Genomic DNA, 72,089 nt, shown 5'->3' on the forward strand with positions numbered 1-72,089 from the left:
TTTATGCTATAATTTATTTCTTTGTATACCATTATTTAGTTCTGTTGCGGTCAATTCCCTTATCGTCTGGTCGCCGGGATGAGCGCCTGCAAAAGAAGTCCGCACCGACCGGAGGTGGCTCCAGCGGGGACCCTCCGACGGTCAAGTCAGAGAGGAGACTAGGCAACAGTAGACAAGAATTAAGGAACTCAACGAGAGAGGGTGAGAGAGAGAGGAGGGATTCAAGGGGTTCGAAAGGACCTCCTGGCACTGTTGCCTTCCCCGATATATATAGTGGAGCGCAGTATGGCACCGTCATTAATGGTGCTGACAATCGAAGGATTGTCAACCCACTGAGGACTGTCAGAGTCACCGTGAGGCTGTCAAATCACCGTGGGGCTGTTAAATCGCTAGGGTCGACCCATGCCTTAGGTGGGATAATGCCCCTAGGCGGCAGTACCGCATGCCGTTGTCAGGATTGACAGTTTCCAGCAGTCGTACGGTATTTATAGGAGCCGACCGACTGTAGATCGGCGGCTAGTTGAGGGGCATCAGGTGAAAACTCGGGGCCCCTCCGACAGTCAGTCGGGTGCGCTGCGAGAGTCGGGCATCGGACTTCATAGTTCAACCGACCAAGAGAGAGAAGAAGGTCTGTCCAACCGACGTATCCTCGATCGGTCGGTAACGGCAGCCGTCGGTCGGCAGAGTCGGGGTCGTCGGTCAAGTAGGCCCGACGATGAGTCGACGTGAGGGGGTACGGTCGGTATATCCCAACAAGTTCCTTTAAATTTTATTGGATATATGGTTGGTGAAGCAGATCATTTGAAGGTCTTGACAAGGTGATATGCTATATCACTTGGGATCTTTTTGGTATTGTTTCAATTTTTTGATTTATTTTTTGAAACCAAAGAAAAGGATATATTCGATTAGGGACGATCCGGCAACTAAATCCTTTTGCTTTTTCCAAATGTTTGAGAAACATCTTCACAAACTTAGAACCAATGACTAAGCATTTTTTAGAAAAAAGCAATGATAGAAGCAAGAATTAGTAGAAGTTTGGTGCCAATGTTGCCTTCACCTATCTTCATATAGAAATTCACTAGTTTGTAGCAAAATATGGACATAAGAACAACATGGAACCCATAAATTTTTCCACCCTTGCTATCATTCCCAATTATTTCTAATGAGTACTGTTGCGGCCAATCCTCTCATTGCCTGGTCGCCGGGAACGAGCACCTGCAAAAGAAATTCGCACTGACTGGAGGTGACTCCGGCGGAGACCCTCCGACGATCAAGTCAGAGAGGAGACTAAACAACAGTAGAAAAGAATCAAGAAATTCAACGAGAGAGAGAGAGCTAGAGAGGGGGGAGTTCAGGGGTTTCGAAAGAACCTCCTCTGCAGCACTGTTGCCTTCTCCGTTTTATAGTAGAGCGCAGCATGGCGCCTTCATTAATGGCACAGATAATTGGAGGAGTTATCAAGTCGCCGGAGGCTGTCAGAGTCACCGTGGATTGTCAAATCACCGTGGGCCATCACATCGCTGGGATTAATCTATGTCCTGGGCAGGACAATGTCCCAGAGCGGCTATGCCGCATGCCTTTGTCAGGACGGCGGCCCTCAGTAGTCGTACGGTATTTGGGGGAGTCGACCGACCATACATCGGTATTTGGTTGTGGGATGTTAGGTGAAGACCCAGGAATCCTCCGACGGTCAATTCGGCGCGTCGCAAGAGTCGAAAGAGACTCTGTCGTTCGGCCAGTCGGGAACGGAAAGGATCTGCCCGATCGACATACCTTCAGTCAGATAGTGTCGGCAGTCGTCGGTCGTTGTGGTCGGTAGAGCCGGGTGTCGGCCAGGCAGGCCCGACGGTGAGTCGGTGTGAGAGGGATCGGTCGGTATATCTCAACAGTTGCCCCCCTCCACTCCTGAGTCAGATGGCGTGCCGGCCAACGTCCTCGCGTGGGGCGGCGACATCGGGCGAAAGGAGTGAAAATCCATCGCATTATGCTCTGACTCAGGCGACCGTATCAACGTTCAGTCCGACACCAGATGTCTTATGGGTGTCAGGCGTCTCGTCGGTGTCAGGCATCCTATCGGAAATAGAAACCGTCATTTCTGCCGTCTCTTTGGAAACACGAACCGCCACGGCTTTTTCGCCGCATGGCAGGGGGCCGTTGGGCCGAATCTGCTCAGGCGGATGGAGGCGACGTGGCCTGATCTGGGGCAGGTGCGTCGAATCGTCAGGCCGAAGGAAGGCCCAGATGATGCCACGTGTCACGATCTGGGAGATCCTCGCTGGTCGTGCTTTCATCTCGACCGTTGAGGGGCTCTATATATACAGGGTCACCGACATCCAAAACTCTACTTTTCAAACCTGTTGTCGAGACTCTGGCCGTGTGGTCCCTTGCCTCAGGTAGTTGTCCCCGTTTCCTTCCTTAGAGGGTCTTTTTCCTAGGAGCCTTTGTCGTTGTCTTTTGTTTTCTCCTTGCTTCCTTGTAGTTCTCTTCCTTCTTCTTCTCATTCTTTGACTTTGGTTCTAGCGTGATAGCTAGAACATCTCCACGAGGAAGTCAGTCGGAGAACCCGACTGACGATTCTCGATCGACCTCGGAGGTAGAGGTCTCTTCACTTTCGGGGCCGAACGTTGATCGGCTCCGGGAGCAGTATTGCATCCTGGAGCAGTTTCAGCTGTTCGCCCCTGGGACCGACGGTCGGGTTAACAACCCACCCCCGGGCCAGATGGCTTTTTACGTCGAGGACCTCCGGGCCGGCCTTCGATTTCCGGTTCCAGAGTTTGTCCGGAACATGCTGGACTACTACGGACTGTGTCCGGTACAGCTTGCGCCGAACTCGATCCGACTGGTAGTCAGCTTTACTTTGTTGTGTCGGCTTTTGCCGACCAATCCTCGTATTTTTCTCTTCTGAGCCTTCTTCATTCTCCGACCCCACCCTAAAGCTCGAGAGTGGTGGTATTTCAACCCTCAGAAGGGTCTTTCCTTCATCACTGGTCTTCCATCATCGATTCATGGATGGAAGAATCAGTTTTTTTTGTCTCTTCTCCCGTTCCTTGGGGGTTCCCTTCCCGCTGGGAGGACCCCCAAACCCAACCAAACGAGAACAGTCGGATGGAGGCTGGGGATCGAGAAGATTTTCACTGTCTGAAGGACATCTGGGTGCTGAAGCAGAAGGAGCTCGTCACCGAGCAAGCCCTGTATGACGTCGTTCTCAGCTCGATTCCTCGCCCAGGTCTATTTTTCTTCTCTCTCTCTTTTTTTTGATGCTGATCCTCTGTCGTCGTTGCAAATATGCCGCCGAGGGTGAGGTTAACGGAGGCCGACGTTCGACAACATGCGGCATAAAAAAGGTCGGCGCATGCAGCCGAACCATCACGGCTTTCCAAGAGGCCCCAAGTAGCACCGGCGGCGGTGGGAGCGGAGCCCGTCTCCGAACGGGCGTCGAACCGGGAGCCGGTCATCACACTGTCGGTGCCAACAGTGCCCACTGAAGTCCCGTCTGAGGAACGATCGGTCGAGGGAGCGGCCTCACCCGAGGGACGGGCGGTCGAGGAGACGGTCGAGGATGTGCCGGCCGATCAGCCGGCGGAAGACGTTCGGGCATAGGCACGTGAGCCCGAGCAACCTGCATCGGCAGCCGCTGTGCCCTCGGGAGGGACCCAGTCGGGCTTGAGCCTGCCCTCCCTTTCTGATGTCAGGGCCTGGGTGTCCGAACGAGGGAAGGCCCCGATGGCACCCGACGACGACAGGAGGTCAGCTGGCCGCGGCACGTCGTCCGATTCTCTGTTTCACGAAGGAGCGTTGGCCCTGACCAACCACGACTTGGTCAAGAGATTGTGCCAGGCGATCATCCTGCCGGCCGACCATAAGGTCATAAAGAACCAGCGGGTATCAGACATGCTCTCCTCCTTCTACACGACTCTGATTCGGGTAAGTCTTTCTCCTTTACTTTTCATTTTCGTCGTCGTCGTTTTTTACAAGTTCGGCTTTCTGACGGTTGGTCTTGTTGTTTGCAGCTGATTTGTAATATGTTCGAGTTGGAGATCGGATATCGGAGATTCAACGATCTCCGGACGGCCTGAAAAGATAAGGCCATGGCTGCCGAGGCTGACAAGGCGGTATTGGTCGACCAGCTGAAGCAGTCAGTCATCCGGGAGGCCCGACTTGAAGAGGAGATCTCCCGCCTCACCGGGGAGGTCTCCCGCCTTACCGATGCTCTGGCCGCTTCGGGGACCAAGCTGCAGTCGGCTCGCGAGGACGCCAAGCGAAAGTCCCGCACTATTCGCCGGCTGCGTCACGAGCGGGACGACTCCGTGAAGGAACTCAAGGCCGAACGCGAGCAGCTCCGGATAAGTTTGGGAAACCTCACCAAGGCCAAAGAAAACTTATCCTCCGCCCAGGCCGACGCAGACATAGCGAGGGCGGAGGCAGAGTCGGCGAGAGAGGCCATAGGTCAGGCTGTGGAGGACTTCCGTGACTCCGATGAATATCGGGAGGAACTTTTGGAGAGCGGCTTCCTCTCGTACCGAGTGGGGTACGAGGACACTCGGAAAGCTGTCCGAAGCTTATACCCGGAGCTAGATCTCGACAGCATCGTCCCCCCAGAGTCGGAGGGCCAAGCCGCTGGAGAGGTGGCCGACCCGTCGTCGGGAGATCGCACTACCGTGGTGGAGGCCGACACAGACCAGGCGGCCGAAGGCCAGGCAGCTCCGACCCCTGACGTTAACTTGACCCGAGTGGATACACCGACTGCCCCAGGTCTTCTCCCGGTAGAGGAAGCCGACTCCGATGATTAGTCGAAGTATGTTTTGTTTTTACTTTTGTTTGATGTACTTGCAGTCGGGCTTCGGCCCATTCTTGTAAACTTCGTTCAAACTTGAATGAAATCGAAAATATATTTTTCTAACTTTTCTCTCTTACTTGAATTGCTTGTTGTGCTTGGAATGTATGTTTCGCCAAAACACCTTGGAACGTGTAAGTCGTAGGCCCGACGCATTAGGTAAGATCCCAAATAGTTAGCCGGGACAGTCGGTGGCGCGCGCGCCATGTTAAAGGTGGAGCGAGCCCCGATTTTCGATCGGCCTCCCGACTGTCGTATGGCCCGACAGTCGAGAGTTTAAGTCGAGCGTCCGTTGTCCAGACCTTAGTCGGGCATATTCGTTGAGTCGGGCATCGCCCGTCCTTCGGGCATAGCCCTTCGACCCGATCATCTTGTAGGGTCCAGTAGTTGAACAATGTCCGACGCATTTAGTAGATGATAAGTCGGTCATCCGTTATCCGATTCTCTGTCGGGCGTATGCATCGCGACGTGCGATAAACGGTGGCAAGCCGAATACCCTTCGACCGGTCGTGACCTGGTCGGTATGTTGCGAACGCGACGTTGGTCGCATTGGCTTTTTGCCTTTCTTGGCCGGAGCCAAGTCGGCAAGTTAGCCAGTCACCTTGCTCGGGTGCTGGCTGAGGAAGGGTCGCGGCTTAAACTTAGGGGGCCCCCATCGCCATCGCCGGCCTTCCACCAAAGTAGATAATGTCGGTCGTCGTAAGAGTCCGATGTGCCGTCGGCAGTTGGGCCACAGATTTCTAGTGGAATGCTGGGCCCAAGTTGCGGCGTCGAGGTTCGGACTACTAGCGAGCACCGACGCACCGTTGGAGAGCCGAGATTGTAGACTCCAAAGTTTTGAGGCTAAATTTGTATTTCGAACAAGGGTACACAAAATTTACTGATAGTACAGCCTTAGATTGTCGGCATTCCAAGTTCGGAGAATGGCGCTTTCTTCTAGAGTCTCCAGTCGGTAAGCTCTCGGTCCGTAGGTGTCCGCTATCTTGTAGGGTCCTTCCCAGTTCGGAGCCAACTTCTCCTGGTCTAGAGGCTTTAAAACTTCTGCTTTTCTTAAGACCAGGTCCCCGAGCGTGAAAAGCTTCGGCTTAACCTTGTTGTTATAGTATCGAGCCACTCTCTGTCGGTAGGAAGCCATGCGGAGTTGAGCCTCACACCAAAGTTCGGATAGGAGGTCCAGGTCGGCTCTCCGACATTTGGAGTTGCCCGACTCTTGGTACTGCTCGACTCTAGTCGATGGTAGCCCGATCTCGAGCAGGATCATCGTCTCTGACCCATAGGCCAGGTTAAAAGGAGATTCTCCGATCGGGACACGGGGGTGTCGTTCGATATGTCCATAGGACGGAATTCAATTCTTCGACCCAGAGGACTTTGGCTTCATTCAGTCGGGTCTCTAGTCCATGCAGAATAGTCCGGTTGGTCACCTCGACCTCACCGTTGGACTGTGGGTGCCCGACCGAGGTCAGTCGGTGCATGATATGAAATCTCGTGCAGAACTTTCGGAAGTCTCGGTTGTCGAATTGTTGTCTATTGTCGGTAATAATGGTGTGCGGTAGTCCGAACCTGAAGATGATAGACTTCTGGATGAAGTCTTCCATCTTCTGCTCGGTGATCTGCACCAGAGGTTCGGCTTCTATCTACTTAGTGAAGTAGTCGATTGCGACGACTATGAACTTTCTTTGGCCAGATACCGGAGGAAAAGGATCGAGTATGTCGATCCCCCACTGGGCGAAGGGCCACGAGGCGACGATAGGAGTGATTTGGCTGGCTGGTCGGTGTTGTATGTTGGCATACCTCTGGCATGGCTCACACCTCCGAACCAACTCAGCCGCGTCCTTTCTCATGGTGGGCCAGTAATAACCCTGCCGTAGGACTTTGTAGGCCAAGAATTTTTCCCCCAAGTGATTTTTGCAGATCCCTTCATGTACTTCTCTGAGCGCGTAGTCCGCATCAGTCAGTCTCAAGTATCTGAGCAAGGAAAGGAAGAACGACCTTTTGTAGAGTCGGCGATCCATTATCACGTATTGGGAGGCCACCCATCGGAGTCGTTTAGCTTCTGCGGGATCTTCAAGGCTGGTTCCGTCAGTCAGATACCGTATAATTGGGTCCATCCAGCTTGGTTCGATCGTCAATTGCAGCACTTCTTTGACCCTGTCGATGCTGGACTGGTTGAGACTCTCCACCAGTGTCCGACCTAGGGCGTCGTAGGCTGATGTCCCAAGCCTGGAGAGTGCATCGGCCCGAGCGTTCTCCGTCCTGAGAATGTGGGAGATCTCGAAATACTTGAGGTGTGTCATGAGATCTCTCACCTTATGAAGATATTTTGTCATGGTCGGGTCTCGCGCTTCAAAGTCACCTTTAACTTGCCCCACGATCAGCTGAGAGTCGGAGAAGACTCTGAGGCTGTCGATCCCGAGCTCCTTCACTACTCTCAAGCCAGCGAGGAGTGCTTCGTACTCGGCTTGATTATTGGAAGCCTTAAAATCGAACCGGAGGGCGTACTCGGTAACCACTCCCTCTGAGTTGGTGAGCAGAAATCCGGCTCCACTCCCTCGAGCGTTGGAGGCTCCGTCGATGTGCAACACCCAGGTAGACCCGGGGTCGGGTTCGGAGATTGCAACTTCTCCGGGGCTCCCGCCTTCCGATCCTTGGTCGGTTGTCGGGCACTCTGCAACAAAGTCGGCCAAGACCTGGGCTTTCAAGGCTGGTCTTGGTCGGTTCTGAATGTCGAACTCACTCAGCTTCATTGCCCATTTCGCCAGTCATCTTGATGTGTTGGGACGGCGCAAGATCGCCCTCAGGGGCTGGTCGGTGAGGACCACGATAGCGTGCGCTTGAAAATACGGGCGGAGTTGTTGTGCGGACACAATCAAGGCGAATATCATTTTCTCCGTCTTTGAGTATCGGGCTTCGACTGCGTGGAGCACTTTGCTGGTGTAATATATGGGTTGGTGAATTCGGCTCTCGTTCTCCCGGACGAGCACTGAGCTAACCGCCTCTGGGGAGGTTGCCAAATAAAGGTACAGTATTTCTCCGACTACCGGCTTTACAAGCAACGACGGAGAGGACAGGTACCTTTTCAGATCCTCGAAGGCCTGCCGGCACTCTTCCGGCCAAGAGAAGTCATTCGCTTGTCTCAGGGTCTTGAAGAACGGGAGGCATCTCTCTGCCGACCGAGAGATGAATCGGCTGAGTGCGATGATCCTTCCGTTAAGCTGCTGGACCTCCTTCTTGGTGTCCGGGTGCCGCATATCGATGATTGCCTTTATCTTCTCAAGGTTAGCCTCAATTCTTCGTTGAGAAATGAGGAACCCGAGAAACTTTCTTGAAGTCACTCCGAAGGTGCACTTAGTCGGATTTAACCTCATCCGATGTCGTCGAAGAGTGCAAAAAGTCTCTTCGAGGTCTTGGACATGGTCTGAGGTCTGTGCACTTTTCACCAGCATGTCGTCCACGTACACCTCCATGTTGCGCCCGATTTGGTCCTTGAAGACCTTATTGACGAGTCGCTGGTAGGTGGCCCCGGCATTCTTCAGTCCGAAGGGCATTACCCTGTAGCAGTAAAGGCCCTTCACGGTCACAAAGGCTGTGTGCTCCTCGTCTTCAGGCACCATCCGGATCTAATTGTATCCGGCAAAGGCATCCATGAAGCTGAGCAGTCGATGCCCGGACATCGCATCTACCAGTTGGTCAATTTTTGAAAATGGAAAGCTGTCTTTCGGGCAGGCACGATTTAGGTCGGTATAGTCAATGCAGATCCTCTACCTTCCGTTGGCCTTTTTTACCATGACAATATTGGCAAGCCAATCGGGGTACGTGGTTTCTCTGATGAAGCCCGTCTCGAGTAACTTGTCCACTTCCTCGTCGATGGCCTTCTGTCTTTCAGGAGCGAAAGACCGCTTCTTCTGCCTCACCGGCCTCACTCCAGGATTGATGTTGAGTTGATGAGTCATCATCTCTGAAAAGATGCCGGACATATCCGCTGCCGACCAAGCAAATACATCGGCATTGGCCTTCAGCAGCTCCACTAGCTGCCGTCGCTCAAGGTCGGACAATTGGGATCCGACCCAAACCATCCATTTGGGATTCTCCGCTATCGGGATGGAAACCAGCTGTTGGGCCGGCTCGCCCCGCTCTTCCTCTCCCCGCTGGTCCATCTTGTCGGCTGTCAGGGAGTCATTTGCTTCGTTACTTCGAGCAGAGATCTGGAAGCATCGCCGAGCGAGTTGTTGATCCCCGCGCATCTTCCCGACTCCATTTTTTATCGGAAACCGAACCAGCAGGTGGTTGGTCGAGACTATAGCTTTGAGGGCGTTTAGCACAGGTCTTCTAAGTATGGCATTGTAGATCGAAGGTACTTGGACGACCGCAAAAGTTAAGTGGACGGTGCTTTATCGTGGTTCGGTTCCGACTGTCACGAGAAGAGTAACTTCTCCTTCCACCGTGACGGCCTCTCCGGCGAAACCCACCAGGGGCGTGGAGACTCTTTCGAGCCGATCAGCCGACAGTTGCATTCGAAAGAAGGTCGAGTAAAATAAAATATTAGTCGAACTTCCATTATCAACAAAAATCCTTCTTACATCATAATTTACTATTGTTGCTGAGATAACAACAGCATCATCATGGGGAGTTTGGATTCCCCGAGCGTCCTCATCTGTAAAAGTAATTACATCGTCTTAGCGTAGCTTCTTCGTCGGCTCCCCTCCAGCAGTCGTCCCCGGGTCCAGTTGTTTCGAGATCATGTTGATGACCCCGACCGTGGGCTGATTGTTCGTCGCCTCCTCAGTCGGTCGGGGTCGTCGGTCGGGGACGGGTCGAGTCGGCGGGTTCCTTCAAAATTTTTTGAGATACCCTCGACGTATGAGGGCCTCAATTTCATCCTTGAGTTGATGCACTGCTCGATGTTGTGATCGTGGCCCCGATGAAATCGACAGAACTTTCGTCGGTCGAGGTCCTTTGCCTTCAAAGGTGGAGGCCGTCGCAGATATTCTTCCCCTTCAATCTCCATCAAAATCTGCGCACGAGGAGCAGAGAGAGGAGTATAGGAGTCATATCTGGGACGTGTCAGCCTCGGACTCCGCCGTCGAGGCGATTTCGGGCTCCGTCGTTCGGGTGAGACATGTCTGTTGGTCGGGGGCCTGCTAGGCTCGGCAGGAGCCCGACCTTTCCTTCGCTTCTCCTTTGGGCCCTTGGCTTCAGTCAGGCATCGGTCGGAAGCTCCTTCGTCCGCACGCATGTATTTGTACGTGCGCTCCAGCAGTTCGGCGTATGTCCGAGGGAGGATCTTATCCAAGGAGTATGTAAATCGGGATCCCCTTAGCCCCCTCTTCATGGTTGAGATAGCCATGTCTTCATTGAGGTCCCGAACCTCGAGCGTGGTTGCGTTGAATCGCATCACGAAATATTGGAGCGTCTCATTTTCTCCCTGCTTGAGGAAAAAAAAGCTGTCCGAGGTTCATGGGAGCTTCCAGCTAGTGCTGAAATGGGCCACGAAAGCATGTTCGAGCTGACCGAAGGAGTGAATGCTTCCCGAGTGAAGGCCGAAGTACCAGGCCCTGGCGGCTTTGCGAAGTGTGGCAGGGAAGCCGATGCAAAGGAGGGCATCGGTCACCCCTTGGATCGTCATGAGAGCCTTGTAGCTCTCCAGATGGTCAACTGGGTCAGTGGAGCCGTCGTAGGGCTCCACATGAGGTATCTTGAACCGACTAGGGATTGGCTCGTCGAGGATGAGTCGGGAGAAAGGTTGGACGGTCTGAAAGTCGACGTCGTTCGAGGACTTCTGTCCGTCCACCTGCAGCTGGGCAAGCTGACGGTCGATTTCTTTGAACCTGCGTTTGTAGTTATCGGCCCATCGGTGCTAAGAGATCCTGAGGGTGGAGTCTCCCGACGAATTTGAGAGGGAGGCGGACGGTGTTCGCGGCCGCTTCTCCTTCTTTGCTCGTTCCAGCTGGGAAGGAGATGGTCGTCGAGACTGGTGGGTATCACGCCGTGTCTGCCTTTCCCCCTCTCAGTGGGAGTGCTATGACGGCTGCTCCTGAGGAGGAGACGGAGACCGACGCGGACGTCGGCGGCTGCTCCTGGAGGGCATCGGGTGTGCCGCCGGTTGCTCCGTCGGTGAGTGCGGCAACCGGGTTGGTTGTTGTTAAAGGCTCTTGACCATGTCCGTTAGCACGATCATCTACCGCACGATCGTCGTGATCTGCGCCTCCGTAGTCACCACAGGATGCGGAGAGCTAGGTTCCGCCATGGAGGGTGGAAGAGAGGCCTCTTCCCAGCGGGAAGAGTGCCTTGCCGATCCGGTGGCCCTCGATCGCTGAGCCCTGGTTCTTGTCATTTTGAAAGGGTGTTTCGAGTTCTGTGGGGGTCGTGATCCCTGTCTTCCCCTACCTGGCGCGCCAAATCTGTTGCGGCCAATCCCCTCATCGCCTGGTCATCGGGAACGAGCGCCTGCAAAAGAAGTCCGCACTGACCGGAGGTGACTCCGGTGGGGACCCTCCGACGGTCAAGTCAGAGAGGAGACTAGGCAACAGTAGAAAAGAATCAAGGAGTTCAGCGAGAGAGAGAGAGAGCTAGAGCGGGGGGAGTTCAGGGGGTTTCGAAAGAACCTCCTCTGCAGCACTGTTGCCTTCTCCGTTTTATAGTAGAGCGTGGCATGGCGCCATCATTAATGGCACAGACAATTGGAGGAGTTGTCAAGTCGTTGGAGGCTGTCAGAGTCACCGTGGATTGTCAAATCACCGTGGACCGTCACATCGTTGGGATTAATCTATGTCCTTGGCAGGACAATGTCCCAGGGCGACTATGCCGCATGCCTTTGTCAGGACGGCGGCCCTCAGCAGTCGTACGGTGTTTGGGGGAGTTGACCGACCATACGTCGATATTTGATTGTGGGATGTCGGGTGAAGACCCAGGAACCCTCTGACGGCCAATCCGGCGCGTCGCAAGAGTCGGAAGAGACTCTGTCATTCGGCCAGTCGGGAACGGAAAGGGTCTGCTCGACCGACATACCTTTGATCGGACAGTGTCGGCAGTCGTCAGTCGTTGCGGTCGGTAGAGTCGAGCGCCGGTCAGACGAGTCCGACGGTGAGTCGGCGTGAGAGGGATCGGTCGGTATATCCCAACAAGTACTAAACAAAATGAAGACTAGTATCCTGCTTGGTCAGTGGACGTAGGCAGAAGTTCAAGCACAATGTTGGTCTTCAGAGGCTAGGCCCAACTCTAGAGAAATCCAATTTGGTCACTGCACAAACCATATGACGAACCGAATAACGATCGCAACTCCTAGAATGAGCCAGAAACCCATAGATTTTCTTACCAATCATTCTAGATGTGAAAGTGGATTGAATAATATTCATGTTTTCATAACTAAATTTATCTAGATATAGATAGCAATTTGTGTTGGAATTCATCCGACTAAGTTCATCCGGATATGACCCATATCAACATATATCAAAATTTATTTTATATATTTTATATTGATCTAGATTTTGATTAAAGATAAATTTTCAATAAAATGGTGGAGGTATATTTGATGGTTATCATAATAAAGTCAAACTCTAAACAATCATTATGAATCACATCAATTTCTCAATCTTCGCTCCCCATGAAAAATACGAGGAGAATGATATTGAAAAATCAAAATGCTGCTCCACAATAGTGAGAAATATATTAATTTATTTTTATTTATTAGATAAAATAAATATAGATATGATCAGGATCAGTAATTAAGATCGAGTTTGGATCTGAATATCCAGATTTTGATCTAAATCCAATTCGTTGGCGGGTCTAATTTGATCTGAATCGTGTGCTACGGCAGTTAAAGCGCCAAAATTGTCCGTCATGTTAAGTGCATACGGATACTCGTGGAAGTATTTTGTCCAAAGATTCAAGAATTGTGTACACATGTCGAGGTCCAATGATCCGTCGGCTCTCATTTCTGTCTGGAATTTGTTGTCCGATCATGCGCGGGCTGTTTCAAAATTCCTATCATGCGCGGTTTGGAAGGTTCGGGAAACCGGCCTGGGGAGCGTATAAAATTTTGGCGGATGGAGGCGTGATTTATCCAATGAACGGATGCGATGATGCGGGACCCATCACCTACCATACTAGGTAGCGCTTTCGAAAGAATGCTTCTTTCCCTGGTCAGCCCAGGTTCTCCCATGATGTGAAATGCTCTCCAGAAGGAGAGCTTCTGCGGGCCCAGCGGCCGGAAGTCCATCCATGCGCGGGGCCCACTCGAAAGTGATTTGTATCTATGGTTCAAACTAAAGGCCTCGTTTTGGTCCGTCAAAAGTGGACGGAGGAAAGCACGGGAGTGATTTTTTTTTAAAAAAAATTGGTTAGAGTTTCAAAAAAAAAAAAAAAACAGATTGAGAAAAAGATATCATCATAAAAATATAATTTTAATATTTTATAAAAAAAATTTATGTAGGATATAAATCTTTGATTTTTTTCATTTAATGAAAATTGAAAGTTTTTTTCCATCAATATCCTTTTGAGCTATCAAAAAATCTATGGCTAAAATAAATATTTTTTTCATCACAATGTCTCTAACCCTCTGTCACGTTCTATAACTAAAAATATTTTTAACAATTATAATTTTTTATTTATAAATAATAATAATATATAGAATATGATAAATTTTTTTTATATTAATGATATAATATGTATTTTATATATTTTTTTAAAAAAAATAGATGCTCAACTGAATATAAATCATTCCGAAATAAACTACACTCTTGCGGTAAACCAAACATATCAAAATAACTTTATCATACATCATATTTTCATAAATCAACTTCTCAAACACAACATTTCAAGAAAAAAAATTTTTCTCGCAAACCAAATATGTCCTAAGAGCAATACATTCTCTATCATCAGTATTGGTATGCTATGTAAATAACGAACAGTGCAGCAATGCATAGATGCAAACCTCATTTGATATTTAATATTTTTAAAATTATATAATTTACTGATTTCATAATAATATCATATCTTTTAATGTATATGTTTTTCATGTTTATATCCCTTCCATCTCAATACACATTTTTTCCTCTTCTTTTCTCAGTATATTTGTTGCACTGTGTGTATATATGTATATATATATATATGTGTGTGCACATATATTTAGGCTATTCAATATCACAAAGCACAAAGATCGGTATAAAAAGGTTTAGAGCATCAGGAATTGCTGGACTCTTCTTTATCAGCACTTTAGACTTCTGTATGTGTGCGTGTGTGTGTTTTTTTTTTCTTTTTTTGTTTTTGATGTAGTCTGTGCAAACATTTGGGCTAAATACATTTGTGGTAATTGTATATCATCTTTAACGCTTTGCCTCTAGAAAGTATCAGTTTTCTGTTTGTCTTAGAATTAGCTGCTCAGGTGAGAGCAGTAATGCTACTTCTCATTTGATATTGGAAAAGCTTAATTGAAAAGGAGTAGTCGAGGAATCTTTTAAGCAAGTAATTAACTTCTTCCTGTCAAAATTTTCCTATGGTCATGGAGCTCGTCACTTAGGGTATTCCATCTAAGCAAAAGCCTGTCAAAATATAGTAGTTAAAAAAATAATAATAATAAAAAGCCAAATAGGATGGCACCGATTATGTTATGACCAATGGTACAAATCAAAAGGATGAAAATTAAAGTTCAGTCCTTCACAGTCTTACTTCTGCGCTGCAGAATTTTATATTATTGTAGATAGCTGTCATGTCATCTATCTTAGAGACAAACAATTTTTATTTATCTTGAAAGATGTCTGTTTACTTTTCAATACGATATACAGTTCATCCGATATATCTTCGAGATGAATGACATGATGGCCATCTATAATGATACCGTATAATTGTGGTGTAAAATTTGCACCCTAGAGGATTTCGTTTCTGAAGTTTGATTCATTAATTCAATAAATTTAAATTACAAAAAGAAGAAATAGAATAAACAATATAGTTTCTCCTTTGCTCATAATTTCTCAGCGCTTAATTTTCGCAGCAATTCAGGTAAGCCAGACTTGATCCGTCGTCAAAGATCAGTAGCAAATAGAACCAGCAAGAGCAGAGATTTAAAAGATGAAGACATCTTATTTCATTAAATATTTATTCAACTAAAAATGCAAAACATAAAATATTGCAGCGGATAAACAAATCATAGTGAACTACTAATCTACCAGGTTTAGCTTAAAAGAGAAGAAGAAAGAAAGAAATCCCGTTAAGATTCGCGAAGACTCTGGGGCGCATGAAGGTCACTGATCACCGTTCTCTCTCTTATGGATGCACAGTATCAAGCGAGACGTTATGGGTATTATCGGGCCAAAGAAAGGCCCCCATGGCGAAGTTCCTCTTCTCCTCCAGGTTGCCGAAGACGGGCAGGCCGTACTGGGCGAGCAGGCGATCGAGCTTCCACTCGGGCATCGTCTCGTAGTCAGCTCTCTTGTACCGGGGGTAGTGCACTGGCATCTGGAAGAAATCACCACCACTCGCCTTAGCTTGGCCAACGACCGACCCCTGCCGACCCTTCCCCTCGTCCTTCACCCTCGTCACAGACTCCATGCTACCTCTCTCTCTCTCTCTAAGATTTTTGAGAGACGGTGGTGGGTTTATACAGGAGAAAAAGGGGACGGTGGTGGGTTTATATAGGAGAAAAAGGGGGTGAAAAAAAAGACAATTGATTAACGATTAAGTTTGGAAAGTCTTAGTGCCCGATTCCGTCTTCGTTTCATACTCCTTTTTTGACAGAAAAAGAGTCCCTCGGTATCCATGCATGGTCAGGAGTCTGCAGTAGAGTCGCAACCCAAGTCTCCTAGAGGCTTCCTACTCCTCTTTGGAAACTTGCCAGCCCACCCCTAGACGAAAAGAACGGAGACAAAGGACGAGCTTTAGGCGATCACAAATGCTAAAGTACCATATTAAACATGGCCAGAGGTACAGATGGACCATTGGATCAAAGTTTCGATTGATGTACTCTCTTTTCTCAATCTCGCGTTAACTTCAGGTTGATTTGGGCGAGTTGATCAAAAAAAATTAGACGAGTTCAATTTGATTTGAAATTTAGCTTGAACTGAGGTCAAAACAGTGGTAAACAAACCGAGCTTGATGGACATTGAGCTCAAAATTAATTTCAAATCAAGTTTGATTGGGCCCAACCCTCATCGCTAAAAAAAAAAAATTCTTTGCACACCATAAACAGTGTAAAAAATCTAGCATAGAACACATCGTCTTATCCGATTGAGTCATCTTATCCGATTGATCCACGTAGCCATTACTTTCTAACGTATATTTAATTAAAAATAATTATGTTGGGTGGAAGTCTGGTCAGGACACCACCTCCCAAGATCCTTTCAGTACCACGCGATGCAGCAGGAAGAAAGAAGAAACAAAATAAAAGGAAAAAACAATCAAAATACGTGGATCAGCCACAAAAGGGCTCGTCTCCACGGGGCATGCAAACTTCACTATGAAAAGAAAATTTTACAAGAGGAGACCTCACCCTCAACCCTTGTACACCCAATTCTCTCTCACATAAAGTTCCCCTCACAAAAGCTCTCTCTCTCTTGGAGACCCCCTGAACCCCTGAAGAGCCTGGCGACCGCTGTCCAGGAGCCTCCTGCTCCTTCTCTCACAGCGCCTCACGCCTCTCTCTCTCTCCTCTGGTTCGTACGGCGGCGAGAAAACCGAAAACCCCCCTCTCTGTTTCATCTCAGGCCTTTTTAAAGGCTTAAACCTGGTTTAAACTTGATTAGAGAAGGATTAGGAATCCTAAACCAAGCCCAAAAACCCTCTGAACCGTCGGATCAAGACCGGGAGCCACCTGGCCGTCCGATCGCGCTCCGGTCCATGGAATAGTACCGTGGACCGCGAGAAACACGTGAGAAACGCCCACGCGGTCCATAGGCCGGGCGGTGGACCACCCGGTCCACGGTGGACCGGGGCAAGAGCCAGCAGGCCCGCTGGCCTGGGCCGGCCCGCGCGCGCGGGCCTGGGCCGCGCCTGCGCGCGCCTGGGCCGCACCTGCGCGCGGGCCTGCGTGCGCCTGGGCCGCGCGCCCGGCTGGGACGCGCGCCCGCCTGGGCCGCGGGCCCCCACCGCGCGGGCCTGGGTCGCGCGTCCCGCGCCGGCCACCGCCTGCGGCCGCGCCGCTGCCGCCCGCCGCCGGTCGCCGACGGTCCTCCACCACCTCGATTCTCGTGCCGAATTCATAAGCTCGTATCTCCTCCATCCGAGCTCCGTTTCAGATGATCTTGGTCTCGTTGGACTCCGTTTTTCGCCGCGAACCTCGCTGTGGGCTCAATGTGGGCTGAATCTCGAGGCGTCAAATTCTAACAATCTCCATCTCGACTCGATATTCGGCCTCCTCCAAACTCCGAGAGCTTCTGAATCTCCTCGCCCCCACGCCCTGGGGCAATCGCCTGCTGATCATGGATGGGCAAACATGGGAGTCGAGCCAGGCTGCTCGATCCCATCTCCGTCGTATGCTGTGCTCCTCCTGACCTGAGACCTGCTCGGGGCATCATCCTGCGGCAATAGGAATCTTACCTTGCGACGTCGCCTCTCGTCCTCTCGAGTCTCCTGTCTCATGCCCGATCCGCCTCCTGGAGCTCCACCTCGCTCTAGGCTCCACTGGCTCTCGATGCTCCACCTCGCACTGGGCTCCCTGCCAGGTAATAATGTCCTCTGCTCCCCTTCTTCCCCTCCAGCACAATCCTATTGCCGCGTAGCACCCTCAGGATTCCTCCACCAGCTATCGTCCTGTAGCCTCTCGAATCCAGTCTGCTAAGTGAGATAAGATTCCGTCTGAAATCGGGTATGTATCGGACCTCCCCCAATCTCCTCACTGCACCGTCATGTATCCTCCAGCTGACCGTCCCAATACCTCTGATCGCACAGCTCGATCCATCCGACAGATATACAGTGCTCTCACTGTTCTCCAGGGAGTCAAACTGCTCCTCTCTGCAACACACATGATAGGGGCATGCAGAATCTAATATCCACTGCTGGGAAGAAGTAGATACCTCGTCAGATATCTCGAAGACATCTCCATCTGAATCACTGTCGGCCGTCGCTACAGCAGCCACCGTCTGATTTTTCAGTTGAGGGCAATCTCTGGCTAGATGCCCCAACTCCTCACACCGGTAACACCTGGTTTTGCTCAAGTCCCTCCTGGACTTAGACCGCCCTCGATGAGATCTCCTGTCGCTCCGTCTACCACCTCCTGCACCTCCAGAAGCCACCAAAGCTGAGCTATCGACACCTCAGCTCGAAGCTGGGTTCTCCCTCCTGAGAATCTCATTCTGGAGTATCGCCGCGGTGACCTCGTCCATCTTGATAGTGCTCTTCCCCACTAGAAGAGCAGTCACCAAGGACTCGTACGAAGAAGGAAGCGACGCCAGCAAAACCAGCGCCCTGGTCTTCTCCTCAACGTTCTCGCCAACGCTGAGAAGGTCGGTGAGGATCTTCTGGAAGTGGCTCAGATGCTCCTGCACGCTCTATCCCTCAGTCATCCGCAGTTGGTAAAACTGCCTCTAGAGAAAAAGTGTGTTGGTGAGAGACTTCGCCATGTACAACTCCTCGAGCTTCGACCACAGCACCGTCGGGGAAGTCTCGCTCAGCACATGGATCACCACCTCATCCGCCAGGTACATGCGGATGGTACTCACCGCCTGCATCTGTAGCCGTTTCCAATCCCGCACCTCCATGGTGGTCGGCTTCTCATCGCACAAGAGAGCATCGATCAACCCCTGTTGGATAAGCACGTCCTTCACCCTTGCCTGCCACAAGGAGAAATTGCTCTTACCATCGAACTTGTTGATCTCCATCTTGATTGTTCCTATTTTTTCCATCTTCAGTCTTGCTCACCACCACTGCAATCTACGTCCTTGTACCGCCTTGCTCTGATACCACTTGTTGGGTGGAAGTCTGGCCAGGACACCACCTCCCAAGATCCTTTAAGTACCACGCGATGCAGCAGGAAGAAAGAAGAAACAAAACAAAAGGAAAAAACAATCAAAATACGTGGATCAGCCACAAAAGGGCTTGCCTCCATGGGACATGCAAACTTCACTATGAAAAGAAAATTTTACAAGAGGAGACCTCACCCTCAACCATTGTACACCCAATTCTCTCTCACATAAAGTTCCCCTCACAAAAGCTCTCTCTCTCTTGGAGACCCCCTGAACCCCTGAAGAGCCTGGCAACCGCTGTCCAGGAGCCTCCTGCTCCTTCTCTCACAGTGCCTCACGCCTCTCTCTCTCTCCTCTGGTTCGTACGGCGGCGAGAAAACCGAAAACCACCCTCTCTGTTTCATCTCAGGCCTTTTTAAAGGCTTAAACCTGGTTTAAACTTGATTAGAGAAGGATTAGGAATCCTAAACCAAGCCCAAAAACCCTCTGAACCGTCGGATCAAGACCGGGAGCCACCTTGGCCGTCCGATCGCGCTCCGGTCCATGGAATAGTGCCGTGGACCGCAAGAAACGCGTGGGAAACGCCCACGCAGTCCACAGGCCGGGCGGTGGACCGGGGCAAGAGCCAGCAGGCCCACTGGCCTGGGCCGGCCCGCGCGCGCGGGCCTAGGCCGCGCCTGCGCGCGCCTGGGCCGCGCGCCCGGCCTGGGCCGCACGCCCGCCTGGGCCGCGCGCCCGATTGGGCTGCGCCCGCCTGGGCCGCGGGCCCCCACCGCGCGGGCCTGGGTCGCGCGTCCCGCGTCGGCCACCGCCTGCGGCCGCGCCGCTGCCGCCCGCCGCCGGCGGTCCTCCACCGCCTCGATTCTCGTGCCGACTTCATAAGCTCGTATCTCCTCCATCCGAGCTTCGTTTTAGATGATCTTAGTCTCGTTGGACTCCGTTTTTCGCCGCGAACCTCGCTGTGGGCTGAATCTCGAGGCGTCAAACCCTAACAAATTATATATCGAATTGTTATCGTAAAATCATATCGATATCGTTAAATGATAATGGTACATAAATGATACCTTCTAAAAAATGATACGGAAGCGGTAATAAAAAATTAAAATATTATTTTTTATGATACTAAAATAGTATAAAAAGTGCAATATATCATTAATTACCATACCATACCACTTTTAAAGATATTTTTATAAATTTAATTATTTTTATAAATATATAATTACTTTTGTTAGTTTTATAAATATAAAAATATTTTTTTAGAGATATTTTTTAGTTCTTTTATGCAACTTCCCACTTCTCTAGAAATACTTTTAGTGTTTTATAGATGTAAAAATATTTTTTTAGTGATTTTATTATTTTTTTAAAAAAATATTAGATGAATTATTTATTATGATAAATTATTGTTACTGTACCATTATCGTATTATTTTTACGATATGGTAACGATAACGATATATATAATTCTATGGTACGAGAACAACAATGAAAAAAAAATCAATTTTTGTAATACGAAAATAGTAACAGGTGTTTCATATTATTATCTATACCATTCTCACCCTTACATTTAATATCAACATACGAAAATAGTAAAAGGTCGTGATCCCTGTCTTTCCCTACCTGGCGCGTCAAATCTGTTGTGGCCAATCCCCTCGTCGTCTGGTCGTCGAGAATGAGCGCCTGCAAAAGAAGTCCGCACTGATCGGAGATGACTCCAGCAGGGACCTCCGACGGTCAAGTCAGAGAGGAGACTAGGCAACAGTAGAAAAGAATCAAGGAGTTCAGCGAGAGAGAGAGAGAGAGCTAGAGAGGGGGGAGTTCAGGGGTTTCGAAAGAACCTCATCTGCAGCACTGTTGCCTTCCCCGTTTTATAGTAGAGCGCGGCATGGCGCCGTCATTAATGGCGCAGACAATTGGGGGAGTTGTTAAGTCGCCGAAGGCTGTCAGAGTCGCCGCGGATTGTCAAATCACCATGGGTCGTCACATCGCTGGAATTAATCTATGTCCTTGACAGGACAATGTCCCAGGGTGGCTATGTCGCATGCCTTTGTCAGGACGGCGGTCCTCAGCAGTCGTACGATGTTTGGGGGAGTCGATCGACCATACATCAGCATTTGGTTGTGGGATGTCGGGTGAAGACCCAGGAACTCTCCGACGGCCAATCCGGCACGTCGCAAGAGTCGGAAGAGACTCTGTCGTTTGGGCAGTCGGGAACGGAAAGGGTCTGCCCGACCGACATACCTTCGGTCGGACAGTGTCGGCAGTCGTCGGTCGTTGCGGTCGGTAGAGTCGGGCGCCAGCCAGGCAGGCCCGACGGTGAGTCGACGTAAGAGGGACCGGTCGGTATATCCCAACAGTTGCCCCCCTCCACTCCTGAGTCGGATGGCGTGCCGGCTAACGTCCTCGCGTGGGGCGGCGACATCGGGCGAAAGGAGTGGAAATCCATCGCATTATGCTCTGACTCAGGTGACCGTATCAACGTTCGGTCCGGCGCCGGATGTCTTATGGGTGTCAGGCATCTCATCGGTGTCAGGTGTCTCGTCGGTGTCAGGCGTCCCATCGGTGTCAGGCATCCTATCGGGAATAGAAACCGCCGTTTTCGTCGTCTCTTCGGGAACGCGAACCGCCACGACTTTTCTGCCGCATGGCAGGGGGCCGTTTGGCCGAATCCGTTCAGGCGGATGGAGGCGACGTGGCCTGATCTGAGGCAGGTGCATCGAATTGTCGGGTCGAAGGAAGGCCCAGATGCTGCCATGTGTCACGATCTGGAAGATCCTCGCTGGTCGTGCTTTCATCTCGACCATTGAGGGGCTCTATATATACAGGATCACCGGCATCCAAAACTCTACTTTTCAAACCTGTTGCCGAGACTCTGGCCGTGTGGTCCCTTGCCTCAGGTAGTTGTCCCCGTTTCCTTCCTTAGAGAGTCTTTTTCCTAGGAGCCTTTGTCGTTGTCTTTCGTTTTCTCCTTGCTTCTTTGTAGTTCTCTTCCTTCTTCTTCTCATTCTTTGACTTCGGTTCTAGCGTGATGGCTAGAACATCTCCACGAGGAAGTCGGTCGGAGAACCCGACTGACGATTCTTGATCGACCCCGGAGGTGGAGGTCTCTTCACTTTCGGGGCCGAACGTTGATCGGCTCTGGGAGCAGTACTGCATCCCGAAGTAGTTTCAGCTGTTCGTCCCTGGAGCTGACGATCGGGTTAACAATCCGCCCTCGGGCCAGGTGGCTTTTTACGTCGAGGACCTCCGGGCCGGCCTTCGCTTTTCGATTTCGGAGTTTGTCCTGAACGTGCTAGACTACTACGGACTGTGTCCGGCGCAGCTTGTGCCGAACTCGATCCGACTGGTAGTCAGCTTTGCTTTGTTGTGTCGGCTTTTGCCGACCAATCCTCGTATTTTCTTCTTTCGAGCCTTATTCATTCTCCGACCCCATCCTAAAGCTCGAGGGTGGTGGTATTTCAACCCTCGGAAGGGTCTTTCCTTCATCACTGGTCTTCCATCGTCGATTCATGGATGGAAGAACCAGTTCTTTTTTGTCTTTTCTCCCGTTCCTTGGGGGTTCCTTCCCGCTGGGGGGACCCCCGAACCCAACCAAACGAGAACAGTCGGATGGAGGCCGAGGACCGAGAAGACTTTTACCGTCTGAAGGACATCTCGATGCCGAAGCAGAGGGAGCTCGTCACCGAGCAAGCCCTGTATGATGTCGGTCTCAGCTCGGTTCCTCGTCTAGGTCTGTTTTTCTTCTCTCTCTCTCTCTCTTTTGATGCTGATCCTCTATCATCGTTGCAGATATGCCACCGAGGGTGAGGTTAATGGAGGCCAGCATTCGACAACATGCGGCATGGAAGAGGCCGGTGCATGGAGCCGAACCATCACGGCCTCCCAAAAGGCCCCAAGTAGCACCGACAGCGGCCGGAGCGGAGCCCATCTCCGAACGGGCGTCGGATCGAGAGTCGGGCATCACACTATCGGTGCTGACAGTGCCCACTGAAGTCCCATCCGAGGAACGATCGGTCGAGGGAGCGGCCTCACCCGAGGGACGGGCAGCCGAGGAGACGGTCGAGGATGTGCCGATCGATCAGCCGGCGGAAGACGTTTGGGCAGAGGCACGTGAGCCCGAGCAACCTGCATCGGCGGCCGCTGCGCCCTTGGGAGGGACCCTGTCGGGCTCGAGACTGCCCTCCCTTTCTGATGTCAGGGCCTGGGTGTCCGAATGAGGGAAGGCCCCGATGGCACCCGACGATGATAGGAGGTCGGCTGGCCGTGGTGCGTCGTCCGATTCTCTATTTCACGAAGGAGCATCGGCCCTGGCCAACCATGACTTGGCCAGGAGGTTGTGCCAGGCGATCATCCTGCCGGCCGATCATGAGGTCATGAAGAACTAGCAGGTATCCGACATGCTCTCCTCCTTCCATCCGACTCTGATCCGAGTAAGTCTTTCTCCTTTACTTTTCATTTTCGTCGTCATCATTTTTTACAAGTTCGGCTTTCTGACGGTTGGTCTTGTTGTTTGCAGCTGATTTACAATATGTCCGAGTTGGAGACCGGATATCGGAGATTCGACGATCTTCGGGCAGCCTGAAAAGATAAGGCCATGGCCGCCGAGGCTGACAAGGCGGTGTTGGTTGACCAGCTGAAGCAGTCAGTCGACTGGGAGGCCCGGCTTGAAGAGGAGATCTCCCACCTCATCGGGGAGGTCTCCCGCCTTACTGGCGCTCTGGCCGCTTCGGGGACCAAGCTGCAGTCGGCTCGCGAGGACGCCAAGTGGAAGTCCCGCACTATTCGCCGGCTGCATTACGAGCGGAATGACTCTGTGAAGGAACTCAAGACCGAACGCGAGCAGCTCCGGATAAGCTTGGGGAACCTCGCCAAGGTCGAAGAAAACTTATCCTCCGCCCAGGCCGACGCAGACATAGCGAGGGCGGAGGCAGAGTCGGCGAGAGAGGCCATAGGTCAGGCCGTGGAGGACTTCTGCGGCTCTGATGAATACCGGGAGGAACTTTTGGAGAGCGGCTTCCTCTCGTACCGAGTGGGGTATGAGGATGCTCGGGAAGCCATTCGAAGCTTATACCATGGAGCTAGATCTCGGCAGCATCGTCCCCCCAGAGTCGGAGGGCCAAGCCGCTGGAGAGGTGGCCGACCCGTCGTCAGGAGATCGCACTACCGTGGTGGAGGCCGACATAGACCAGGCGGCCGAAGGCCAGACGGCTCCGACCCCTGATGCTAACCCGACCCGAGTGGATACGCCGACCGCCCCAGGTCTTCTCCCGATAGAGGAAGCCGACTCCGGTGATTAGTCGGAGTATGTTTTGTTTTTACTTTTGTTTGATGTACTTGCAGTCGGGCTTCGACCCATTCTTGTAAACTCCGTTCAAACTTGAATGAAATCGAAAATGTATTTTTCTAACTTTTCTCTCTTACTTGAATTGCTTGTTGTGCTTGGAATGTATGTTTCGCCGAAACACCTTTGAACGTATAAGTCGTAGGCCCGACGCATTAGGTAAGATCCCAGAAGTTAGCCAGGACAGTCGGTGGCGCGCGCGCCATGTTAAAGGCGGAGCGAGCTCCGATTTTCGATCGGCCTCCCGACTGTCGTATGGCCCAACAGTCGAGAGTTTAAGTCGAGCATCCATTGCCCAGACCTTAGTCGGGCATATTCGTCGAGTTGGGCATCGCCCGTCCTTCGGGCATAGCCCTTCGACCCGATCATCTTGTAGGGTCCAGTAGTTGAACGATGTCCGACGCATTTAGTAGATGACAAGCCGGTCATCCGTTGCCCGATTCTCTGTCGGGCGTATGCGTCGTGACGTGCGATAAACGGTGGCAAGCCGAATACCCTTCGATCGGTCGTGACCTGATCGGTATGTTGCGAACGCGACGTTGGTCGCGTTGGCTTTTTGCCTTTCTTGACTGGAGCCAAGTCGGCAAGTTAGCCAGTCACCTTACTCGGGTGCTGGCTGAGGAAGGGGTGCGGCTTAAACTTAGGAGGGTCCCATCGCCATCGTCGGCCTTCCACCAAAGTAGATAATGTCAGTCGTCGTAAGAGTCCGACGCGCCGTCGGCGGTTGGGCCGCAGATTTCTAGTGGAATGCTGGGCCCAAGTCGCGGCGTCGAGGTTCGGAGTACTAGCGAGCACCAACGCACCATTGGAGAGCCGAGATTGTAGACTCCGAAGTTTTGAGGCTAAGTTTGTATTCCGAACAAGGGTACATAAAATTTATTGGTAGTACAGCCTTAGATTGTCGGCATTCCAAGTTCAGAGAATGGTGCTTCCTTCTAGAGTCTCCAGTCGGTAAGCTCTCGGTCCGTAGGTGTCCGCTATCTTGTAGGGTCCTTCCCAGTTTGGAGCTAACTTTCCCTGGTCTAGAGGCTTCGAAACTTCTGCTTTTCTTAAGACCAGGTCCCTGAGCCTGAAAAGCTTCGGCTTAACCTTGTTGTTATAGTATCGGGCCACTCTCTGTCGGTAGGAAGCCATGCGGAGTTGAGCCTCGCACTGAAGTTTGGGTAGGAGGTCCAGGTCGGCTCTCCGACATTCGGAGTTGTCCGGCTCTTGGTACTGCTCGACTCTAGTCGATGGTAGCCCGATCTCGAGCGGGATCATCGCCTCCGACCTATAGGTCAGGTTGAAAGGAGATTTCCCGGTTGGGACATGGGGGTGTCGTTCGGTACGCCCATAGGACGGAATTCAATTCTTCGACCCAGAGGCTTTTGGCTTCATTCAGTCGGATCTTTAGTCCATGCAGAATAGTCCGGTTGGTCACCTCGATCTCACCGTTGGACTGTGGGTGCCCGACCGAGGTCAGTCGGTGCGTGATATGAAATCTCGCGCAAAACTCTCAGAAGTCCCGGTTGTCGAATTATTGTCCATTGTTGGTAATAATGGTGTGCGGTAGTCCGAACCTGAAAATGATAGACTTCTGGATGAAGTCTTCCATCTTTCGCTCGGTGATCTGCGCTAGAGATTCGACTTCTATCCACTTAGTGAAGTAGTCGATTGCGATGACTATGAACTTTCTTTGGCCAGATGTCGGAGGAAAAGGACCAAGTATGTCGATCTCCTACTGGGCGAAGGGCCACGGGGCGACGATAGGAGTGATTTGGCTGGCTGGTCGGTGTTGTATGTTGGCGTACCTCTGGCATGGCTCACACCTTCGAACCAACTCAGCCACGTCCTTTCTCATGGTGGGCCAGTAGTAACCCTGCCGTAGGACTTTGTAGGCCAAGGATTTGCCCCCCAAGTGGTTTCTGCAGATCTCTTCATATACTTTTCTGAGCGCGTAGTCCACGTCAGTCGGTCCCAAGCACCTGAGCAAGGGAAGGGAGAATGACCTTTTGTAGAGTCGGCCATCCATTATCACGTATTGGGAGGCCACCCATTGGAGTCATTTAGCTTCCACGGGATCTTCAGGACTGGTTTCGTCGGTCAGATATCGTACGATCGGATCCATCCAGCTTGGCTCGGTCATCAATTGCAGCACTTCTTCGACCCTGTCGTTGCTGGGCTGGTTGAGACTCTCCACCAGTGTCCGATCCAGGGCATCGTAGGCTGATGTTGCAAGCCTGGAGAGTGCATCGGCCCGAGCGTTCTCCATCCTGAGAATGTGGGAGATCTCGAAATACTTGAGGTGTGTCACGAGATCTCTCACGTTCTGGAGATATTTTGCCATGGTCGGATCTCGCGCTTCAAAGTCACCTTTAACTTGCCCCACGATCAGCTGAGAGTCGGAGAAGACTCTGAGGCTGTCGATCCCGAGCTCCTTCACTACTCTCAAGCCAGCGAGGAGCGCTTCGTACTCGGCTTGATTATTGAAAGTTTTAAAGTCGAACCGGAGGGCATACTCGGTAACCACTCCCTCTGAGTTGGTGAGCAGGAACCCGGCTCCACTCCCTCAAGCGTTGGAGGCTCCGTCGATGTGCAACACCCAGGTAGACTCGGGGTCGGGTTCAGAGATTGCAACTTCTCCGGGGCTCCCGCCTTTCGATCCTTGGTCGGTTGTCGGGCACTCTGCAACAAAGTCGGCCAAGACCTGGACTTTCAAGGCTGGTCTTGGTCAGTACTGAATGTCGAACTCACTCAGCTTCATTATCCATTTTGCTAGTCGTCCTGATGTGTCGAGACGGTGCAAGATCGCCCTCAGGGGCTGGTCGGTGAGGATCACGATAGTGTGTGCTTGAAAATACGGGTGGAGTCATTGTGCGGACACGATCAAGGCGAATATTATTTTCTCCATCTTTGAGTATCGGGCTTCGGCTGCGTGGAGCACTTTGCTGGTGTAATATATGAGTTGGTGAATTCGGCTCTCATTCTCCAGGACGAGCACTGAGCTAACCGCCTCTGGAGAGGTTGCCAAATAAAGGTACAGTGTTTCTCCGACTACCAGCTTTACAAGCAATGACGGGGAGGCCAGGTACCTTTTTAGATCCTCGAAGGCCTGCCGACACTCTTTCGGCCAAGAGAAGTCCTTCGCTTGTCTCAAGATCTTGAAGAACAGGAGGCATCTCTCTGCCGACCGAGAGATGAATCGGCTGAGTGCGATGATCCTTCCGTTAAGCTGCTGGACCTTCTTCTTGATATCCGGGTGTCGCATGTCGATGATTGCCTTTATCTTCTCAGGATTAGCCTCAATTCCTCATTGAGAAATGAGGAACCCGAGAAACTTTCCTGAAATCACCCCGAAGGCACACTTAGTCGGACTTAACCTCATCCGATGTCGTCGAAGAGTGCAAAAAGTCTCTTCGAGGTCTTGGACATGGTTTGAGGTCTGTGCACTTTTCACCAGCATGTCGTCCACGTACACCTCCATGTTGCACCCGATTTGGTCCTTGAAGACCTTATTGACGAGTCGCTGGTAGGTGGCCCCGACATTCTTCAGTCCGAAGGGCATTACCCTGTAGCAGTAAAGACCCTTCGTGGTCACAAAGGCTGTGTGCTCTTCGTCTTCAGGCGCCATCCAGATCTGATTGTATCCGACAAAGGCATCCATGAAGCTGAGCAGTCGATGCTCGGACGTCGCGTCTACCAGTTGGTCGATTTTTGAAAGTGGAAAGCTGTCCTTCGGGCAGGCACGATTTAGGTCGGTATAGTCAATGCAGATCCTCCACCTCCCATTGGTCTTTTTTACCATGACAACATTGGCAAACCAATCGGGGTACGTGGTTTCTCTGATGAAGTCCACCTCGAGTAGCTTGTCCACTTCTTCGTCGATGGCCTTCTGTCTTTCAGGAGCAAAAGACTGCTTCTTCTGCCTCACCGGCCTCACTCCAGGGTTGATGTTGAGTCGGTGAGTCATCGTCTCCGGGGGGATACCGGACATATCCATTGCCGACCAAGCGAATACGTCGGTATTGGCCTTCAGCAGCTCCACTAGCTGCCGTCGCTCAGGGTCGGACAATTGGGATCCGACCCAAACCACCCGTTCGGGATTCTCCACTATCGGGATGGAAACCAGCTGTTCGACCGGCTCGACCCACTCTTCCTCTCCCCGCTGGTCCATCTTGTCGGCTGTCAAGGAGTCCTTTGCTTCGTTACTTCGAGCAGAGATCTGGAAGCATCGCCGAGCGAGTTGTTGATCCCCGCGCATCTCCCCGACTTCATTTTTGATCGAAAACCGAACCAGCAGGTGGTAGGTCGAGACTATAGCTTTGAGGGCATTTACCCAGGTCTTCCAAGTATGGCATTGTAGGCCGAAGGTACTTGGACGACCACAAAAGTTAAGTGGATGGTGCTTTGTCGTGGTTCGGTTCCGGCTGTCACGGGAAGAGTAACTTCTCCTTCTACTGTGACGGCCTCCCCGGCGAAACCCACCAGGGGCGTGGAGACTCTTTCTAGCCGATCAACCGACAGTCGCATTCGGAAGAAGATCGAGTAAAATAAAATATTAGTTGAACTTCCATTATCAACAAAGATCCTTCTTACATCATAATTTGCTATTGTTGCTGAGACAACAATAGCATCGTCATGAGGAGTTTGGATTCTCCGAGCGTCCTCATCTGTAAAAGTAATTACATCATCTTGGCGTAGCTTCTTCATCGGCTCCCCTCCAGTAGTCATCCCCGAGTCCAGTCGTTTGGAGATCATGTTGATGACCCCGACCGTGGGCTGATTGTTCGTCGCCTCCTTAGTCGGTCGGGGTCGTCGGTCGAGGACGGGTCGAGTCGGCGGGTTCCTTCAGAATTTTTCGAGATACCCTCGGTGTATGAGAGTCTCAATTTCATCCTTAAGTTGGATGCACTGCTCGGTGTTGTGGACGTGGCCCCGATGAAATCGGTAGTACTTTCGCCTGTCGAGGCCCTTTGCCTTCAAAGGCGGAGGCCGTCGCAGATATTCTTCCCCTTCGATCTCCATCAAAATCTGTGCATGAGGAGCAGAGAGAGGAGTCATACCTGGGACGTGTCGGCCTCGGACTCCACCGTCGAGGCGATTTCAGGCTCCGTCGTTCGGGTGAGACATGTCTGTTGGTCGGGGGCCCGCTAGGCTCGGTAGGAGCCCGACCTTTCCTTCATTTTTCCTTTGGACCCTTGGCTTTAGTCAGGCACCGATCGGAAGCTCCTTCGTCCGCGTGTATGTATTTGTACGCGCGCTCCAGCAGTTCGGCATATGTCCGGGGGAGGGTCTTATCCAAGGAGTATGTAAATCGGGACCCCCTTAGCCCCCTCTTCATGGCTGAGATAGCCATGTCTTCGTTGAGGTCCCGAACCTCAAGCGTGGCTGCGTTGAATCGTGTCACGAAGTGTCGGAGCGTCTCATTTTCTCCCTGCTTGAGAAAAAAAAGGCTGTCCGAGGTTCGTGGAGGCTTCGGCTAGTGCTGAAATGAGCCACGAAAGCATGTTCGAGCTGACCGAAGGAGTGAATGCTTCCCGAGCGAAGGTCGGAGTACTAGGCCCTGGCGGCCTTGCAAAGTGTGGTGGAGAAGCCGATGCAGAGGAGGGCATCGGTCGCCCCTTGGATCGTCATAAGAGCCTTGTAGCTCTCCAGATGGTCAACTGGGTCAGTGGAGCCGTCGTAAGGCTCCACATGAGGCATCTTGAACCGACTAGAGATCGACTCATTGAGGATGAGTCGGGAGAGAGGTTGGGCGGTCTTGAAGTCGACGTCGTTCGAGGACTTCTGTCCGTCCACCTGCAGCTGGACAAGCCGACGGTCGATTTCTTCGAACCTGCGTTTGTAGTTGTCGGCCCGTCGGTGCTGAGAGACCCCGGGGGTGGAGTCTCCCGATGAATCTGAGAGGGAGGCGGACGGTGTTCGCGGCCGCTTCTCCTTCCTTGCTCGTTCCAGCTGGAAAGGAGATGGTCGTCGGAACCGATGGGTATCACGCCGTGTCTGCCTTTTCCCCTCTCGGCGGGAGTGCTGTGACGGCTGCTCCTAAGGAGGGGACGGAGACCGACGCGGGCGTCGGCAGCTGCTCCTGGAGGGCATCGGGTGTGCCGCCCGTTGCTCTGCCGGCGAATGCGGCAATCGGGTTGGTTGTTGTTGAAGGCTCTTGATCGCGTCCGTTAGCACGGTCATCTGCCGCATGATCGCCGTGATCTGCGCCTCCGTGGTCACCATAGGATGCGGAGAGCTAGGTTCCACCATGGAGGGTGGAGGAGAGGCCTCTTCCCGGTGGGAAGAGTGCCTCGCCGATCCGGTGGCCCTCGATCGCTGAGCCCTGGTTCTTATCATTTCGAAAGGATATTTTGAGTTATGTGGGGGTCGTGATCCCTGTCTTCCCCTACCTGACGTGCCAAATCTGTTGCGGCCAATCCCCTCGTCGCCTGGTCGTCGGGAACGAGCGCCTGCAAAAGAAGTCCGTACTGACCGGAGGTGACTCCGACGGAGATCCTCCGACGGTCAAGTCAGAGAGGAGACTAGGCAACAGTAGAAAAGAATCAAGGAGTTCAGTGAAAGAGAGAGAGAGCTAGAGAGGGGGGAGTTCAGGGGTTTCGAAAGAACCTCCTCTGCAGCACTATTGCCTTCTCTGTTTTATAGTAGAGCGCGGCATGATGCCGTCATTAATGGCGCAGATAATTGGGAGAGTTGTCAAGTCACCGGAGGCTGTCAGAGTCACTGCGGATTGTCAAATCATCATGGGCCATCACATCACTGGGATTAATCTATGTCCTTAGCAGGACAATGTCCCAGGACGGCTATGTCGCATGCCTTTGTCAGGACGGCGGCCCTTAGCAGTCGTACGGCATTTGGGAGAGTCGACCGACCATACGTCGATATTTGGTTGTGAGATGTCGGGTGAAGACCCAGGAACCCTCCGACGGCCAATCCGGCGCGTCGCAAGAGTCGGAAGAGACTTTGTCGTTCGACCAGTCGGGAACGGAAAGGGTCTGCCCGACCGACATACCTTCGATCGGATAGTGTCGGCAGTCGTCGGTCGTTGCGGTCGGTAGAGTCGGGCACCGGTCAGACGGGCCCGATGGTGAGTCGGCGTGAGAAGGACCGGTCGGTATATCCCAACAAGTACTAAAGAAAATGAAGACTAGTATCCTGCTTGGTCAGTGGACGTAGGCAGAAGTTCAAGCACAATGTTGGTCTTCAGAGGCTAGGCCCAACTCCAGAGAAATCCAATTTGGTCACTGCACAAACCACATGACGAACCGAATAACGATCGCAACTCCAAGAATGAGCTAGAAACCCATAGATTTTCTTACCAATCAATCTAGATGTGAAAGTGGATTGAATAATATTCATATTTTTATAACTAAATTTATCTAGATATAGATAGCAATTTGTGTTGGAATTCATCCGACTAAGTTCATCCGGATATGACCCATATCAACATATATCAAAATTTATTTTATATATTTTATATTGATCTAGATTTTGATTAAAGATAAATTTTCGATAAAATGATGGAGGTATATTTGATGGTTATCATAATAAAGTCAAACTCTAAACAATCATTATGAATCACATCAATTTCTCAATCTTCGCTCCCCATGAAAAATACGAGGAGAATGATATTGAAAAATCAAAATGCTGCTCGATAATAGTGAGAAACATATTAATTTATTTTTATTTATTAAATAAAATAAATATAAATATGATTGGAATCAGTAATTAAGATCAAGTTTGGATCTGAATATCTAGATTTTGATCTAAATCCGATTCATTGGCGGGTCTAATTTGATCTGAATCATGTGCTACGGCAGTTAAAGCGCAAAATTGTTCCGTCATGTTAAGTGCATACCGATACTCGTGGAAGTATTTTGTCCAAAGATTCAAGAATTGTGTACCGATATTCGTGGAAGTATTTTGTCCAAAGATTCAAGAATTGTGTACACATGTCGTGGTCCAATGATCCGTCGGCTCTCATTTCTGTCTGGAATTTGTTGTCCGATCATGCGCGGGCTGTTTCAAAATTCCTCTTTTACCCTCTGATCATGCGCGGTTTGGAAGGTTCGGGAAACCGGCCTGGGGAGCGTATAAAATTTTGGCGGATGGAGGCGTGATCTATCCAATGAACGGATGCGATGATGCGGGACCCATCACCTACCATACTAGGTTGCGCTTTCGAAAGAATGCTTCTTTCCCTGGTCAGCCCAGATTCTCCCCTGATGTGAAATGCGCTCCAGAAGGAGAGCTTCTGCGGGCCCAGCGGCCGGAAGTCCATCCATGCGCGGGGCCCACTTGAAAGTGATTTGTATCTATGGTTCAAACTAAAGGCCTCGTTTTGGTCCGTCAAAGTGAACGGAGGAAAGCACGGGAGTGATTTTTTTTAAAAAAAAATTTGTTAGAGTTTCAAAAAAAAAAAAAAACAGATTGAGAAAAAAATATCTTCATAAAAATATAATTTCAATATTTTATAAACAAAATTTATGTAAGATATAGACTTTTTATTTTCTCATTTAATGAAAACTGAAAGCTTTTTTTCATCAATATTTTTTTGAGCTATCAAAAAATCTATGGCTAAAATAAATATTTTTTTCATCACAATATCTCAAGCCCTCTATCATGATCTATAATTAAAAATATTTTTAACAATTATAATTTTTTTATTTATAAATAATAATAATATATAGAATATAATAAATTTTTTTTGTATTAATGATATAATATGTATTTTATATATTTTTTTTAAAAAAATAAATGCTCAACTGAATATAAATCATTCTGAAATAAACTACACCCTTGTGGTAAACCAAATATATCAAAATAACTTTATCATATATCATATTTTCATAAATCAACTTCTCAAACACAACATTTCAAGAAAAAAAAATTTTCTCGCAAACCAAATATGTCCTAAGAGCAATACATTCTCTATCATCAGTATTGGTATGCTATGTAAATAACGAACAGTGCAGCAATGCATAAATGCAAACCTCATTTGATATTTAATATTTTTAAAATTATATAATTTACTGATTTCATAATAATATCATATCTTTTAATGTATATGTTTTTCATGTTTATATCCCTTCCATCTCAATACACATTTTTTCCTCTTCTTTTCTCAGTATATTTGTTGCACTGTGTGTATATATGTATATATATATATATGTGTGTGCACATATATTTAGGCTATTCAATATCACAAAGCACAAAGATCGGTATAAAAAGGTTTAGAGCATCAGGAATTGCTGGACTCTTCTTTATCAGCACTTTAGACTTCTGTATGTGTGCGTGTGTGTGTTTTTTTTTTCTTTTTTTGTTTTTGATGTAGTCTGTGCAAACATTTGGGCTAAATACATTTGTGGTAATTGTATATCATCTTTAACGCTTTGCCTCTAGAAAGTATCAGTTTTCTGTTTGTCTTAGAATTAGCTGCTCAGGTGAGAGCAGTAATGCTACTTCTCATTTGATATTGGAAAAGCTTAATTGAAAAGGAGTAGTCGAGGAATCTTTTAAGCAAGTAATTAACTTCTTCCTGTCAAAATTTTCCTATGGTCATGGAGCTCGTCACTTAGGGTATTCCATCTAAGCAAAAGCCTGAAGTAAGGTGCTATTATTCCGCATGAGCTCAGGTAGCTTTGTAGAATAAATTCCGTTACCAATTCAGTTAGCTCTCCATTGTTTTCATGGATTATTCCTCTCAAGACAAACCCAAAATATAGTAGTTAAAAAAATAATAATAATAAAAAGCCAAATAGGATGGTGACCAATGGTACAAATCAAAAGGATGAAAATTAGAGTTCAGTCCTTCACAGTGTTACTTCTGCACTGCAGAATTTTATATTATTGTAGATAGCTGTCATGTCATCTATCTTGGAGACGAACAGTTTTTATTTATCTTGAAAGATATCTGTTTACTTTTCAATACGGTATACAGTTCATCCGATATATCTCGGAGATGGATGACATGATGGCCACCTATAATGATACTGCATAATTGTGGTGTAAAATTTGCACCATAGAGGATCTCGTTTCTGAAGTTTGATTCATTAATTCAATGAATTTAAATTGCAAAAAGAAGAAATAGAATCAACAATATAATTTCTCCTTTGCTCATAATTTCTCAGCGCTTAATTTTCGCGGCAATTCAGGTAAGCCGGACTTGATCCGTCATCAAAGATCAGTAGCAAATAGAACCAGCAAGAGCAAAGATTTAAAGGATGAAGACATCTTATTTCATTAAATATTTATTCAACTAAAAACGCAAAACATAAAATATTGCAGCGGATAAACAAATCATAGTGAACTACTAATCTACCACGTTTAGCTTAAAAGAGAAGAAGAAAGAAAGAAATCCCGTTAAGATTCGCGAAGACTCTGGGGCGCATGAAGGTCACTGATCACCGCTCTCTCTCTTATGGATGCACAGTATCAAGCGAGACGTTATGGGTATTATCGGGCCAAAGAAAGGCCCCCATGGCGAAGTTCCTCTTCTCCTCCAGGTTGCCGAAGACGGGCAGGCCGTACTGGGCGAGCAGGCGGTCGAGCTTCCACTCGGGCATCGTCTCGTAGTCAGATCTCTTGTACCGGGGGTAGTGCACTGGCATCTGGAAGAAATCACCACCACCACCACTCGCCTTAGCTTGGCCAACGACCGACCCCTGCCGACCCTTCCCCTCGCCCTTCACTCTCGTCACAGACTCCATGCTACCTCTCTCTCTCTCTCTAAGATTTTTGAGAGACGGTGGTGGGTTTATACAGGAGAAAAAGGGGACGGTGGTGGGTTTATATAGGAGAAAAAGGGGGTGAAAAAAAAGACAATTGATTAACGATTAAGTTTGGAAAGTCTTAGTGCCCGATTCCGTCTTCGTTTCATACTCCTTTTTTGACAGAAAAAGAGTCCCTCAGTATCCATGCATGGTCAGGAGTCTGCAGTAGAGTCGCAACCCAAGTCTCCTAGAGGCTTCCTACTCCTCTTTGGAAACTTGCCAGCCCACCCCTAGACGAAAAGAACGGAGACAAAGGACGAGCTTTAGGCGATCACAAATGCTAAAGTACCATATTAAACATGGCCAGAGGTACAGATGGACCATTGGATCAAAGTTTCGATTAATGTACTCTCTTTTCTCAATCTCGCGTTAACTTCAGGTTGATTTGGGCGAGTTGATCAAAAAAAATTAGACGAGTTCAATTTGATTTGAAATTTAGCTTGAACTGAGGTTAAAACAGTGGTAAACAAACCGAGCTTGATGGACATTGAGCTCAAAATTAATTTCAAATCAAGTTTGATTGGGCCCAACTCTCATCCCTCAAAAAAGAAATTCTTTGCGCATCGCAAACAGTGTAGAAAAGCACGTCGTCTTATCTGATTGAGCCATCTTATTCGATTGATCCACGTAGCCGTTACTTGCTAACTTACATTTAATTAGAGGTGAGTATATACCGAATTGTTACCATGAAATCATATCGAAATCATTAAATGATAATGATACATAAATGATACCTTCTAAAAAATGGTACGGAAATGATAATAAAAAATTAAAATATTATTTTTTACGATACTAGAATAGTATAAAGAGTGCAATATACCATTAATTACCATACCATACCATTTTTAAAGATATTTTTATAAATTTAATTATTTTTATAAATATATGATTACTTTTATTAGTTTTATAAATATAAAAATATTTTTTAGTTCTTTTATGCAACTTCCTACTTCTCTAGAAATACTTTTAGTGTTTTATAGATGTAAAAATATTTTTTTAATGATTTTATTATTTTTTTAAAAAAATATTAGATGAATTATTCATCATGGTAAATTATCTATACCATTATCGTATTGTTTTTACGATATGGTAACGATAACAATATATATGATTCTACGGTACAAGAATAACAATGAAAAAAAAAATCAATTTTTGTAATACGAAAATAGTAATAGGTGTTTGGTACGATTATCTATACCATTCTCATCCTTACATTTAATATCAACAAATCAATTTTTTTGTTCAAAAATTTTATATGACAAAAATATTTTTTTAAAAATTATAATATTTTTTTAAAAAAATTATAACATTTCTTCAGAAAAATTATGATACCAAAAAATTATGACATTTTTAATGTTATAATTTTTATAAAAAAATATAATAATTTTTTTAAAAAATATTATAATACTGTACAAAAAAATAATGAATATATACAAAAATAATATTATGATATTTTTTTTTAAAATTTATGATACTCCTACTCAAAAATTATGACACTCCATTTTAGTTCAATCTTTTATACAAAAAATATTATAATTTTTATTAAAAAAATAACATAATTTTTATAAAAAAATATTATAATTTTTATAAAAAAATATTATAATTTAAAAAAATATATATTTTTATCATATAATTTTTTTTAAAAATAAATCAACCTATCAATATTGAATACACGTGACGAAGCAGTAACTACGTGAACTAATTGGATAAGATGATGCATTCCATCTTAAATGCGCAAAGAATGTCTACCGCTCAAAATCTGTTATGGCTCCCAAAACATTAAAAATGTCAAAAATTAGAAAATTTTTGGTCTGCACGCAATTACAGCACTGAAGCTTGTCGAATCAATATAGATCCCACAAGTCAAACTGGTGGAGCATCTGTAGCATGCGTTTAAAAGAATTCACAGCTTCATAAAATAGCAGTCAAAATTACAATTGATTTTCTATCACAGAGTAATAATTATCCAAATGACAACTCCAGAGTCACATGATCCCAAGTTATAAGTGTTAATTAGAAGAAGATAATGACCTAAAATATAGCCTACGTATGAATTGCAGTGTTAACCCAAAGTGTCGTGCAGGTACAACGAGCAAATCAAAATGGTGGCAAATGAAAATTCTAATCCTAGCTTTCTGTGGCTACCGTCTGCTTCTTGGGCATCCGATAACCACCAAGAACGCAAATCAAAATGGTGGCAAATGAAAATTCTAATCCTAGCTTTCCGTGGCTACCGTCTGCTTCTTGGGCATCCGATAACCACCAAGAACGCAAGCATGGTCACGCTCAAATGGCTCCAGCGTAACCTGCTCTTTTGGGTTGAACTGCTCGGCTTGCAGTTTCTTCACTTCTTGGGCGAACACAGCCTCAGCAGGCACCGTGGAATCAATACAATTTGCCTGAAAAGGAACAAAATCAGGTGATGGTGACCAAAAAGCTATTGGGTAAAATGTTATAACATGGAACTAATTCAGGTTTCTTCTTCCTGATTATTAAAAGAAAAATTGCAGTATAAATAAGAGGTCCTGCAACAGCTCCAAAACAATTTTTTTAAAAAAAAGTTCCAATACCATCCTTCCAAAAAAATAATAATAAATAGGATACCTTAATTGAGATCACAAAACGGCCACCATTCTTCAAGAAATAAGAAGCATTTAGTGCTAAAATCCTTGCCTGCAGAAAGAAATAACCAACAAAAAATTCCATGAACACCTTGTAATTTAAGTAGACCATAAATGCACCAAAGAAATCAATCATATGGGTGGATGATGGCATATTTAATACTTGATTTGATTCCAAGCATACCCTTTTTCAGGTAATGGGGAACAAAAGGATACTTCTCTTTAGCAGTGGATTTGGACCAACCACCCAGTATTGTGTGTTCTTGGGAATATGCTAATAGCAAATTAATTACTCTTCTAAGACTTTAGAAAATACTATGTTCTGTGATGTTGACCAATTTAGTTGGCACTACATCACTTTCAATAAGAAATATTCCGTCAATCAACATAATATATTTTGCAACAGAGACCTGAAAGCAACCCAGAACACATAACCCCATCCAAAATAAGCAGAAAAAAGGATAAACAACTCAATTGCTCCCCACTTATTATCACTACATTATCATTATGGTTTCCCTCGTTCAGTAATTTGTTCTAAACACATCATGTGTGCATTACCATTATGAAGGAATAACCTTTTTGCTCCTATTATGCACAAACACTTAGGTGGTGTTTGTTGGAGCATAAGACCTAGAATAGGATCTTATCCCAGCCAAATACCATTCATGAAATAGGCACAGACTTGGATTAAGCTAATGCCAGTCGAACCATGTTCTGCCTTTCTTTTGGGCATAGCCTATTCTTTATCGATCTCAGAATGGGCTTATGCCCATTTCACCCTCTTAAATTGTTATCCTGAAATTAATTTTATACTATCTATTATATCATACAAATATTACAATATGACCATTAATATATTATACATACAGTATTGCTAGCATATTATCTATAATATAACTATTACAAAATATTGGAATATTATATATCAAACTGCAACATATTTATATGCAATATATTATATGCCATATCTTAGTATGTTATAGTAGTTAGAAATCATAATCTTATAATATAACAATATTACTATAACAATATTATACACTATAAAAGACATTTCATATTTATCATATTACTATAATATAAATATTGTAACAGGCTTAATATTACTAATATTATATAATAGTAATTATTAATAATAACATAATATTACTGAAATTTTTACATATTAACAATAAATATTTTATCATATTAATATAACATTACTGTAAGGATATTATCATGTTTGATATGACATATAATTATAATAAAATTTTACTGTTAATATTATAGTATAATATTATTATACAAAATTCTATTACTATAATATAATATCACACTATGCCTATTAATCTAGTAAAAAAATATTATAATACAAAATATCACTACATAATTTATTTTACCTAGATTATTTTCATTAAATCATATAAAAAACTATAACATTATAATAGTACGACAAATAATAATACTCATTACTTCTAATATTATATATTATAATGTATATTTATACAAATTTTTTATATAATATATAATGCTATTCTTTAATTTTGACATATTATTTGAAATATTACTATTATCATATAAAATAGGGTAAATTAGTGAAAACTCTCCATTTGAGTTTAAACTTAAAAAGTAGCTTTCCAGTTGAGTACTCACTTAAAAGTAGCTCCCCAATTGATATAAATGACCAAATTGCTTCTGCAGTTATAAACCAACACTAAAACAATACTGCGATATTAAAAAACAGTACTACCTTATTGTAATATAATACTGCTTTATTGTAAAACAGTACTATCTTATTATGATGCAAGGATATTACAAAACAGTACTTTCTTATTATAATACAGTACTACCTAATTATAAAACACTACTGCCTTATTGTAATATAATACTATTATAAAACAGTACTGCCGTATTATAAAATAACACTACGATATTAGAAAACAGTACTGTTTTATTATAAATCAGTACTGCGTTACGTACTATAAAACAACACTGCGATATTAGAAAATAGTACGGTCTTATTATAAATTAGTACTATATTATTGTAAAACAATACTGTCTTATTGTATAATCGTATGATGGTATAAGGGTATAACAGTTATTTTAGCTAGAAATGGGGAGTTGCTTTTAATTTATGTTTGAAATGGAGAGCTACTTTTAATTTAAACTCAAGTGGGGAGTTGCTTTTAATTTGAAACATAAAATAGAGATTTTTGTCTAGTTTACCATATAAAATATACTAGAATAGGCTAAGGGTATTTTACCATTCTAATTTTGGACTAACATGCTTAGCTATGCCACCCAGCATAGCTTTTCTCCATTTTCCTTGTGCTGCTCTCACAACAAGCCACCTTAGTCCATCGCAAGCGGTCATGCTCCTCTGGCAACTTAAGCCTCACGACAATTCCATAAACACTACTTTGATGCACGATGTATTCAATATGATATACATACATATAACCATATTGAATCATAGATATGCAACTCGGTTCCTTCTACATGCTTGATACGTTGCACTAGTTGTAGAATGAAAAAATAATCAACTGCACTCCGATCCTATTTGATTATTTCATTGTTTATTTTAATACTGTGCACGTAGATGCCATGTTTAGCTAGGAAAACTATATTTGAGGAGGTTACTTTGCCCATTATAGTAATAATTATGTATGCTTGTATGCAAATAATTGACTCTCCATGATATAATGCAAATGCTCGGTCTTATTGACCAAAATGCAAGCTCATTCATATCTCTAAAACACATTCCAGTTGATGAAATCACAGCCAACCAGAAGATGCATCTTTCCCTTGACAAAATGTTGAGATCATGTCATTGGCTTCTGTCAACCTTAAATTTCAAAATGTAAATTGAAGATTAAATATCCGCGTATCCAACACCGTTCAAAGTCTCCTTTCTTGTAGTAAATTGGTTTTTTAAAGAATGGAAGGGCCGCATTATAATACAGTGATACTGACAGGATGGAAAATGAGGTGTACAGACATGGCAGCACCCTTCATTATTTCAAGAGCTTGAAAATAGTGAAGGGTATCCTTGTGATTTGAGCAGACATTTAACACATCCCTCCCCCCCCCCCCCCCAAAAAAAAAAAAATCACATAGGCAAATGATGACACATTCACTGCTCAATTCAAACACAAGACGACCCTTATCAGCTTTCAAGTACATGGGAATTGAAGGACACTCTGGAAGTGGTGTCAACCTCACTTTTTCGACCCGTATGTGCATCTATTTGTACCAAATATTATTTCTTCCTACGGCTGACTATTTTACTTTTCTTAATAATGTTTAAAAAGTCACAATTATTATTTCTTATGGCACGACAAAACAGTACAAAAAAAACTTATGATGAATGAGAATCAGTAGTACATCCAAATGAATTCAATATGCACCCCGACAGCCATTGGTCTATACTCATCATCAGAGTATCATCATATTATGCTCTACCCTGTTCAGTTATTTATTTGTAAAAGATGTCATATGTTCTCCTTTCACTAATATCATATTATGTTCCCACTATTACATATAAACACCTACCCTTGGTAAGTGGCATAGTCCCATCACAACTAAAGTGGCTGCACGTAACTTGTTATATCCATCTAAACCTAAATACATAGTGATTAGGTATTCCATCTCCAAACTTACCCATAGTTCAAAAATCATAGCCACCAAACTTACCATTTGCCCATCCAAAAATAACATTTGCCATCATCTTTAACTAGATAACCTCAGTTACACTTTTTGTTCCCCTAATTACTAATTCCTATATATCTTGTTGTAATTCACATCTTTGATACTTGAAAATGTTTTATACGCAGTCCAGAAATTAATTCTCTCATGATGCATAATAGTTATTAGCCTATCACCTATGCTACTTTTATAGTTCACTTGATATCTTTTGATTATCTTGAGTTGCCAATAAGACAAGGAAATGAAACAAAAACAGAAGAAATCAAGGTAACAAAAATGTTCAAGCCCATTTGCATATTTTTCGATTTAGTTCCAAAGCAACCAAATATAATAAGTTGCACAACAAAAGGGGGAAAACATACCCATAAATAATCAAGAGAGTCAAAAGTTCTAGATATTAAAAATAAAGATGGAGGATAAACAATAAATATATGTTGCTTTTCTGACTCACTCCAATATTCAATTGCAATCAATTCCCTTCTCAAACCACAAGGAAATAAGTTAGACAATGATCCTTTGCCTACTTCAAGAATCAAGAATGATACAGCCAATAGATCAGAATAAAATTCCACTTAACAAACGAAAATTGTTCTCATTGTCAGAACTGGTCTGAATTCACATAGATATTCCTTCATGATTTCAGATGCATATTTGTTAATTATCACATTTCAAATTTTCTTCATGCAAATATTTTTGCTGCTTACTACAGGTAGAGCAGCCAACCATTCAATCAGAACACTTAAATGCAATAATTCTAATAGAATTATTTAGAGCAATATAAGCTAATCTTCCATGGCACACCATTCCTGACTTACATATACACCGTTCTGAAAATATATCTTCAAAGACAATGAAGTGGTGAGCAAAGATCCAAGCAAAAGTGAATTTAGTAAAGACTTCACCAAACCAGAGTAAAATCATCGAAAAAGGAAAGGAGAAATGAAGGTAAGTGGTTTAAAAACAAAGATTGGAAAATGTAGTGCATAATGAAATATAAATATGCTAGCAGGATGATAGATAAAGATAATATACACATCAAATACGAAAACATGTATAAAGTTTGAAGCTCAAAAGGATCAAAAAGTAAGACTCCAAAGAAGGGAGGAGAAAATACACTAGAGACAAACAGGCATCAGAAACTCGAATTTGCATCATCCAATATGATGTCCTGAAGGGGAATCTGAGTAAGTTCATCATATGCTCGGTCACCAGAGAGGAGAAAGTGCTATAATTTCGCATATATAATAAAGAAAATGCTTCAAAATCACTCACATGAAATTGTAACTGCTATTTTAATTTTTTTTGAAGAGCATGATTCCTTCCATATTCAAACAGGCAAATAGCTTTATCCGTTGTATGGGGAACAGTCAAGAAAGTTGAAGCTCAAAAAGATCAAAAAGTTAAACTCAAAAACATGTGTAAAAGTTGAAGCTCAAAAAGATCACAAAGTATGACTCCAAAGAAGGGAGTAAAAAATACACAGAGACAAATAGGCATTAGAAAGTCGAATTTGCATCATCCAATATGATGTCCTGAAGGGGAATCCGAGTAAGTTCATCATATGCTTGGTTGCCACAAAGGGGAAAGTTCGATAATTTCGCATATATAATAAAGAAAATGCTTCAAAATCACCCACATGAAATTGTAATTGCTATTTAAATATTTTTCGAAGAGCATGATCCCTTCCATATTCAAACAGGCAAATAGCTCTATCCGCTGTATGAGGAACAGTGAAGAACACATAGGATACTGATATAATATTAAATGCTGATATAAATGAATGCTGCATAACATCACAAATCAATATATTATAGTAAGTTTTCTAATTTTATTAAGAAAAAAAAGACATAGCGAATTAAATAGACCTTAAGGCCAAAGATCAAATCAATATATCAGCAAAAACTTTTCAATATAACTTAACTAAGAATACATGAAATAACACATATTAAAGATATGAAAGATGTGGACTTGCTAGGGTGAACTGACTACATGGACACAAATCGCAAATGCACAACATCAGGGGAATAAAATGACACTGCACAAATACATGCAACCAGACAAGACTATCTAGATAAAATCACGGAAAAGAAAACATGCATACCTGGTCTGGCTGGGCAACATCTGAAAAAATGACATCCACCATGCCAACCAACATCCGATACCTTGCAGGATGCCTAGCATCTTCAATTATGGGAATAACATTTGTTCGCTTCTTTGCCATGTTCACAAGGTCCCTACCACTTCTATGTGAAAATTCAACAGCATAAACCACTCCTGTCTGCAAAGAAGCTTAAGATAAGACATGTAATTACCCTGAAACTCCAAACTTAATTATATCATGATCACAACGCACTTGTCCAAAATGTTTACTGCAGTAAAAGAACTTACAGGTCCAACAATGTCAGACACATGAGACACAGTAGTCCCTGACGCAGCCCCAAGATACAGTACTCGAGATCCAGGACCCTAAACCAAAAAGGAACAAACAAATAAGAGTTGACTCAGAAATAGTAAAAATATAATCCAGCAAACAGAGCAAAGCTTATCATCAGAAAGCCAGATGGAAAATAAGGAAACCAAACAAGAAAAGGGAATTCAGAGGCACAAAGAAACTTCAAAAAGAAGAAGAAAGCCGTCAGTAGAATCTAATATGGAAACAAAGGGAAATTGGTCAAAACATTAATTCATACAAGGATAAGCAAAATAGCAATTACTAAATTACATGAACAACACAGAAACAAGCCATCCAAAAAGAACAGATCAATCAGAAGGCTTAAGTATAAAGTTCATTTAGAACCATAGATAAATTTAATAACTGATCTATAAAAAAATGCTGTTCCATAAGAATCCATAAATCAGAAGCAATTTAACTATAACAACTAAGCTTCTTCAGAACCAAAGATAAATTTAATTTGATTATGATCTTTAGTGCTATGGTAACATACTGACGAAAAACAAGGATAAGTATAACATCTAGCAGAATAACTGATAAACATCAGATTTGTAGTTAAGTCAAAAGAAGACATCAGATTTATGCATCCAAAAAATAAAGTTCTTTTAAAAAAAAGGATGAACGACGGAAGCATAAATAAACAAAAAAGTAAATATATCATCACTCTTCTCTTCACCACCCACAGGTATATAAAACAGAGAAGCTGTTAGATCAGGTGAAAAGGGATAATAACCCCATTCACCACCACCCCACCCTCCCAAAAAAATCCTTCTTACAAATAAATGAATGAATGAAAAGGCAAATGTACCATGAATCTTCTCTTGATTCCCAGCAGGAGTAGGGAGGAGAAAGAAAAGGCTCAACCATCAACACGAAAAAATCACTAATGGCAATCTAACCAAGTAATTCATAATATGGCAAAAAAACAACCTTAAAACTTCAATTTCACGATTATTTCAAAATATGCCAGGTAAACCAAAAGGAAGAAGAGACCGATTACCATCCATATACTGTCAACACCACCAATAATGGCTGCTGCCAACTTCGAGCGGAAGGGATTCCAGATCCTGTACTCGACCTTAGTTCCATCCTCGTTCTGCACAGAGTAAAAGAACATAATGATAAGATAATGGATGGCAAATCTAACTTTCATCTACATCAGAACACGAACTTACGACCATCTAACCACAATAAAATTTAAGAGCGAGAGAAAGAGATTGCACCCAGAACCTGACCAAAATGAAACATCAATGATAGCAAAAGCACCAAAACCCCACGGGCTGTGATAGATTAATCACCTGAACCGAAATGCGCTTCTCACCATAAACGGATTCACCAGCGACCAAATTCCTTGTGCAGAGGGCGTCTTCCTTCCCTTTGACCACAAAGACCCCGTCGTGCCTGTGGGGCTGGACGATGACCTTGCTCCCACCCTTCATTCCACCTTTGCCACCACGGCCCATTCCACCCCTACCAGCCCCACGGCCGCGGCCACCCCCACGGCCACGGCCGCGGCCAACCCCACGGCCACCTCTCCCTCCGGCTCCTCTTCCCCTGCCTCTACCTCCGCCGCCATCACCCCTGCCTCTTGGGCCTGCACCTCGGCCACCACCTGAGAACAATTCCAAAATCAATAAAAAACCAGAGAAACCAAGATTTACGCAAAAAAAAAAAAAAGGAAAAAAAAAAGAAAAAAAGAAACTAACATTTCTAGGAGGCCATGATAATAAAAATTTGAGAAAGGAAACAGGAAAGTTGGTCATAAAAGGCCAAAAGAACCAAGATTGAAACAAAGAAACCATAACTTTGGTCATAGAAGGCCAAAAGAACCACGATTGGAGCAAGAAAACAAGAATTTTAGTCATGAAAGGCCAAAATAACCGAGATTTGAGCAATGAAGCAAGAACAGACTTCACGAAATCGAAATTTCAAGCGAAATATAAACAAAATATTGGTTTTGAATCGCATCAAAGATCGAATCATATACCTTGAAGAGTAAAAAGAAGAAAAAAAAAGATTAGATTTTTAACATCGCGCTTAAGCAGAAAGAGAATAATCTTCAATACTGAAACTATTACTCGAGAAGAGGAAAGAATGGGAAAGGAGGGCGAATCAAGGCGAGTTACCTCTCGGAGGTCTCATGTCTACAGCTCCCGAGAAGGTGGTGGAAGGGCGGACGGACGAGACCCTGAAGGAGAGTACGACAAGGGAGTCAATTTATAGATGCGGAAAGACTAGGGTTTAAGTTTTTTAGGGTTTTCGCGGAAACGAGCATGGTTGTTTCGGTGGAACCAGGCCGGGCCCTACTCTTACCCGGCCCGGCCAGAAAATTATTTTCGCGCTTAGGCCAGATAATTGTGTAAGATCCAAGCCCGACCCGATCCAGATCTAAGCTAGAGCCCGATGCGAATCTATTTGGACCAGCCCAAGATACTGCTTGGCCCGAGCCCAGGCTGCACTTATAATTTTTTGTTTGAAGGAAAATAAGCTGCCGATAAATTTTTTGTGCATCAATATAAAAAATTTGACGTAGAGTGCATCATTTTATATGATTGATCCATGTAGCTATCACTTTTTAATACGTATTTAATATCTGTAATTTTATTTTTTTATTTAAAAATTTTGTATGATAAAAAATTTATATTTTTAAAAAAAATTGTGACATACTGTGATATATTATAATTTTCTACATGCAGAATATCGTAATGTAGATCAAAATATCGTAATATAAAAAAAATATTTTTATTCAATTATTTTTAAATACATATTTAATATTTACAGTTTAATTTTTTCATTCAAAAATTTTGAATAATAAATATATTTTTAATTTTTAAAAAAAAATATAATCCAGTAGTATGATATCTTACATCAAAATTATGACTCTTTATATGTTGAATACCATAATATGAATATAAAATATTATAATTTTTTTAAAAATAATAATATTTTTTTTTTAAATTTTTTAAATAAAAATATAAAATTATAAATATTAAATATATATTAAGAAGCAACCGATCAACTATATAAAATGATGCGATTGACATCAAATTTTTTGCACCGCCTGCGGTGCACTACAAATATCCCATAAGCTGCCTCACCACTGCAAAAAATAGAGGTGTGACGGGAACGGGCACAGAAATGTATGCGATGGGGAGGGTGGCTTGGGCATGCATGGTATCTATAATCTAATGCATGAAGTTGGAAGAACTAAGTTTGAACGTGCAAAAAGTCGTGGGCCCTTATGCCCATGCTAACCATTTCATGACCTTGATGACTTGATTGGAGTCCACCAAATTCTTTTTTCGAAAAACGAAATTGAGGCCTGGCCTCGATTTCAGCTCTTTCAAATGTCAAATCAACTATCAGCAGGAACCACGAGAATCCGATTGCTCCCATCAAGCTAAACTAAAATTTAACTAAATAAAAAAAAAATGTAAACCAGAATTACAATATAAGGGCACTGTTTTTTTTTTTTTTCTCCCTCTTCTCTCTCACACGCACTAATATCATGAAATGATACTGATGACTTGATTGATCTCGCCTGTAGTATCCCGCTAGTTGTTGCTATTAAAATTCTTTCTGATTCTATCGACACAAAATTCTTTTAAATGATAGAGAATATTAGAACCTGCTGGCATGTCCGTTGCATTTGCAGATACACCACTAGTGCACAAGATTCGTATGCGCCACTATATAATTAATTAATGTATTTTCCGCTATCCCTTGCCACATGCTCCCTTTTGAGTACAAAATAAAGCAAAATCCAACAGATATTTTATCAACAAGACTATTAAACAGGAGGGTGAAGTTATGGCATGTATATTCGGACTCGGACTTGAATTTCAGATTGAGATCGAATTTGTGGTCAGGCTCGGAACTGAACTGGGCTAATAATATGCTCAAGTCTAATCTGAAAATAAAATGGATTCTATATCTAAGTTCAAATCTGATCTAATTTCATTCTAATCTAATTCGATCGAATTTTGTTCGAGCTTATTTCTAGTCTTATTCTTGATCATTCTGATCTTCATATTTTATCTTTGAAATGTGGTTTCTGATCACACCTATCCATTCATGACATTGTGCGGTGGAGCAGACGTCTGGCGGGATCAACAATTGTGCATGCATTGCAAACTCGTTGATTATCTGTACATGGCTAGTTGGCTTTGGTGACATTTCACTTGGATTTGGTAGGCTCTCCTGTGTCTAGGCTTTTAAGGATGTGCCTAAAATTTTTTAAACTAAATTTTCTCAATCTTCACTAAAAAAAAAAGAAAAAAAAAAAGAACACTCAATTTTGTTGTCAATTAGGATTTCATCCAACTAAATCCAGTTAGTTTGAGCTTTACGACATTCACACTCAAATCATTTGAAAGTTCATCCTATTTTGAGACCATTGCAAGTCTATCTTTATGATCCGTGCACTCGTCAAAATATGATTTGATAGAAAAAACATAGGGGCATGATATGAATCCATTTCTAGAGATGGCAGTCTATTCCATCCTATCATATTTCTGATATCTAACCTCCCTCAATCCTAAGGGGTCAAGTTTCACCCATAGATCCAAGAAAGATATGGATAGTGGTAAAATCTGCCTCGAGAACGATCCGAATTATATAATTCTTCACATATATTTTTTCAATATAAAAAAAAAATTTATCTCGTATACAAAAGGATTAATTTTTGTAGTTTTATCCAATTTGATCCATCCAACCTATCCCGTCTAACTTGACATGCCCCATCCCTCTCCAAGACAAAATGGATACCGATAATGATCTATCTAATCCATTGCCATCCCTATTCATTTCTAATGTAGGAGGGTTTATCATGACATGAATATGGGCTTTGAGCAACAACCATGATTAGTAAATTTTCAAATGCTCCTCCTCTCTATTTTATCTAATATGATGCTTGAATGCATATCAAATCCATCATAGGCATCTATCATACCAATCCACCTCATAAAGGGTTGATCTAGCTTGCGAAACCTAAACCGAAACTTGAAGAGATCAAGCTATCAGCCACATTTTTTTTTTGTAGCTATGTTTGACTTTTTTTTTCAATAAAAGAGGGAGGAAAAAGCTGTAGATAGCAAATATTACAAAAAATAGTATTTAAATCAGTGCCTCATAAACATACGGTTTAATCCTTAGCTATCTCTCCTAAATCACGTAGCAACTATAATAGTTGAAACCGAGCTTACATCACGATAGCTTATATACGTCTTGCATATGCTTTTACTTTTTACTTAATTCAGATATCACAATTATTATATTTAAAACACAGGCTTATATGATGCCACTTTGGAGACTCTCTCCCTCTCTCTATTATTTACATGCATGCATACATACATACACGCACACATCGTGCATATTGATCTCCCCTGTGCGTGAGTCTACAGCATCCTCATTGATGGTTTCGCGAAAACATCAAACATGGAGGCGGCAAGGTAGACGCACCCAGTGATTTAGAGTCCTGGTGCTTGCTTTATATACATGTGACAAGAAGAGAGATAATGCACCAAAAAAAAACCAGCTATTAAACTCAAACCTTGTCATGCTGGAGCTTTTAGTATCTTTTCACTATAGTCAAATATGCGCTCAGATTTCAGTCCAACTTAGAATACTTCTCCTTCTTTCCTCACTCTTTTTTTTTTTTTCTTTTCTTTTCTTTTTTTTTGAGAGAGAGATAGTATCCATGGGCATGTTAAACTGCATGCATGGACATATGTGCACATGTTACATAACTGATCCATAATCCCAGTTCATGTATGCCCAATCGAAGTTTGATCACCAAGCCATTTTAAAACAGCATGATCACAAAATACATTTATCTACACAATAACACAGGAAACTGATACAAACAGGAAGTAGGGTATCAGATGGGATATGTCAGCTTAAGGATCTGGATTCCCAGGAACTGCATCCTCATCACTGGAACCATACTCATCTTCACTCAGCTCTCCATCACTTGAATCTTCTTCTGGAGGAGCTCCAGCATCCTCGGGCTTTGCATATTTCTCGCAATATTCTGATGGAAAAGTAAGAGCAACATCAGAAAAAAGAAATCTTCCAATTAATGAATCAACCATCCTTAACTAGCATTATTTAGTTTTTGATAAATGAGTGAAACTGTTTCCTCAAAGCATTAAACCAAGCTTGTTTAAATGCTGTCATAATTTTAGGAGCCTTAGTGTTGTGGATAAATTAGCACTGGAAAATGAGCGAGAGTTAAGAATTGTTGATATCATTAATCTGTACTTTAGAAAGGACTTCGATGGATAACAACAAAACTAAATCAAAGTATTGCTCTTTGGTCCATCCATCTTGTTTCCACAGTGTAGATGCATGTACAACTGACACAGCTACCACTTAACTAGTGATCCAGATCAAAATATGATAAATTATTAAATATTTATATTTAACAAATTTATAATAAGATACTTTGCTATAATCCCGTGAACATCAATAATTTATAGCTCAAAATAGACCTGTCTATATTATTAGCTATATCCAGCAATCATTGTACTATGAAGGACTGCCACAGAGCGTAGTCATTGGATGGCAACAACATGAGTGTTCAAATATACACAGATCAAATTAGTTAATAGTTACAATGGCACATTGGATTTTTGAACATTGCATCCTTCAAATCTTCGCACACGACCAGGTATGTATGCCCCATCAATTTGTGTTTCTTTGAACTCATTGGAAATTTATATCCTACTTGAGTTGTCGGGTCATCAAAAGTTGAACCAAATATCTTCTGAAGCATAAATATCTGGCCTGAGCTTCATGGCTTTTGTACATCATATTGAAATACCAGGGCAATGCATAGTTCATGCCAAAGCTACATCAACTCAATATACATGGGTGAAATAGGGAACAAAGGAATAATTGAAAACTAGAAGAAGCAACAAAATATTCAAGGTCTGAGAGAGGAATCCATAATAATTTTTTCTCGAAAAGTTGGAGACATCGCTATGCAAGGCAATGTGGTTTAATTAGAAAAAAGCAATGCCAAAGGGTTTGCAAATTAACATCTTCACATAATAAGTGGATAGGAGCTGAAGAATCATGATGAATGATGATGTATAAAATTACAAAAAGGGGGTCTAAAAATGAATTGAGGATCCTTCGTTAATTTGGTTTTTTTAGGAGAAAGAAGATAAATTTAATTGGACATGCAAAGACCTAACGACCTGACATTGGAAGATAAAATACCCTGAAATTATGTTTATAGGCTTAAATAATGGTGGTTGATACCATCTGTTTTACTAAAAAAAGCGGGGGTACATTGAAGGGGAGACATGAATTAATCTATTTGCCTTACTTTTATGAAAACAATTTTCTTGGACTAATATTTTTTTATAGGTGAACTTGTAACTGGAAAAAGTGTTTTTTTTTTTAAAAAGAAAACTTCACTTTTAGGCTATTTAGGAGAGACTTTAAGATGGCTTAATGGTGCAGTTGGAAAAAAATGAATTGGGCTGTAGGAAGAAGAAGAACTAAATAGATGAATAAATTAAGATATTCCTCTTTCTCTTACTCCATGAGGATTGGACTTAATGCCTAATTTGGATGGAACATAATCATGAACACTCAAAAAGAAATGTATTCAACTTCATAACAGATTAATACTATATGACCATACAAAGGAAACTTTATTTTAGTATTTGTTGTACGGTCAACGAACATGAAATATTTGGTTCCATGTCTCTTTTAACATCGCATTTTTTGAGTCATCAAATGACAAAATGTTAGGAGTCCACTACAGTATTCAGAAGCCAAAAAAAAAAAGCACTGCAAATTGGAATCTGTTCGGAGGAAGAGATTTCCATTTCTCGAAGATTTCTATAAATAATAACTCATCTCCTCTAAAAGTGCTATATTTGGACTCCTATCTCTTCTTCTCACTGATTCATGGCCTTCACAAATTGTAACAAAACATTTTCTTCATGAGTTAGTTTGACTGGCAGACAAGTGACACTGGCAGACACAATTTGAGGACAATTTATCATGAAATCTTCCAAAATTGGGCAGTGATAAGACAGGTGGTTTGGTATCAAAATTCATGTGGCACGTTCACATTCCTCATGAAATAACTGCAAAAAACCTCTGCCTTCTCAATTAAATGTCTTAGACAAAAAGATAATCAATAATGACATTTGGGTATGCCAATGGTCACTTGCAAGATAACTAGTTTTGAAAGAGGAAGCAGCAACTATTCTCTGTTTAATCAAAAATCATGAGTGATGTTACAAATTAAGCATCCTTCATTTCAGCGAGATAAAAAGGCAAAGCACATATGTTGAGCAGATAATAGTTTGAGTTATGTCACCTTTTACTTTTTGTTCATAAGCAGGTCGATCACGCATCATCAGTGCAGCAGCTTCTCCATTTAGTGGATCAGATGGATTGGGGTACAAAAGAAGCTGTGGAAGAAAAACTTCGAAAACATTTACAAGATCTGAAAAGACAGATACAAACATTTTAAAAGCACTAATGACAACCAAAAGTAACTAGTAAATAACTGCAAATTGAGGATCTAATAAGCATCACTGAACTAGAGGTCATGAAATTTATGAACAACGATGAACATGGAGTGATTGCCAAAGATAAAATTTTTTACCAAACATGGGGCTCCATGTCTGGTTAATGACATCCAAGCAAACAGAACCAGACCTGGTTTAAGAAAAGGAGAGCTATCAGAACTTTGCAAAGTCTTCCAATTCACACTTACTAGCACAAAACCAACAAGGAATTGCAGAAAAACATGAAACAAAATTACTATACCACCATTATATCTTAACTTAAGACTCACATTTCATCTACATTTGGATGATAGATCTTATTGGCAAATCCAATGGAAGGAGACTTGTAAGGGTAAGCATCGGGCAATTCCACCCTGATCTTCCACACACCCCCTTGATAGAGACCTGTCAAAACATCCATACATGAAAAGCAGGAACTAGTCTCTAATTGAAACTAAACAAGCACTGACACGACACCCATCACTGAGAATTCATAAAATCATCAATACTATCAAAGTTCTGCATCACTATATAAAGAGGAACAAAAGAAGAGATCATGGAAACTTCCCGACTGCAAGGTGGATTTCAAGGTCAATTCAAGTGTCTACAGACAAAATAAACACAACAAGAGAACAAGAGCATCAAGTTCATATCTTTATTACTGTAAAGAGATACAAGGAGGAACTTTGAGCACAAAGTTGAGATCAGATGGCCAACCAAATAAGAATTTCAATGATCCATATGAACTACTTAAGAAATTAAAAGACCAACCAAAATCCCGAAAATTAGTGAGAAGGGGCAGAGATTGATGCATCCCTCTTCCAGCTTCCAAGGTAACTGAATCAAGCATATAAATCACCCGCTCAAACACCCCCATATCAAAACAATCGTTAAAAAACCAACAAGAATAGGTCCTCATTTCAGAAATATTATTCAAAACTACCGATTTGGATATCTTTTCATGGAGATTTGGGCCGATGATCTTACTTTCTTTGGGTCCATGGAAATCAACATAGAACTCCTGCATCCCATCGTTTATCATCTCCACCTTGTAATCACTCATCATCCTTCAAGCCATAAAAGAAAAAAATAAGGAAATAATGGTACAAAAAAACGGGGATAAAAAAAATGGGATTTTTCGGATAATCACAGTTTCATCAAGTCCATTTCACGGCGCTTGCTGGGAGAAGACATGGCTTCTTTCTTCCGTTCTACCCGAAGAGAGGTCGAAGATCGATTAGAAGAAGAAATGAGATGGCGCCCGGAGGACGAGTGAGCCGAGGGTGAGTTATCTTTTCTTCTCACTTGCAGCACAGACTGCAAAGAGATGGGATGGAAATTAAAAAGAGATTACTCCCTACAGGGACCTATAAATTATTATTCTATTTTATTCCCTGTTCCGCTTCCTTGCTTTTAAAGATGGATGCCACGTCTCTGACCATTTCTCTCACCGGCGGTTCCGTTTCGTTTCTTCTTGCTCTAATCCCATTTCTAAAATGCCCCCATCATGCCCATTGTCTTTTTTTTTTTTTTACTAAAACAAATAAGAGTCGAAGAGATCGATCCAGCGCATCTACTTCTCCTGAGTAGGGTTGTAGAGCTCCAATTTTTATTAAAAAAATATTTGATTTAAAATTAAATTTGAATAAATAAACGATCTCCTCTCATCATATGGATGAATTCAATGGATAAATACATCATCCCACTACCATGAAAGATCAATAAACCACATGCTGTTTTCAAATATCATATCGAGATAACCGGAATACACTCCATTATTTAATATATAAATCATACATCAAGAATACATCTACTGTAACATTAGATATAAACTTATCCAATGTTGATTCATGATGCATTCATGTCGTTGTGTAATATCCTATGTGATCCAAATGATGTAATTAGTGGCAATGAAGGTTTAATATAGCAGCGATTCTAGTGTCATAAGGAGCTACTACAACAAAATTTTATTATATTATGGTATATGTATATGTAATGAACGTTGTTGACAATCATTACAAAATATATACACACACATTATTTTGTGTTTTAATAAATATATAATTTTTGAATATAAATTTTCTTATCAGTTTGATATGATAAATTTTTATTTGATACACAGTGGCTGATAATATTGTATGTTTATTTTTATTGATGTCTATATAATAACTTTTGTGGAATAAATCCGATGCAGGACTAAGGTAGAGAAATAATGGCCAATATATATTTCCGTTAAAAGAAAGTTAACGGCTTTAGAAGGGCTCTGCAACTTGGGGATTCACATCATGACAGTTTCCAGCTACGCCATGGCTTTTCTTAAGAATCGTTGTCATATGGTACGGTTGGTCTAGCGGACGGCTATGATTTTTTTTTTTTTTTCGGTATGAATGGCCATGATTCAATGGTCGACTAAATCTGGCATCTAGGTATTTCTCTTCTTCACAGAAGTTTGAGAGAGGAACACCGCCTCTTGTTTTGTTTTGTTTTAGGTCACGAGGGCCCCTCGTCATTTGCGATGTGTGTCAAGTAGCGACGTTATCACTACTGTTCTGATAACATTTCCCTGACACCTTGCCACAGCTGCAAGATACCTTCTTCCGTACTTTTTCTTTTTCATAGCCATCGTACATATATAGTTTTTCTTTTCATTTTTTTTGGGTTGATGTCATGATATCCGTGACATCATGGCTGTTTGAGATGACCGTAGCCTTGATAAAAAATATCTCTATAATTACGGTCCTAACGATATGATTTTAGAGGCTGTGCACAGATATACATATCTATATCCATATCTATATATGAATTTATAGATACATATAAAAAGCTAGATCGATCTATCTATCTAGATATAGATAGATATTCACATCAATATATTACTTTCTTTTTTCCTATGAAGGATCCAGATGATGATATTAAGATATATCGTTGGGAATCCAAGCAAGCCCAAAGGTGCCTCATACCAGAGAAACAATAATGGAGCAGCAGATTTTGTCACAAAATGTGAATGGACCTTGTTTCACGCATTAAGTAGTAACTTACAATTTTCCAGCTACCTAGTAGTTCCACTCGGTACATATAGAATAGAGGAAGCTAGAACCCTAACAGTAGGACTTTTGTATATCATCCATCATGCTATTGCCTCCAAGGCTATAGAAGATGTGTTTGTATCCTCAAGACTTTGCATCAAGAATTTGCAATCCAAATATTTTGCAATAGAACCCCTTTAAGCATCAACACTTTGTCGAGCATCTCCAAAGAAACCCTTTCAGCCTGGAGGGAGAGGGAACAATTCTTCCTTTTTTTTTTGTTTGAAATGCATTAAATTTATGGAGTGATTAAATTATCTCTAATGATTTCATAAAATCATGAAAACTCCGTCATGCATTAAAGTTTTTGCAGAAGAGCACGGTAACAGAACCATGTAACAGCAAATAACAGTGGTTGCAAAAGCATAGCAACTAGCGAGCACATTTTCCAACTAATTAGTCTGCCATGTTAGTGTTATATGTTAAAAGAGAATGCTGCCTCTGTCCAATCATCAGTCTCAAAATATTACAGAATGTGCTTTCAGCTGATCAGCAAAAGTTTTAACAACTTTCTGAATAGCAAAACTTACGAAGATATTGTTGCTCAATTGTTTGTTGCCAACATCAAAGAGTAGAAGTGTCAGGTATGTTAAACAGAACCTGCCCACTTGAGAGTCCATTAGACTCATTTTGAGGGACCCCAGTTATGTTAAGTGGATCATCACCCGGATTATCTATGCAAAAGCTTCCACCAGCCAACTACACTCTTTATCCTGTGCAGATTCAAAGAATCTTTAATAGCAGAATGAAGACCAAAAGGGAAGTTATAGGTCAGTTGTGCTTTGAGAACCTAGCAAAGTTCTTGTGATGCCTGCCCGAAGGTAAGCCACCTGACTGCTGCACCAAGCATGTGTGAGATAAGATATTTCCATAATAAAACTTATGAGACTTTCCAAGCGTGTATCATGTAGGCCTCTGCATAACTGGCATTCCATTCCTAAGGTAGATGATTGTCAACAAGTTCCCCATTGCACTCTGAAATTTGCCGCAGCCTCAACTTATTTTAGGCCACATACCAAGAGCCCACAGCCTCCATGTCAATAAGCCTGAAATCATAAGCAACCTCTTAAGCGAGCTCTCTTTTCTCTACTATCTTCTATTTGAAGAGCCGATTTGGTTAACAAAGAAAACTTTCACATTTCGTTGTGCTCCTGCTATTAGTGTCTGTATGCTGTAAAAAGATTAGATACATTAAACTGAGTCTAGAGAGAGTACCAACATAAAAACATCCATCCTGATGGAATCCCATAATCATAGGTTGAAGAAATCTGAACTTCCATAAAGACTAATAGCACCGGGCAACTGGCACCACTAGGCTTCACGCTTTTGGCAACCCAAACTATGTATTTATTCAATAGAAGTTCAGACAGAACAGAGAAAAAGTTATCTTCTCAACAGAATTTTGTCCAAACAGATCCACATCCTTCCAAGTAACCTTCTAAGAGTTCAGCCAAGAAGAAGAAGAAGAAGAAGAAAGCTATCTTCTCAAGAGATTTTTGTCCTAACATATCCACATCCTTCCTAGCAGCCTTCCCAACAGAACTCTTAACTTCTAAGACTAAAAAGTACGTTATTTATAAAAGCAAGCAATAGGAATTTTGAGAGTATGACAACAAAAAAAAAAAATGCAGATACTAAATTGCAGAGAATCAACTGTTTACTTTGTCATAGAGATCATTTATCTGGAACCTTCCAGTTTTAGAATGAGTAGGTATTACGCGACAGATCTTTTGGTTTTCTTGAAGGTTTAGCGTGTAAACTTCCAAAAAGAACATTTATTTACATTAAATATAGTCAGAAGTTCTCTGTATGAGCTTGGTAACTACCTTGGTTGACAAGGACATATGCAACTTTGAGGTTGTGGAATATAGTCCAGCTACCACTTAAAGAAAGTCACAAAAGAGTGAACTGGAAAGTTTCCAGCAAGAGATAACATAACTATTTTGCTAGTCTGACATGCATATTACAAAAAGAGTGTGAGCTAACATTATAAGCAACAGATAATCCTGATGGAACCATAATGACATTTTGTCTTCATTACCATCGAAAGATGGACATAGCACCAGAGTGGACCATTCCAGAAAAGGTTTCTTCTCAAGATTGACAACAAACATCCCAGACCTACAGACATCAATTGACTACCTTAAGCTCCCCCCGACCACAGGTTGATTCCCTTCATTGAGATTACAAGACAACATGTAAAGATCAATCATAATATTTGATTAGAAACTTAGATAACATGAGTTTTCAAGAAAACTAAACAAACCAAAGTGACATTACATGGTGGTGGGAGAATAATACATAGTTTAGCAAACAGTTCAAGCACAGGTGCAAAGGGACACACACATCTTCAAATCAAGAAAAGCATAGATATAAACATTTAAAGCGAAGTCATATATTCTTATATTGATAAAAAAACAAACTAACTCGGTATCTCACCATCATTTGTTGTTGATAATAATAATATCTACGGTTGCCCTCAGCAGTGACAAAGGTATCATACTAAAGTTCATGAATAATTCTGTAAGAAGACATTAAACAATATACTTGCAAAAACATAAACAGATCCTGTAGTACAGCTAAGAAATGGTAGGACAACAACATACTTACGATATTTTAAGAGTTGAGTCTGGTTCTGAAGGAGCTGTGGACTTGATCAGCTTTCTGATCTACCATCTACAGAGCAGGAAAAGCACTAAATTGTTAGAACTACATCAAATATAGAATGGATAAAGTCTATTTAGATCATCAACAGATTCACATCAAGATGCTTTTAGATGAAGCAAAAGAGATAGTGAAGAAGAATATTCTTAGTAACGATATTAGTAAAAGGTCATTAAAATCTGCAAAACATGCTCAATTTGCATGTCAGGGGCACCTACTCTTTTCTTCAGACAGACAAGAGAATCATGCCTCACATTGAACAGGACAGTGAAAGAGATGTTGAGCAGACTAAAGACCACGGGCCATGGTATTCCGTACCAGCCCGAATCGGCCGATACACTCCGTACCATACCATACCGGCGGGGAACCGGCACGGTTCAGACTGATTTTTTGATACATGGCCCGAATCGGACTGTACCGATTGGTTCAGTACAGTACAGGCCCGAACCGCGTGAAACCGGACGGTTCAGTCTGGTTTAGTGCGGATCTAGTTCGGTACGATTCAGAGCGGTTTTCTTTTTTTTTAGTGGTGGTGGGTGGAAATTTTTGTAATTTTTTTAATATTAGTACGATACGGTACAGTATGGTACCGAGCAGAAACCGGTACGGATCTCGGTACCGGTTCTTGAAACCTTGCCACAGGCCATTCATAGGCATAATGATTCATGCTGGAGTGCACATTTAGTATCTTCACATAGTGCGGTGTTATCTTAATGAGGCACCGAGTGTTTTATACATCCTACATTACATACTTGAAAAATATATAAAAACATATAATTTAGAGAATTTTATGACATACGCCTCATTTTGGTCACCCGTAGTAATTTGAATGGGTTATATCTAAAGACTCTGTGGTTTCCTCCAGTAAAGGCTTGTTTTTGGGGGGAGGCAAATCCTCTCTATAACTCAACTTCCATCCACATTGGAACAGACTTAGGTTTCGATAATTATTGTCCATGCCATCTGTGGTGATGAATGAAAGGAGCTTTCCTGACAGATTGGAAGATTTAATGATCATGGTGGCCATGCCTGTATGAAGGAAAATAAGTAAAAGAACCCACATCAATTCCAACTCACATAGCACAAACCGCTGTATAGATACCACAGGGAATAAGCATTCAAAAAATCCTGATCTAGCTGCACAGAATTTGCTAGTGACTATTTCCTAAAAGATGATCAGTGGAAAAAACAAATAAGAAAATTTCCTATGCAAAAATTATTAGAATAATGTCTGAAACATCAATATAAGTAAATATAGCATAAAAAATACACCTGAGAGAGCCTTGCTCTGACAATGACAGCCAAAGATTTGAATTCAAATCTCCAGGATGCCATCTTGGATCATGCTGCCTGCTTCTTTGTCAGAACTTGGTACTTTATAAATAGGCCTACAAACAAGAAAGTTGTTAAACATTACCATCAACTCACAAGCCTCGATGATGCCATGCTTATGAATCAATTTATGTTGGTTTTCAGACATTTTTGGGAATCCAAGGAGTAAATTAAGATGATCTTCTCTTTTCTCAGCTCTAAAATTTCAATTAAATGACATTATATGCACCCATGGTACAAAGACAACAGCTTTAAGAGTGTAGTCAATGAATTGTAGAAACCAGATTAGACACAATGAACATGAAATTCCATTCAAAGTAACAGATGTAAAACATGTTCATGTTTCTATTTCACTTAATACTTTGTAACATAGACTTTTTGAAATATTATGGTAATCTAATTCGCTCACTTGCAAAAATTTTAAGAAAAATAACTCGACTATTTATAATACTGTAATACGACAATCCTAACTTACTTATAAAGAATAAATAGTTGGTGGGGCATGTCAACAGTCGCACATGCAACAAGCAATAATATTACTTTGACTGCTCAACCGTTCTCTTCTCCGCAATGGTCCAACCCCAATGACAGACAAGCCAAAGCATCAGGTAGAATACCCTGCTTCATCATAATCTTATATAGCTCATAAGCTTTATTCCAGTCTCCCATCTTGCGATATCCGGTAACAAGAGCAGTATAAGTTACCACATTAGGAGTAAGCCCAATTTTTATCATTTCATCCATCAGTAAGACTGCAATATCCATCTGCAGCAACTTGCTATATCCATGTATTAGACAAGTATATGTAAAAACATCAGGAGATAAGCCATTCTGTTCCATTTTTCTTAACAGTTCCATGGCCTTCTTCATATTTTTACACTTGCAATAGTTAGCAATTAAAGATGTAAACACAATCCTGTCAGGTATTAAGCCAGCTCCAATCATTTCTTCAAACAATTTTGTAGCTTCTGGAAGTCGTCCATCATTGCAAAGCCCATTTATAAGGCTTGTATAAGTAAAGATATTGGGTGTGATACCTTCCTTTAACATTCTATCATACAACATGAAAGCCATCTCCATGTTTGATTTTTTGGTGAAACCATCAATTAGGGTGCTATAGACAATAACATCTGGAACAGGCCCTCTCTTTATCAAAGCTCCAAAAACTTCCCATGCCCTCTCTGGTATTCTCTCTTTGCAAAGGCCATTGATGATGACTTTGTACGTATATGAATTGGGAAAAATGCCCAGATCATGCATTTTATTTAAAAATATAAAAGCTTCCACTATGAATCGTTCCTTGAAAAACCCATCAATTATCACAGTGCAAGTAACAGTGTTGGGGATCACCGCATTATCAAGCATGAGTTCAAATGTTTCCAAGGCTTCCTTCAGGCATCCAAGTCTGCAGCAACCATAAATGAGACTAGTATAATTATAAACGTCTGGAACAAAATGGTTTTGAGTCATGTCCTTCCAGAGAGCAAAAGCACCAGCCAAATCCCCATGCTGGCAGTACCCATTAATAAGGATGCTATAACCAATTTGGTCATGCTCATAACCCTGATCCCTGAGCTCATGGAACAACTTCTTTGCTGTTTTCACCTCTCCTATTCCACACAATCCATGCAACAGTGAGCTATAGCTGACCATGGTAGGCATTATTCCACGGCTTACCATTTCAACAAACAGATTGTAGCCTTTAAAAACATCACCTTTCTTGCAGAATCCATCAATCAGCATGCTGTAGCTATAAACATCTGGTGGGAATCCACATTGCTTCATTTCATCCAAAACAATCAATGATTTGCTCAACTGGCCTTCCTGGCAAAAACCATAAATGACAGCATTGTAACAGTAATCATTGTGTGGAAGCCCTTTATATCGCAAGTCTTGAAGAAAATTCCATGCAAAATCCACATCTCCAGCTTGGCAAAGTCCACGGATATATGTGCAATAGGTCACCGCATTTGGGCTCACACCATTTCTCTCCATAACAAAAAGAATGTCATCAGCTTCATCCATATCTAATGTGTCTTCTCTAGTACACAAGTCCATCATAATTGTGTAAGTGTATACATTAGGTGAAGGGCTTGAGCTCTTCATATCATGAAATAAGCTTCTAGCATACTCCACCTCCTTCTTTTCAACCAAGGATTTGAGCAAGAAATTGCACAAGGGTATGCTAAGCTCTAGCCCAATTCTCTTAGCCTCCAAATATGTTTCAAGGGCATCTTCGAGCATTGAGGCCTCTGCCAAGATACAGATAACTGCTTCAGAGGCATGCAGCAAGCTCATGACACCATCCAAAAGACCAACCAGTGAAGAGAGCAATCCAAACAAGTTGGAGCCAACACTCTTATGGTAATCCACAATACTTCTAATCAAACACTGGACCTCTCCATGCATTCCAGCAGATGAAAAGGTTTGAATAAGCACTGCAAAGGATTCCAACGAATGATCCAAGCCATACTTGCTTACTGCTTCTGAGAAGCTTGTTTCGCTCGCGACATTCCAATCCAAAGTATGCACTACGATGGCAACAAAGGGGAAAAGTGACGGTCCTCTACCAACATAAAAATCAAAGCCTTTTGTACTACTTCTTGACGCATTAGTGGATTCAATGGTTGGAGTTGGGTGAAAATATTGGTCGTGAAGACAAGACAAGGAAGAGGCAGAAGAGTACAGCCTCAAAGATGGTAATTTTCCAAGAAGGGCTCGACGAATCAATCCCAGTTGCCCCCTACTCATAGAGTAGGGTTCCAGCCGACCTCAGAATCAAGCAAACTCCCATCAGACTAAAACCTAATAAAACATCACTGGGATAAGTCCGTAAGAAGAAACCTAGAAGAAAAATAACTCAAAGACGGCTTTCTATCGCGTATCTAAACCATATTCCACGCCAAGAAACTAGAATCATAACAAAGATTGAATCTTTTTCCGTAGAAATAACTGCCCATCGGATTTTAAATCCAAAAACCCTCAGGTCCTGAAATCTTTGAACGGAAACAAAAAATGCCGCGGGAGAATAGAAGAAAGAGAAAGACTTAGCTGCCGGTAGTGCGACGAGGAATTGTAGATGCTCCGAGTGGAACTAAGCATCTGGGAGCCGCTCAAAGAGAGAGAGACGGGGGAGAGAGGACGGAACACGGCTCGCTTCCCCGCTCTCTAATGGCTTTGAGCACGTGCTGTGCACGCAGGGGTCAAGATAAACGACTAAATTTTGTTAACTCTAATTTTTTTAATATAAGGTTTCCAGTTTATCATATTTAAGTAAAGTCGGCCATGGTGACGACTTTACATAGAAGTACCCCACGTTTCATATTTTTATATAGTCGGTGGGTCTTGCGACTTTACATAACAGCACCCCATTTTTCCGTCTTTCTACAAAACGGCAGGCTGCGACGAGTTCATGCAGAAGTATCCGATCGTTCTGACGACTCCATTTTTTTCATATTTACACCCAAAGAACTGAAGATTAGTTCTCTATTTTTTTATTGAAGTTCCTGTATATACCTCTTTGTGCTCTTCTACGCGTCTTCTGGTTCAGAGGGCTGGGCCAGGATCAGGAAGAAAGCAACAGGAAGAAAGGAGGAGGGTGCAACGTCAGTGTTTTTCCCCAAAGTTGTGTCAAGGGATAGAGCTTATAGTCTTTTCCGGCCTTCTTCTATGAATCTTTCCTTTTGCTGTGAGTTATAATTAAATCGAGAATCCTGTTTTGCCTTCAAAATTGTCACCATTGATAGCTTTGCGTCAAATTTTCTTATGAACTTGGTGCTGGAACGGAAAGGCATCATACCTGTACCTTTTTTATTTGTTCTTGATTGTCATTCGCGAGATGAAGAAATGGTGGAGAAAGAAGACGTAATCTCTGTTTTATATAGCCTTAAATATGTTACTTTGGGTTCATGTGATAAATTTTGGACGAAAATGCTGTTAGTATTTGCCTGGTGACTAGAGATTTAAGGAATCCCCTGGGAGTAAATTACTTTTATCTGTAATTGCTTCATTAGTTCCTGATGATGAATTCTTTTTAGGTTAGACATGTAATTAAAGAATTTATTAGAAAGCTCTTCATTAATATATGTTTTTTTTTTTTCTTTTTCTTTTGAGCACTCATAGCTCTGGTTTTCTAGAATCTTGATTAGCAAATGCTCGCAAATTTTTAGCACTGCTTCTTGGGTCAATTAATCATAAGAGGCTAAGCCATTAGAGTTTGGTTCTTGGAGCTTAACTTCTTGAATCCGTATCAGAAGACATGTTGATGGAGATCTCTGTCTATAGCACTGATTCTTGTGTTCCCAAGCGAGTGCTACGTACCAATGGAATTAAGGTAGTCCCTCCTACTGCAGTTTGGAAGTCTTTGTTCAGTCATCCTGCTTCAGGCCAAGAATAGAGGGTTCTCTTTATTTAATTTGAGGTAAGGATTTAGTGTAGCTTAACAAGTGAGCCACATCTTGTGGATTAAACTAGTCGAGGTCACTGCAAGATCAATATATCAAGGAAGTTGTTTTGTGCCAAGGCAAATCAGCAAATGACTATAAATTTTTATCTATAAATGTTCTCAGTTCAGAGCCATATTTCTGAAGAATACCCATCCAAAATTTCATATTCCTTCATTAGTTCTCAAGGTGTCCTATTTGTACAAAAATCATAATCAAAGATTATGAAAAAAAAAAATCTTGAATAATATATATTTTTCTCCTTTTCTCTTTTGGGTGAACATAACAATCTTGATTGTTAAATGTATACTAGTATTTCTGATTATATACTTTGGTGCCTGATCTTTCCTTAGCAAAGAAAAAAGTACATAAATCTTTACAGCTCTGCTTCTTGAGCTGATTAATCAACCCTCTACTTAAAGGGAAAACAATAACAAGAGTCCGAGCCTTTGCCCAAACAAAAAAGTCTAAGCCACTGTATTTTGTGCTTGTAGAGCTCAAATTCCTTTACGGAGATCCCCATATGTAGAGCTGATGCTCTTCCTGTGCCAGTATTATTCACTGAAGAGTTTCAGATACACCCTTATAGCATAGAGTAAAATTCTGAGTTCAAGGATAATCCTCCTTCAGGTAAGACATGAAAGTTTTCTTTATTTAACTAGAACTAATGATTTTATTGTAGCCCAATGGGAGAGTAACGTTGTGTATGTTGTAAGTGGGTGAAATCACTATAAGCTTCATATGCCAGTTGTTTTCAGGTCGGAACAATCAGCAACTGAACTCAAGTAAACTTGAACTAGTTATGCATAGGTTGGCACTGCTTTATGTGAAGAACTATTAAGCAAGCTTTCTGCACATTTGGTGTTAGGTCCCTAGATTTCTTGTACCAGTATATTTACCAATTGGCCTGTTTCTTCTTTGCATGTTGAACTGCTAGGAATGGACCTGAGATTTCAACTATGTGAGAACATACTTTTATTCTTCTCAAATTGTTGCTTTTGCCCAGAAATGGAGGTATTTTTATTGGTCAAATTTGATATTATCCATTTTTAATATCGTTTATGCATCTTTTAACTAATATGCCTTGTAATAAGTATCAGAGTTTTGAGGAAATGTACTTTAGTAGCACCAAATGAGTATGGGGTCATTGGCTTGGGTGTTTGGTATGTGGTTCTATATGTGCACAGCGCTTCGAAGATCCTTGTGTGCCAATCTCTTTTGCTTTTCTGGTCAGTATCTTTTTCAGCAATTGCACAAGATCTTATTGAAGGCTTCTGCAAGTCCATTTGTGCGTGCATATAATTCACATAATTTCGATTTTTGTACTTAAGACTGCATTCATGTTACTCCTACAACTCAAGTTAATTTTGTTCCTGAATTTCTATGGTACCGGTTGTCTACTGTTGGTTATTTGTGGATCAAAGTCGATGCAGAACTAAAGGTAGCTATAAGAACTGATTTTGATGATATAATCAGGATATTATTAACAGGCTGACTTGTTTTTCTTCGATTCATGAATTCATATGGTAACAGATGCAAAATACTTTTGCTTGCTAATGCAAGTTAGACTATAAAGTGTTCTAACTAATATGCAAGCTCCAATTTTATGTTAAATTGCATGGTATTCTAGCTGCCCTTTTATCCATCACATTCATCGTTTCTCCCACTCTCTCCTAATTATGCGTTGCTTTTGTTTCTCTCCCTCTCCATCTTTCGTCATTAATAGCTCCTGTCTGAAACTCACCGGAAGAGAAAAGGGATCATGCCCTTGCCCTCGCTACCTCTTGAATCCTATCTGCCTGGCTGAGATGTAGTAGAATATGTGAAGAAAGAATATGCAGTTTTTATTTTATGTTCTTTTTTTTTTCCCTCCCAGATTGCTGTGATGGATTTTGTTGAAAATGCTTCGGATAATCAGCTGAGCATTATTAGTAATCAAAATTTGAGCTAGCTAGAGGATTGAAGAATGCCATTGACAATAAAAAAAAAAAATCTATCAATGATTTTTGCATTATCTCTTCATGAATTTTTCTGTATTGAATTTATAATTATTAAAGATTTTTTTTATTTTTTTAACCTTTTTGAGTGCCTCTATGTTCAACTTGCGAGATAATTTTATGTACATAAATTTTGAAACCTCTGCTTAGGTCAAGAACAAGAAGAAAGCTGAACCTCTCTCATTGGTCATGGCTTGTTGCGGCAAGCATAGTGATTTTCAAAGTCCCACATCATTGGAACTAAAATAAGAAGAGTCTAGTGATCTTATAAATAGGTCCTCCTGATTTTTATTTATAACAACCATAACAAGTCAAGCCTTGGATTAACTAAGAGGGTATAATTGGGGTCTTGAGGAGTTACGAGGAAGAGGGGGTTTGCAATTTTGTCCATTCAAAAATTATAGCAGTTTTATTTTAGTGGAGATATCCTTTTGAGGATCATGGATGTAGGTCCATTGAGGGACCGAACCACATAAAAATTCTTGTGTTGTTTTTCTTTTTTTTATTCTCTTTATTATTTGTATGAGTGCTTCCACTGTTGGTCTTAACAAGTGGTATCAGAGCAAGATTTCGGTCTAAAGAAGGGGAGAGAAAAGAGCAGGAGATGCCACATCAGCAGTCCAGGTGGAAGACCAGTCAGCACCACGTCAATGGGTCCTGGCGCCCCATTAGTATTTTTTGGGAAGAGATTGGTTCTGACTAATTTCGACGTATTTGTTCCATTTTTGAGATCAGATTTTTCAAATTTGACTTATTTTGTAGTACTTATTACTGGTTATTTAAGTGGAGGTATTTAATTGGAGATTTATTAAACACCATGACTGCATTGAAGAATGAGATTTTATTATTTGATGGAAAGACTGATTTTACTTTGTGGTAATGCACAATCCAAGATTATTTGGTGCAGCAGGTCTTGATTCTGTATTACAGGATAAAAAATCGAATGAGATTGAAGATTCAGATTGGAATACAACTTAAAAGAAGACAGTTAGTACGATTCAGACGGTATTGACTCTACAAATTAAAATCACGGTGTTAAAGGAGACATCATCGAAGAAGTTATGGGATATAATAGAGAGCAAGTATGCCTCAAAAATGTTAACTAACCACTTGATGATGGAGATGGATTTGTACTCACTGAAGATGGAGGAAGGAGATAATGTTATTGACCATTCAAATCAATTTAATGAGTTAGTATCTCTGAATACGAAGGAGACGATTAAGGAAGAAGAGCAGGCATTGCTCTTATTGGCTTTACTACTCAGATCTTACAAACCACTGATGCAGTCAATGCTAGTAGAAAAAAGCACACTATAGTTAAATGAGGTGATGAAGATTTTGAAAGAAAATCATTGGATGATAAGAGATGAAGATTATCTTGGAGAGAGTCGAATACTAGCTACAGAGAGTTCTGAGAGATGAAGGAAGAAGAGAGGTGACCAACGTGGTGGAAGATCGAGATCTCGGTCGAAAGACTTTAGCACTATTGAGTGTCATTACTGTGGAGAGTTTGGTCACATCCAGGTTCGCTACCCAAAATTCAGGGAGGACTTAAAAAACTTGAAAGAGTTGAAGCATAAGTCAAAGGATGATTCTTTCGTAAATATGGTCAATACTGATGATAAACTTTACCTCTCAAACACGGCTGCTATTGAGAGTAATTTTAGCTGGGTGATGGATTCTGCTGCTGATATCCATATATGCACTAATCGTGACCTGTTTGACACTTTGCACATTGAGGGAGATTTTGACTACATCAATGTGAAAAATAATCTGAAGCAAAAGATTGAAGGCATTAGAAGAATTCGCCTGAAGCTCTACAATGATAAAGTCAAAGTAATTCTTGATGTAAGGTATGTGCCTACTGGTGGAGCTAATATTATTTCATTGGATGAGTTTGCTTCACATGAGTATAAGTATGTTGGCATTGGAAATTGGTGTAGAATGTACAAGGGTGGAAACTTAGTTATGTAAGGAAGGAAAAAAGTGAAGATGGACATGCCTTGTCAGCAAAGATGAAAAACAGCAGAAGGACAGACATTCTGAAGATTGAGAAGAAAGTTTGGTTCATCGATAAAATAAAGATATGTGGGACTTTTGAAAAAGGAAGGAATTGTTGCGGCAAGCATAATAGTTTTCAAAGTCCCACATCAGTTGGGACTAAAATAGGGGGAGCCTTGTACTCCTATAAATAAGCCCTCCTGATTCTTATTTATTACCACCACAATAAGTCAAGCCTTGGGTTAACTAAGAGCGTGTAATCGGAGTCTTGGGGAGTTATGAGGAAGAAAGGGTTTGCAATTTTGTCCGTTCAAATACTATAGTAGTTTTATTTTAGTTGAGATCCCTTTCGGGATCATGGATGTAGGTCTATTTGAGGGACCGAATCACATAAAAATTTTTGTGTTACTTTTTTTTTATTTTCTCTATTATTTATGTAAGTGCTTCCACCGTCGATCTCAACATGACTAAAGCAACTCCGATAAGTATGTCAATTCATGCTGCTCCATTTTTATCCAGCAACTACAGCGTGGGGAGATAATCATAGTGTCGTGAGATCATGGGCAATGTGATGGCTGATTATTAAAGGGGCTGTAGGGTATGGGCGGTTGAGATGAGATTAAGGACAATATGATGGCTGCCATTGAAGGGGTCGTAGGGGATGTGCTGTTCTTCTTGGACCAGCACTAACTATTGCTCCAATTAGTATGGTGTTAGTTGTTACCTCACGACTGGCTGCATCATCGTCCTGACCCTCCCACGATAAGCTCCAGCATCCCTTCTGTTGATGTGGATAAGCCCCAACATTCCTTCTGTTGACCACATCAATGATGTCATATCCTACTATATATATATTCTTGAAGACTTACCGTCTTTATATCTCATCACTTTTATCCTTGTTGGCCACAAATAAATATCAACTATTAAATTACATAATATTTATTTCAAAATTTATATAAATAGATGAGAGAAAGAGATCAAAGCATATTGATAGTAACGTACAATACGCTCCAACAGTTGATATTGTAAAAAGAAGATCCACCGTTCTTTCATCCCCCTATCTTATCTTCACGATCAATTATTGATTAGAACTTTGGACCATCTAGTAAAATATTATTATATTATTATAAAATAATTTTTTATTAAAAATAATAAAAATTGTTGACCAACCAAGCATGATTAACAGTGAATCTTAATTTCTCCATCTCTCTTGAGTTATCATGCCGTCGGGTGGCCTTAAAACAAGCAAAGGGCAGACCACCACGTTAGCCTGAAATGGCCACGTGGCATCAAGTCCAAAGCCGGTAAGTAACGTGTCATGGGGAACGCTCCGCCAACTCCCTCCAGAGGCATATTTGGACTGAGAGCGTGGCAGGAGCCATGCCGCCTCATGTGAGGACAGTTCCGAGATGGGATTCTTGGAATGCCGGAGCACTAAATCCCGAGTCAAGTTGAAGGATAGGATGCTCCCCTTTTTTATTCCCGATCCAACATCCGTCCCCCTTCCACATTAGTTTCTGCTTTCCGTATAATTGTTTTAATGCGATAACAGATCTGCCGTCCGTTCAAGGGAACGGACGGCAGTGGACTGCAGATTGAGCGCAAACGTAGATATTTATATGCGGAAGCGCCCATAAATGTAGCGTGGTCTCTCCTTTTCTCTAAAGAAAACGAATTTTCTTTTTTTAATTTCGAATTTTGATTTCTCGCACATCGTTCTGGGCTTTTCATATTCTATTCGGTATAAAGCCTTAGGAGACGCGCCACGCCACCACCGTCCCCCCCCCCGCGCTCTCGCTCTCGCTCTCGCTCGCTCTCTCTCTCTCCCTCTCTCTCTCTCTCTCTCTCCCCGATGGAGAAGCGGATGAGGCCGAGGACGATGCTTGCTTATCTGACGACTCAAGAAACCCTTATCAGCGTCTCCCAGGTTTAAGCGGGGAATTTCGGCGATCTTTTGCTGGTGAAACCCGCGGATTCTTGTTCTTCTTCGCCTCTCCCCGGTCTTTCCGAGTCGTGGACTTCGATCAGGATCTTGAATTCTGGTGCGTTTCTCCTCGCTTTTGACTAGGGTTTTGACCGTTGATCTTGTATTGATCCATATAAGAATTCGGTGGTTCTTTAATTAGATTAGGGCGATTATAGTTGGAGTTCTTTGTTTGCTATTCGTTGTCAATGAATCTTGGTACAAAGTGCTGCTACTGTCTTTGCGATCAGAACTCAAGAAACCTGGCTGTGGATTTGCTTTATGGTTTTTTATTGGATTATCGGATTTCTTTTGACTTTTCAGGAAAAAATTGCTCTTTAACTAATACTAAAGTTTTGAGTGGGTACCTGTTCTCGAGCTGCTGATATCTTGTTGAGCTGGTGGTCTTCTTGAAGTTAATGAGTTAATTCTTTTTGACATCGGGCTTAATGCAACTCTTTTGTTAATTATATCTTTTCAACACTTGAGTGCTCTATTGGGTCATCAGTTTAGCTATATTCTCTGTTCGTGGAGAATCAAAAGCAGTTATACTTCAAATATCCTGGTACTCTATCATAACAGAACTATTTAGATTTACACGTAAAAGACCAGGCCATCCTTTTACTTAGATATTTTATAGAAAAATATAGAGAAGAAGGAAGAGTCTACATATGATTTTCATTAACTTAGAAAAAGCTTATGATAGATGCTAAGAAAAGTAATTCAATGGACTCTAAGAAGGAAGAGTGTATATAAGCAGTGTATTAAAAATAACCGAAAACATGTATGTTGGGGCATTGACATATATTAGAAGTTGTTATGACTTATGACACAACAAATATATTACCAATTATTCTAGACTCACATCAAGGATCATTAGTATGCTCATATCTTTTTACATTAATTATAATGAACCTACTACTAATATTCAGCAAGATATATCATGGTGTATGTTATTTGAAATGGTATACTATTCATTAATGAAAAGAGAACTGCATTAAATATCATATTGGACTTGTGGGGAAAAAGATTAAAGGATTAGGGCTTTATGATTAGTAGAATAAAGGCATAGTACATGGAATGTCAATTTAGTGAGAATGAAGTGGAAAAATATGATACCCATTAAGATTTATGACCAAAGATACCACAAAATGGCTGTTTTCATTATTTAGGATCCATTATACAAAATAATGGGGAGGTGGATGAAGACATATATAATAGAATTAAAGTTGGTTGGATAAAGAAGAGGTGTATCTAGAATATCATATCATAGACGCATATGTTTGAGACTTACAAAAAAAATAATTAAACAACAATGCTTGCCATGTCGTCTAGCTCAAAGTGCCATGCAATAAAGAAAGTACATGATTTGAAGCAATGAGAATATTGAGTTAGATATCTGGTAAAACTAGAAAAGATAAAATAAAAAAAATAAATATATTAAAGGAGTTATATAAATTAAGGATGAAGTAACAAAAAAAATCAACTGAGATGGTATGGACATATACACCTAAAATCTAAAAGGCTCTAGTGAGGAGAGATTTGTTGGTTTGTGCTGAAAATGGCTAGAAAAGGAGAAAAAGACCTAACAATTACATGGTTTGAGGTTATGAAAAAGGATATAAAAAAACTTGGCATCATATAAGAGGTTGGCTTATGTAGCAATGCTTGGTGAATAAAAAGTCATAAAGCCAATCCTAAATAGTTGGGAAACACTAGAAGACTAGATGGTATGGCTTTGGTTATGGTCTTCTCATAGTCAACAATGGAAGGTATGAACATACTCTTTACTTCCAATAGTCAATTACACAAGTATACTTGTATTGGAAATTTAACTTGCCATGCAATTTGTTTTAATGTGTTGCCTCTGAGGATGCTGACTTTGCGGCCCTATTTAATTGGAGGGGAAGAACATCAGATATGTCTGTGTAGTGACTATGGGAAGTAAAAAGGATGTTCAGATTTTGGTTGTTAGATCATAACCATCTAGTCTTCTAGCACTTCCCAACTATTTGGGATTGTCTTTATGACTTTTTATTCACCAAGCATTGCTTTATAAACCAACCTCTTATATGATTCCAAGTTTTCGATATCCTTTTTCATAACCTCAAACCATGTAATTGTTATGTCTTTTTCTCATTTTCTTACCATTTTCAACACAAACCAACATCTCTCTCCTCATTGGAGCCTTTTAGATTTTTGTTGCACATCTCCATACTACCTCATTTGATTTTTTGTTACCTCATCCTTAATTCGTACGACCCTTACAACTCCTTTAATATATTTATTTTTTTATTTTATCTTTTCTGATTTTACCATATATCTATCTCAATATTCTCATTACTTCAAATCATGTACTTTCTTTATTGCCCGGACTTTGAGCTATTCAAACATGGCAAGCCTCGTTGTCCTATAGTTTTTTTTTTTGGTCTCTAGGATATGCATCTATGATATGATATTCCAGATACACTTCTTCTTTATCCAACCAGCTTTAATTCTATT

The 72,089-nt window shown here is 42.5% G+C and overlaps 4 protein-coding genes and 2 non-coding genes across 11 annotated transcripts in view; 1 reads left to right on the forward strand and 5 right to left on the reverse strand.

The window, feature by feature from the left end:
* Positions 1-36,738: 36,738 nt before the first annotated feature.
* LOC105059088 (rRNA 2'-O-methyltransferase fibrillarin 1) lies at positions 36,739-45,831 on the reverse strand. The gene is made up of 7 exons (XM_010942260.4): positions 45,695-45,831; positions 44,867-45,180; positions 44,569-44,664; positions 43,505-43,582; positions 43,218-43,394; positions 37,419-37,487; positions 36,739-37,213 (listed from the first exon to the last, which is right to left on the reverse strand). The coding sequence occupies exons 1-7, from the start codon at positions 45,708-45,710 to the stop codon at positions 37,031-37,033; spliced, it is 933 nt and encodes a 310-aa protein (XP_010940562.1). The 5' UTR covers positions 45,711-45,831; the 3' UTR covers positions 36,739-37,030.
* On the reverse strand, positions 42,245-42,319 carry LOC114912663 (small nucleolar RNA snoR60). The gene has a single exon (XR_003798369.1). It is a non-coding gene; the product is annotated as a small nucleolar RNA snoR60 (small nucleolar RNA).
* Positions 42,609-42,683, reverse strand: LOC114912664 (small nucleolar RNA snoR60). The gene has a single exon (XR_003798370.1). It is a non-coding gene; the product is annotated as a small nucleolar RNA snoR60 (small nucleolar RNA).
* Positions 45,832-49,305: 3,474 nt separating the features above from the next.
* LOC105059089 (ubiquitin-conjugating enzyme E2 5) lies at positions 49,306-53,498 on the reverse strand. Of its 2 annotated transcripts, XM_010942261.3 has the most exons (7): positions 53,253-53,498; positions 53,090-53,169; positions 52,874-52,939; positions 52,393-52,507; positions 52,201-52,253; positions 51,910-52,038; positions 49,306-49,599 (listed from the first exon to the last, which is right to left on the reverse strand). In XM_010942261.3, the coding sequence occupies exons 1-7, from the start codon at positions 53,294-53,296 to the stop codon at positions 49,466-49,468; spliced, it is 621 nt and encodes a 206-aa protein (XP_010940563.1). In that variant the 5' UTR covers positions 53,297-53,498; the 3' UTR covers positions 49,306-49,465. The 2 variants fall into 2 exon arrangements, with proteins under 2 accessions (XP_010940563.1, XP_010940566.1); XM_010942264.3 differs by lacking the exon at positions 52,874-52,939 and having other exon boundaries at positions 53,253-53,487.
* A 2,074-nt stretch (positions 53,499-55,572) lies between these two features.
* On the reverse strand, positions 55,573-62,373 carry LOC105059090 (uncharacterized). The gene is given in 5 exon segments (XM_010942269.4): positions 55,573-56,234; positions 57,799-57,864; positions 59,125-59,240; positions 59,660-61,945; positions 61,947-62,373. Coding segments are annotated over 2 exon segments (2,244 nt in total). The 5' UTR covers positions 61,979-62,373; the 3' UTR covers positions 55,573-56,234; positions 57,799-57,864; positions 59,125-59,240; positions 59,660-59,733.
* A 7,019-nt stretch (positions 62,374-69,392) lies between these two features.
* LOC105059091 (probable E3 ubiquitin-protein ligase RHB1A) overlaps positions 69,393-72,089 on the forward strand; it is a 12,868-nt gene continuing 10,171 nt past the window's right edge. For 4 of the 5 annotated variants that reach the window (XR_012137453.1, XR_012137454.1, XR_834224.4 and 1 more), the window contains exon 1: positions 69,394-69,666. The gene's annotated coding sequence lies outside the window, so the exon portion shown is untranslated. Of the gene's footprint in view, positions 69,667-72,089 lie in introns of all 5 variants that reach the window. The other variant, XM_029260207.2, reaches the window with a different exon arrangement.

Source organism: Elaeis guineensis, chromosome 16 (genome assembly GCF_000442705.2).
Source record: "Elaeis guineensis isolate ETL-2024a chromosome 16, EG11, whole genome shotgun sequence".
Taxonomy (NCBI): Eukaryota; Viridiplantae; Streptophyta; class Magnoliopsida; order Arecales; family Arecaceae; genus Elaeis; species Elaeis guineensis.

Coding starts and splice junctions, on each gene's coding strand:
- LOC105059088 (XM_010942260.4), bottom strand. Junction 43,395..43,504: donor TGTCTGACATTGTTGGACCT/GTAAGTTCTTTT, acceptor GCTTCTTTGCAG/ACAGGAGTGGTTTATGCTGT. Junction 37,488..43,217: donor ATGTTGCCCAGCCAGACCAG/GTATGCATGTTT, acceptor TTCTTTCTGCAG/GCAAGGATTTTAGCACTAAA.
- LOC105059089 (XM_010942261.3), bottom strand. CDS start 53,296: ATGTCTTCTCCCAGCAAGCGCCGTGAAATGGACTTGATGAAACT. Junction 52,254..52,392: donor CATCCAAATGTAGATGAAAT/GTGAGTCTTAAG, acceptor TTCTTAAACCAG/GTCTGGTTCTGTTTGCTTGG. Junction 49,600..51,909: donor TTATGAACAAAAAGTAAAAG/GTGACATAACTC, acceptor CTTTTCCATCAG/AATATTGCGAGAAATATGCA.